This window comes from Martes martes, assembly GCF_963455335.1.
Source record: "Martes martes genome assembly, chromosome: 13".
Lineage (NCBI taxonomy): Eukaryota > Metazoa > Chordata > Mammalia > Carnivora > Mustelidae > Martes > Martes martes.
In genome coordinates this window covers 84855282-84927370 of record NC_137901.1, presented here as the reverse complement: position 1 = coordinate 84927370, position 72089 = coordinate 84855282, and the positions used below count along the sequence as shown (strand labels likewise).

At 44.3% G+C, this 72089-nt stretch overlaps 1 protein-coding gene across 1 annotated transcript; it reads right to left on the bottom strand.

The window, feature by feature from the left end:
* Nucleotides 1-20648: 20648 nt before the first annotated feature.
* PPP1CC (protein phosphatase 1 catalytic subunit gamma) lies at nucleotides 20649-41720 on the bottom strand. The gene is made up of 8 exons (XM_080822101.1): nucleotides 41439-41720; nucleotides 30449-30580; nucleotides 29235-29465; nucleotides 25378-25482; nucleotides 23925-24148; nucleotides 23583-23717; nucleotides 22317-22377; nucleotides 20649-21421 (listed from the first exon to the last, which is right to left on the bottom strand). Exons 1-8 carry the CDS (start codon nucleotides 41491-41493, stop codon nucleotides 21351-21353), a joined length of 1014 nt encoding a protein of 337 aa, XP_080678227.1. The 5' UTR covers nucleotides 41494-41720; the 3' UTR covers nucleotides 20649-21350.
* Between the last annotated feature and the right edge of the window lie 30369 nt (nucleotides 41721-72089).

The following is a 72089-nucleotide window of genomic DNA, read 5'->3' as shown; positions in this document are numbered from 1 at the left end:
AGGCATTCTATATTACATAGTTAAAAACATTACCCCGGAGAAGAGGACCATGTTGCAAAAAAGGATTAGGAACTCCTGCTTTAGAGGAAGGACTTGTCCTCTGGTTTGAGCAATGCCAACGCAGTCCTCTTGCACAAGGGAGTCCCTGCCCCCCACTGCACATTTCTTATCAAGCAGTAAGCCCAGCTTGCTTAAGGACGAGTCTGTCACTGTCCCAGGAGCTTTCTGGGAGCCCGCCTTTTGATGTTCGGAGTGCATTTTGAGGAAGGTCAGAGCATGGCCCCTGGGTCTGGCCTGCTTGTGCCCCAGGAGAGCTGGCACTGGGCCAGGGCATGGGCTCATTCTGGCTTGACGCAGCGGGAGAGAGGGCTGCCTCTGCCGGTTTTGTTTCCTCTGGGCCAGTGTTTTCAGCTGCTCCAGTCGACTACTTCCCTTTCTAGGGCAAAACCCTGGTCCTGGCTCTAGGAGAATTCGACGAAAGAGAAAGGAGGAGAGAGAAGTCCGTGAGACCTCAGCCGGGGCCCTGTTTGGATTTACCAGAGTTACATCTGCCGTCTGGGTCCAGAGGCTGCTTTGCCAGCAGGTGTGATTCATCTAGAGCAGGTGACAGCCACGCAAGCCTGGTGTACCTGTATGTGATCACGTCGCTACATGAAAAGGTCATGACTAACTCTGGCCCCCTTCTCTGGTATTTGGTTCAAGCTTCTGCTTTATACGTAGTTCAGAATCACGTGGAGGAGTAGAAAGAGGAGTCGGCATCAAAGAGACCTGGCTTTAAATTCTGCCTCCATTCCTTCCCTTGCTAGCTGGATGTTCTTTCCTTAATTGATCAAGTAGCGTCCAAGTGCCAACTATGAGCTAAGCACTGAGAACACAGAGGTGAATGAGACAGAGCCCACTTCCTCTCAAGGAACTTACTCTCTGTAGGGAGGCACACAAAGACCCAGTGGTGGTATTGTGAAAGAAACAACCAGGGGGTTATGGCAGAGAATTACAGTGGTGGGGAGAGAGAGGAGGTCCCACTGAGGTAGGAGGGTTGGGGAAGGCCTCTCTGTGGCATTTAAATTAACACTGAAAACTGAGGGAGAGCTGATCATGAAGGGAGGGGAAAGCCTTCTAAGTAGTGGGAACCGTATGTGCAAAGGCCCTGAGGTGGGAAAGAGCCTGGCTTGGTGAAAAACCAAAAGGAAGCCAGAATTATCCCAACATGGTGGGAGGCGCAGAGAGTGGGGAGAAGTAGGTCAGAGAGGAGAGCAGGGGACGACGGGAAGCACTGGAGTTCATGCGAAGTGCAAGATGCCATGGGAATTTTAAGCAGGGGAGGGACAAGACAAGATACATTATTATGGTGGTGAAATACACATAACATAAACTTTACTACTTTAACCGTTATATACGGTCAGTGGCGTTTGGTACGTGCATAATGTGGGACAGCACTCATCACTACTCCGTTCCAGAACTTCTCTGTTATCTCAAAAGGACACCTGGTACCCATTCAGGAGCTGGTCTACATTCCCACTCCCCTCCAGCCCAAGCACCCGCTGACCTGCTTCCTGTCTCTGTGGATTTGTCTGTTCTGGACATTTCCATCACACAGAGTCCTACAATATGTGGCCTTTTGCGACTGGCTTCTTTCACACAGCATGTTTCTGAGGTTCCTTCCTGCACCTCATTCCTGCTGTGGCTGAATATTCCCTTGTGTGGCTGTGCCGTGGTCTGCTTATTTTTTCATCCACTGATACGGTTTGCTTTTCCTGAGGTAACTCTGGTGGCTGGCTAAGGAGCTGATCTCAGGGAGGGCACAAGTGGGAGTGCAGGCCAGGTAGTGGCTGGGAGTAGGAACAGAAAAATGGGCATGGATTCGGGAGGTAGAACAGATACAAGATCGGACGGCGTGTGGACTAGACATGGAAGGGGGAGGGGAGGAAGAGCGCCCGAGTGTGGCGTGGTGCCACCCCTGGGACGGAAAAGCCCGGAAGGGGACATCCCAGTTGTTGGTGACTATATCTGAATTATCAAAGTGGAGGGGTCACGTGCACAGTCGGATTTGAGTCTGGAACTTGGGAGAGGGGATCGGGGTGTGATGTTGTGATAGAAGAAATAGATATTTTGGTCTTCGCCCATGGCTCCTGACCAGGGCGCCTAAAACCCTTGTAATTTCCTAAGTGACAAGAGCACTAGGAGCATCTTTTAATACTTGTTTTTTGCCCCCAGGTCTTGAAAAGGCTCCAGAAGTGATCAAGATGAAAGGAGCATCCGCTGTTATGCATAACAAGTCTCTTTCCAACACACCTGAGTCTATGTGAATGAAGTCACTTTTGGAAAACCCCCAAGGATGGGGGGAGCTGGTTGCCAGGGGCTGGAACTTTCAGTCCCACCTCTACCCCCCTTCCTACCACACCCCCACCCCCGCCTCCGGGGGAAGGCAGGGGGCTGGAGGCTGTGGGAGTCAGCAGTGGCCAGTGACTGAATCAGCTGTGCGTGCACCATGGAGTCTCCAGTCAAAACTCTAAGTGGAAGAGTTGAGAGAGTTTCCTGGCTGGTGAGCAGGTGAAGGGAGGTGCTGGGAACGTAACATGCCTGGAGAGGGCTCCAAGGTATTGGGCCCAAAACCTTGCCTCGTGCACGGCTCCCATCTGGCTATTTGTGCCTCGTGTCCTAGAATAAATCCTTAATTATAAGTAAACCATTTTCCTGAGTCCTGGGAGCCATCCTAGCAAGTTATCGAACCCGCGGAGGGATAATGGGAACGTCTGGTTTATGAAAGAGGCACGGGTGACAACCTGGACTTTAAAATGGTGTCTGAAGTAGCGGGGGACAGGGTGTGGGGTCTCATGGGACAGCACTTAACCTTGTGGGGTCTGCGCTAACTCCAGGCCGTTAGTGTCGGAACTCCTGGGTGCGGAAAACCCACACATTTGTTGAAACAAAGGTATAGAACGTGGAGAAACACGTGGGGTTTTTCTCTGAGGGGGTCATCAGCACAGAGCTGGTATTGAAAACCCTGAAGCAGGCTGAGAGCCTCCTCCCGAGGTGTGGACAAAGGGCCCGGTGCTGAGCTAGAGGCTGAGCAGGGAGGAGAGCCTGCAGAGGGGCCACAGAGGGTAACCGGAGGTAGAAGGAAAAGCCAAGGGCGTGTGGGTCCTGGAGGCCAGGGGGCCAGTGGTCCAGGAAGACAGAAGTGTGTGTGTGTGTGTCAGAAGCTGAGGCGAATGGGCTGACAGGGAGGGACCGTGCAGAGAAGGAGGGACACAGAGAAGAGACTCAGGAACCACCCGGAGCAGTGGCCGCTCACAAAACCAAGCCGAAAGAGGGGACAACAGAGGGAGGATTGGCGGGGCCCACGCAGAGCCCCCAGCCTAGATAGTCCCTAGAATAGAAGAATGTCGGGCAAACGTGTGCTGAGTATTTGTCCCCACTTTCATGCAGAAAACAGAGACTCTGAAAGTTAGGTACAAGGCCACACAGCTGGTCAGCGGCAGAGCCGGGGCGGGACGAGTGCTCCGAGGTGGGGTTCTCAGCAGACTCCTTACCTGTCTGCGGCAGGAGCAGCAGGTGCTAATGCTTGGGAGCCGAATTCTCCAGTTCTCTGGAATCTTTCATGCCTATTGACATGGGTGAGGCTTAACGTTGGGGCGATGAGGGCAGAAGACCCCGGAAGTATCTTCTGACTCATGTTGATGAGCAGGACGTCGAACTAAGGGACTGGGCAGCACTGCCTTGTTCCACCTGCTGGTTACTCACGGAAAATACTCAACCGTGTGGTTCAGCCTTCCTGGCCAGCTGGAGAAGTTTCCACCACATGGGTCCCTCATCTGCCCAGAAGTGGACCTGGGATTAACCCCTCAACTTCCTTCCACTCAGGAGATTAGTCCAAACCTGTTTCGGTGATTCCATCTGTCTTTGCCATTATGCTTCCAGAAAGGGCTTCCCAGGAGTGGCACAGGAGGGGCCTTCCCATCTTCTTCCTCTTCAGGTCTGGAGCTCCTGCTCGCAACCTGAGGGCAGAGCCAGGGGTGGGAAGCACCTGGGCCCCGGTGATGCTGCTGACCACCCACCGACCCACTCACCGTGAGCAGCCACATGCAGGCATCCGTTTTTGAGAGGTGATGGAGTTCACTCTTGTGTTGCTCACTTCCAGGAGCATCCAGACCCCATCCAAACTTGGGACATTTGCTGCTCAGTGACCATTTCACTTTCCTTTTGGGGAACGAACTTACTCCTGTTGGGTCTGCTCTGTGGAAGTGTTCACCAAGGTGTCCCCTCTTCTGGAAGGGGCCTGCGGGAGAGATGCAAGGAGACCCTGCACCGTTGGCATCTGCTCACATCTGGGCGGGATCAGCAGTGTGGCAGCCCAGCGGCGGTGACGTCTGTCCGTGCCAGGCCTGGGTCTCGGCCTCCCCTGTCATCCTGTGGGGGCCTTGCAGTCTTCCGATAATCGGCCAGAGTTGGTTTCTCTCGTTGGCATCCAAGGAACCAGGCAAGAGCTGAGGGAGAGAGAAGACAGAGACACCAGCGTGAAGGTGCTCGCCCCAGTGCGGGAGGCGGCCAGCCAACAGCCCGCTCGTACACATGAGGCACACGGAGCGGACGGCTAGGATAACTGGGAGCAGAGAACAGCCACCCGCCCGAGGGAGCGCCCACTGTGCACCGGGCCCCGGACCAGGCATCTTGACCACATCTTCTCTAATCTGCACAACCAACCCCGGGAGGCAGGGGCTCTGAGTTTGGGTGATATTCTGCTGCAACAGAGGGCCCCAAATCATCATGGCTTCAGCAAACCCTAAGTTACTTCTCCTGCCAAAGGCGGGAGGCCTCACTTGCAGAGCAGGTAAGGTGGCTCCGTTCTATGGAGCGGCTTCTGGATCACTGCTCTGCCACGCCTGGGGCCTTCCTCCTGGTCAAAGGTGGCAGCGTGTGCATCTCAGGGATCAGGACTGAGGGTGTGAGCCAGCAAGAGACAACAGATGCATGCCAGCTGTCCCTTCAGACCAGGCTCCGACGCTGCTGCTCCCACCCCATGGGGAGCCCTTAGTCCCGGTCACCTCGCTCCAAGGGACCACGAGAAGTATGTCTTTATTCAGAGCATCGTGTACCCAGCTAAAAGTTGATGATGGCTGAGGAGGGGCAGGGAGAACTTCGGGAAATGGCCAGGTACTAGACGGATGAGAGAAACAGGGCTCAGAAAATGAAGGCCCTTGTCCAAGGTCACCCAGCTATGAAGGGGCAGGGCAGGACTCGAGCCCACTCTGCCTCTGGGAGCTACGGTTACAGTCACACAGAAGGCAAAGCCACAGGGTGGCTGGGGCAGGCGGCTTCTTGGGGAAAGTGATAGTGAAGCTGGGTCTCCTGGGTTAGGAAAAGGCAGAGGAAGGACATTCTAGGAGCTGAGGTCGAGAGGCTGGAGAAGTATTTGCAAGAAAACTTCCTTTCTTGGGGCAGCACCTTACAAAGTGCTCTCTGGAAGGGCGCCTGGGTGGCTCCGTGGGTTAAAGCCTCTGCCTTCTGCTCAGGTCATGATCCCAGGGTCCTGGGATCGAGCCCCACATTGAGCTCTCTGCTCTGCGGGGAGCCTGCTTCCTCCTCCTCTCTCTGCCTGCCTCTCTACTTGTGATCTCTGTCTGTCAAATAAATAGATAAAATCTTTAAAAAACAAAACAAAAACCAAAAAACAAAGTGCTCTCTGGCCACAGCCTGACCATCTCTGGCAACTGGGGGCTCACGCCTGCCAGAGCTCACTGTTTGCAAGGATAGTTCTCATCGGAGCGCTCCTTTGCAGTGTGGTGGCCATCTTCAGTTTTTTCCTGCTCGGCATCTGTCCCCCTTCTCCTGGTAACATCAGCTGTCCCCCTAGTTTCAGCTCAAGTGGTTCGAGAGTGGCTGACCCCACGAGGCTAGGGGGGCCTCCACGGGAGCCTCTGGCTGGGACCCTTCGCTGACGGCTCCTCTGCTGGGACTGCCATTTGCAAGGATGGATGCACCTGGGCCTGGGGGGCAGCATGTGGAGAAGGCTTGCCCGGGGGTCAGGCCAACACAGACAGGAGCAGAGGCATCTCATGGCTAGAGGGAGGTTACACCGTGCTGTGCTCACAGCTGCCTTGTTCACATGAGTTGCACAGGCCAACGAATTCCCTTTCTGCTGCAGCAGGTTTGATTGGTGTTGCTGTCACTGCCCCCAGAAGAGTGACCAACAGAGGTAGAGAGGTCAGGCCTCTTTTCACCACCACCTGGGCAGTGGTGGTCGGGGGGAGGTGGGGGAGTGTCAGTGTGTCTTATTATAGTCGGGTCTGGAGCAGGGTCTCTATGAGTGTGGTCCGTGGACCCCAGGATCTGCATCACTCTGGAACGGAACTCAATGAAACCACACGTTCCTGGGCCCCAACTTCCCAATCAGACTCTCTGGAGGTGAGGCCAGATCACTGTATTTCTGTCAAGCACTGCAGGGGAGTCCCATGGCACCTAACTGAGAACCAGTGGATGAACCTGGTGACCTGGGATCCAAACCAGATCCTGCCGCCAACTCGGATGTTAAAAAATATAGATTTTGGGGTGTCTGGGTGGCTCAGTGGGTTACGTCTCTGCCTTTGGCTCAGGTCTTGATCCCAGGGTCCTGGAATCGAGCCCCACATTGGGCTCTCTGCTCAGTGGGGAGCCTGCTTCTCCCCCACCCCCTGCCTGCCTGTCTGCCTACTTGTGATCTCTGTCAAATAAATAAATAAAATCTTTAAAAAAAAATCTAGATTTTCCGTAACAACCAGAGCCCTTCCACTGACTGGTGGTTGTGCCTGGCACCATGTGAGGAAACGTTCTCTGTGCACGCCCTTATGTAATCCTCGCAACCACCGAACATCTTAAAGGAAAGAGATGGAAGCTCGGAGAGGCTGACGGACTCGCCTCACGTCACTGCTGGTGAATCTGAAGCCAGTTTTGTCTGTCCCAGAGTCTCCACCAGGCAGCACCGTGCGCTAGTGCCTGTTGTCTTTCCAATGGAAATAGAACTTTGTGTTAGGCATGTGGCTTTTCCTCTTAGAGGAGGATCTTGAGGGGTCCCTGGAAGGCTCCGTCGGTGAAGCGGTTAAGCGTCTGCCTTCGGCTCAGGTCGTGACCCCCAGTCCCAGGATCGAACCCTGCATTGGGCTACCTGGTCGGCGGGGAGTCTGCTTCTTCCTCTCTCTCTGCTGAACCCCCTGCTTGTTGTGGTCGCATGCTCTCTCTCTGTCAAATAAATAAATAAAATCTTAAAAAAAGAAAAGAAAGAAAAGGATCTTGATTCTTCCCTACTCCCCCCAACCCAAACCCATGACTCACATGAAGCCCTACAATTCGGCCTCCCAATGTCATGGGGGTACATCCTCTCTTGTCTTCACGACGACTACGCCGGGCCATGTCACCACTGTCTTGCTTGTAACAGTCTCTCCACACCCGCTCTTACCTTCCTCAGACCTGCTCCCACACTGTACTGAGAGCAGTTTTGACACAGTCTCATCTCTTTGTTAGGAAATATCACAGACATTCAAATAATTATGCAGAATACTATAAAACTAAAAAACATGTTTTTACCACCAGGTTAAGGAATAAAGTGCTTATTTCTTGAATCACAAAGCTCAGCAAACTTCTCTGGCTTCCCCTGGCTCTGCCTGTCTGGAACCTGCTCCTCTATGCCCGGCCCACACTCCTTTACTCTGCTCCTGTTTGGCCGGCCTCGATTTTCTCTCGTAGGCCAGGCTCCTCCTTCAGGGCTGGCGCATCTGCTGTTCCTCCTTCTGAAATGCTTTGCCCACCAGCTGGGTCCGGCCGTTCCTTCTCATGCTCAGCTCTGTCATGATGGCGTTTCCTCAGCAGGGTCTCTCAACACCCCCAGACCAGGCCGCCCCCCAGGTGCCTGCCTCATGCACACCTACCCACAACACTCAGTTCTTGCCTTACTGCCCATGCCTCCCACCAGACTGAATCCACGAGGGCAGGACCTCTGTCTTCCCAGGGCCTGGTGCAAAGTAGCTGCTATAGTCCCTGAATGAAGGAAGCTACTAACGAGTTAACAGCTTTCGCAACCCTGGTAAAATAGGCACCATTTATTCACTTGATGCGTATTTAGGGAGTGCCTACTGGGCTGGGCTAATATTTAATTTTAAAAAGAGTGTCATTTGCTTAGTAATAACAATCTGCCTCAGTTTCCTCATTATTCAGTCAAACGGGGATCAGAGTACCTATCTTGTGCTCACTGCGGAGCCTGGCACTCACAATGAGGTGGGAGGGATGAGGGCCGACACCAGGACGGGCACCAGGTTTGGCACCGAACAGAACATGGGCATTACCCAGCTTGTTCTGGGCCTTTTCTTGGGCTGTCACCGGCAATGTCCACTTTCTTGAGCCACACCAATTTGTGCTGGTGGCAACGTTTTTCTCTACACCCTCCAACTTTAGGCTATGACTGCTCATCTAGAGGGATTACAAAAGCACGGGTAGGTGCTCAATGCCTTCCCATTACCATGGGGGGAATTCACTCCTCTGCTGTTGGAGAAGGAAGCAGGGGGAGAAAGAGCACAAAAAACGACCTCTCACACAATTCCACCCCATATGCCACCAGAAGGTGTGGGCTGGGCTGGACCATGAAGGTGATCTGTGAAGCTTTTTCCTGGGAAACAGAAATACACAAACTTGTATGATACAACTGTTGATATTTGATAGTAATTTTAAACCATTTTATTGAGAAGCTGCTTTTTCCCCCATCACTCACCAAGTTGATGGAAAACGTAAGAAGCCTATCTTGGCTACAAGTAACAGAAAACTCAATTCAAACTGACCTATACAATAAAGGAAATTTGTCTCTTTACTGAACTAAGTCCAGTAGTAGGATAGGTTTCAGGTAGGGTCTGATCAAGACTGGCTGTCTGCTGTTCTCTTGGCCCTGTTATTCCCCTTGTGTTGGTTTTCTCCTCAGACTAGTTTCCTCCCTTGTTGCAAAATGTAGCAGTTCTAGGCTCCACATTGGCATACCATAACTTCTAGAGGAGAGGGGCCGTCTTAGTGCTGCCCCCCGCTCCCCACTCAAAGGATGGTCCTGGGCTTCTTTCTGTTGTTGGAAGGCAGGTTGGCAAGTTAATACACCAAACTTAACAAAAAGCATATAGATTTACCCTTTGAGCCGGCAATACCTCTTCTGTGCACCTATCTCAAAGAAACTGGGCCAGAAACTCGGAAAGGTGAATGTGCCAGTTGCTTACCGCCGCACTGCCATGAGGGCATGGGATGGGAACTGCCCTAGCGTCCACTGGCAGAGAACTGGTTGAATAAGGTATTTACATCCCATCCTGTAGGATCATGGAGCCAGAGAAGGAACTCAAATACTGCCATGGAATGGGCTCCAAGAGATACTGTTAAAGAAAAATGCAAGGTGCCATCAAGTGTGTGATAGGCCTTCCTTTGCCAAGAAACAGGGGACCTAGGAATATACAGATGTCGTTACTTCCATTAGACATGCACATGTGCACACACACATGCACGCACACACACGCACATGCACTTGGGAGGATAAACAGAGTGAGGTAAGGACAGGGTGGAGACGGCAGGGGGATAAGCTAGACTTCTCTGAAGGTACCTTGCTTTGTGTACTTGACTTGGGACCAAGTGATTATTTTATCCTTAAGTACAAAAGCAAAATTAAATAAACATAACTTAAAAAGAACTTTAAAACAGTAATTGGTGCATCCCAGAAGGACTAGAAATGAAATCTAAGGACAAAAAAACTGTAAAAAAAAATAGTAGTCATATTGCTAATAATATTCTTATTATCAGGGTGCCTGGGTGGCTCAGTCGGTTGTGTTCAACTCTTGATTTCAGCTCAGGTCATGATCTCAGGGTCTTGGGATCAAGTCCCATGTGAGTGTCTGGCCCCATGCTCTGCAGGCACTCTGCTTCCTCTCTCCCTGCCCCTCCCCCTCCACAAATAAATAAATACATCTTTTTTTAAAAAAGATGTATTTATTTGAGAGAGAGAGCACAAACAGGGGCAGCAGCAGAGGGAGAGGGAGAAGCAGGCTCTCCACCAAGCAGGGAGTCCGATGCGGGGCTCGATTCCAGGACGCCGGGATCATGACCTGAGCTGAAGGCAGACCCCCAACAGACTGAGCCACCCAGGTACCCCAATAAATAAATCTTTAATAATTATGCTGATATTTCCAGTCCAGATTTAGGACTACACAATTTTTACTTTTTTGATATTACATTGTTTTCTCTCTTCTCTTAGTGAAAATCTTAGTTCCTAGCAAGTTAACACAATCATGCTTCATCCTACAGTATATATGATGGTTTCAGAATAATGATATGAGTATTATTTTATGGCTTTTAAGATTTGTTTTTTTCTTTTCTTTTTTATTGTAAAGATTTTATTTATTTATTTGACAGAGAGAGAAAGCACAAGCAGGGGGAGCAGCAAGTAGAGGCAGAGGGAGAAGCTCCCTAGTTAGCAGGGAGTCTGATGCGGAACTTGATCCCAGGACTCTGGGACTATGATCTGAGCCTAAAGCAGATGTTTGACTGAGCCACCCAGGTGTCCCTATTTTGTGTGTGTGTGTGTGTGTGTGTGTGTGTGTGTTAAGGATCTGTTTATTTATTTGAGAGAGAGAGAGAGAGGGCCTGAGCAGGGGAGGGGCAGAGGGAGAGCGAGGGGGGAAGCAGACTCCCCACTAAGCGTGGAGCCAGACACTCAGGCATAGGGCCTTGATCCCAGGGCCCTGAGGTCATGACCTGAGCTGAAATCAAGAGATGAACACTCAACCGACTCAGTCACCCAGGCGCCCCAATAATATGAATATTATTAACAACATGACTACTAACATTATCTAATTCAGGATAATCAAGTAGCAGGGAAACTTCAGGGAAGTTTCTCTACAGAGACACATTCTAGTTAACAGATGAAGAAGGCATGACAGAGTATGGACGCTGTGCAACCAATATTTTCGTGTCATTATGAACTCATGGATTTCAGTTTTTAAGATTTTATTTGTTGGGGCACCTGGGTGGCTCAGTGGGTTAAGCCTCTGCCTTCGGCTCGGGTCATGATCTCAGGGTCCTGGGATCAAGCCCCACGTCGGGCTCTTTGCTCCGCGGGGAGCCTGCTTCCCCTTCTCTCTCTCTCTCTCTCTGCCTACTTGTGATCTCTGTCAAATAAATAAATAAAATCTTAAAAAAAAAAGATTTATTTATTTGACAGACAGAGATCACAAGTAGGCAGAAGGCAGGCAGAGAGAGAGAGAGAAAGGAGGAAGCAGGCTCCCTGCCGAGCAGAGAGCCCAATGCGGGGCTCGATCCCAGGACCCTGGGATCATGACCTGAGCCGAAGGCAGAGGCTTTAACCCACTGAGCCACCCAGGCACCCTGGATTTCAGTATTTTGCTGACTGGATATTAGGTAGGATAATGGTATTACAGTTACGGTTTTAAAAATCATCTTCTAGAGGTACAAACTGAAGTGTCTATAGGTACAGCAATAGCTCAGGCATCTTCCCCAACGATCGTGTCCGTGAGGGAAGGAGAGCACACAGGCTCGGCTCTGAGCTGGCGACTGCTGGGGCTTCGGTACTCTTCTGTCTACTGGGATGCATATGTGACATTTTTGCAGAGTGAATAGTTTAAAAAAAAAATCGACCTCCCTTTTGATTCACAATTTCACTTCATGGAATTTATTCAACTCCCAGCACCTGAATTAAACACATGCATACCTCAGTATGGGCAACAATCTTTATTCCAGCAAATATGAATAAATATATGATTTATAGTTGCAAATAACCAAAAAGTCCATCCATACGCAGCTAATAAGTAACAGCAGAGCTATGTAAAGAAATACTGGCAATTTCTAAAAAGAATAAGGTATGGGTATGTACACATAATACAGGAGGACCCCCAGATTTACTACTGAGTATAGGTTAGTAGACTTACGTAAAGCAAGATGTAGAAGTGTGCCAAAAATTAGGAAAAATGGATCAACTTATCTTTATGAATGTACAGAATTAGGGATTCCTTGTCTCTGGGGAAAACTGAGGCTCAGGAGACCTTCCACTGCCTTTCCCACCCTTGAAAACAACTTTTTGATCACAAGCACGACCATTAGCTACTACGTAGAAACAGCGAAAAACATCTCCCCTTGCTCTAGCGCCCGGGTTCCATGAACACTGGAGTAGCTCACGCTACTCTGAGCGAGCAGCTGCCCCCCGCAGGCCCACCAGGGCCCTCAAGGTCCAGCCCTCACTTCATTTCGGGGGTGTGGTCCTTTCTGCTTCCTTCTGCCACAATCACAAAGCTCTAAGAGAGCCCACTGAGCTCATTTCTCTCTTCTGGCAACAAATCAGTAGGTACTCCTCAACCCGCACTTGAGGAACCCGGGCTGGGAATGTGGCTTGTTGTAAGAACAAATGTTTTTAGGTAGATACTGACAGTTCTGCTGTGCTTTTCACAAATTCTACTTTTGGTTATCAAATACATGATGGTGAGGGAGTGAATTTTTTCCTGTTTGTTTTTCATGATGAAAGCAGCTTAGGTTTCATTGATCCAAAGTCTTTAAGAATTTCTTAAAGACTTATTTATTTATTTTAGAGAAATAGAGATAGTGCGTGAGTGTGCAAGCTGTGAGAGGAGCAGAGGGAGAGGGACAAACAGACTCTGCGCTGAGTGAAGAGCCCAATGTGGGGTTTGATCCCATGACCTCGAGATCATGACCTGAGCTGAAATCAAGAGTTAGATGCTTAACTGACTGACCCACCCAGACACCCTTGGGTTTTTTTTTTACTTTTAACTGTTTTACACCATTCATTTAATGCTACCTGGATTTGGTGGCAGGAAATAGTTACAATAATAATGCCTCATAGTTGGGACGCCTGGGTGGCTCAGTGGGTTAAGCCTCTGCCTTCAGCACAGGTCATAATCTTAGGGTCCTGGGATTGAGTCCCACATCAGACTCTCCGCCCAGCGGGGAGCCTGCTTCTCCCTCCCCCTCTGCCTACTTGTGATCTCTCTCTCTTAAATAAGTAAATAAAATCTTAAAAAAAAAAAAATGCCTCGGGGCACCTGGGTGGCTCAGTGGGTTAACCCTCGACTCAGGTCATGATCTCAGGGTCCTGGGATCGAGCCCCACATCGGGCTCTCTGCTTAGCAGGGAGCCTGCTTCCCCCTCTCTCTGCCTGCCTTCTGCCTACTTGTGATCTCGCTCTGTCAAATACATAAATAAAATCTTAAAAAAAAATGCCTCCTAGTCATTGCACAGCTATAATAGGGCTAGGTCTCAGTTCTTTCCATGAATTGGCTTTTAGTTTAATCTCACAGCATTCACTGATGTAGATGTTAGCATCCCTGTTCTAAGGGAAGCACTGAGGGGCTAAATGACTCACCCAAGGCCACACAACCAGAAGCGGTGGTGACAATCCCCACCCTGACCCAAGCCTGCAAAGCCGGTGCCCTAACCTCTGCCCAGCATGACCCTCAGGAGGAGCCACTGCTGCCCACGTGGGCTTCTGCAGACTTGGGGAGCTACTGTAACCAGAGGCCACATGGATCCACAAACTCATTACAAAAGTGAGTTTGTTCTCTGTTCATGTAGGAACTAGCTGGAGCAGCATACTTTTGCAGAAAACCTTATAATACTGAATTTGCATTCCTACTTCTTTGTAAGAAATGATTCCTAAAGGAATAGAAAGCTTAAACTGAATCTTACCCATCTATATTGTTGAGAAACTATTAACAACTCAGAAAATTCCCTTATGGCTGGAAGATGTGAGATTCTATTTGTTTCATCAAAATGAACACAAACACGCACAATGTAAATACCAGTTATTACCAACGGGATCTCTGTTACTCTTGGCAAAGGAACCGTGAGTGAGATAATTACCAAGCAGAGTGCGTAAATATCATTTTAAAACATGAGACCATAGAGGGGGAGGGGAGAGAGAGAATTAAATTCTAGGCTTAAGAATTTATCTTTGTATTTTAGAAACTCTCTAGAATTATAGTAATTATAAGAATAGCCACTTTCAAGTCAAATGAAGTTTGAGGTAGGACCCAAGGCCACTCACTCATTTTAAACCACCACTTAAATGCTAATTAATCAAACTTGATGAAACTGTAAATCCTCTCCTTAGAAAGATTCACACGTGCACCCAGAGGTAATACACTGCATACAATTTCAGGGAGCTCACGGACCCAGCTCAATAACCCCGGAGCTGAACTGTGCAACAGTGGGGTGAGGAGCCTCCACTGTCTGGCCTGTTGTGTGGCTTCCGTCAGTCCTGATAATTAATCTCTCCACAACAGCAGCTTCACTTCCTGGTGTGGAAGCCAAGTGTTCGAATACATTCTTATAGGAGGAAAACTGCACAGCAAATGAACAGTTTTTAAAATAACCACAATAATACACCTACCCAGTAAACTATTTTCTATATCACATTCTGACCTTAAAAGGATTTGCAGGTGGTAACTTCAAACAATTTAAGTATAAAGTAAAAAATAATTCCCATTTGAAGTGAAGTGAGATCCAGGATCAAAGGATGAAACTATTAAAGAGAAATCTGACAGGCACCTTGGATTCTAAAGTCTGGGTGTTAGTGGTGGTATGTTTGAGTTCCTCCAACAGCAGTAAAAACAGTGCCAAGGATTCCACTTAATTAGATCAACTATAGAAATAGAAGTGAGCTAAGAGACTTGGAGACCAAAGTATGGAAAGAGACCCCGAGAGACCCTTCTGATGAAAACAACTGAAATGTTACATCAAATATAAAGAGCATGTTTGTTTAAAAAAAGGTTTTATTTATTTGAGAGAGAGAGAGAGAGAGAGAGAAAGCGATAGCAACAGAGAGCACAAGCGGGGAGGAGAGAAACAGGTTCAGGGACTTGATCACAAGACCCTGGGATCATGACTCAAGCCTTTGGAAGGCAGGCGCTCAACCGACTGAGCCACCCAGGCACCCCATAAGGTCTGTTTTTAACAGGTAAACTGCAGGGCTGGCATTAACAGACTGATCCCTACACTAAGTGGAGATAGGAGCCTTGAGCTTGGGAGGCAGGGGAACACCAAAATGGCTTCTGTCTTCAAGGCTTCCACAAAACTCCAGGGACCCTCTGCTTCAGTTTTTGTGACTTTTTATGGCTCCTGGGGAAGGGGATAAAGGCCAGGACCTACTTAAGGTCTATTAGAAAGCTGCCTTTTTTTTTTTTTTTTTTCCCCCTCCAAACTTTAGGACACTGCTGAAGTTTGCAGGTATCCCACGGTGCAACCTAATTAGAGTAGACCCTGAATACAGTTAGGAATATGGCATAAAGCTAAAGAAACAGCCCTGCCACACATAAGGAGATAGCAAAGAAAGTTGCCTATCTTGGCCCTGGCACTTGGTAGAGGGAAATAAAAAGCTTTCTCCTGAGAATTCACAACTAGGACGTATAGGTTTGAGGCCTAATTTCACGATACCTGTATGAACTGAAAAATTTCAAGAGGAATTTAAAGTTTCTGTATTATCAGTGTCCCAGTCTACGTGGGGAGGCAAACTCAATCTTTTTTTTTTTTTTTTTTTTTTTAAAGATTTTATTTATTTATTTGACAGACAGATCACAAGTAGGCAGAGAGGCAGGCAGAGAGAGAAGGGAGGAAGCAGGCTCCCTGCTGAGCAGAGAGCCCGATGCGGGGCTCGATCCCAGGACGCTGGGATCATGACCTGAGCCGAAGGCAGCGGCTTTAACCACTGAGCCACCCAGGCGCCCCAGGCAAACTCAATCTTGACTGACAGAACTCAACCTCCATCCAGGCCAGAGACTGCCTATGGGTAAAGATGCAAGGAAAAAAATGGGCAACTCCCACTCAAAGGTCACAAACACATGGAAACAATGAAAAACCAGTGGGAATAACAAATGAAAGAAACAGACCCCCCGAGATTCAGATATTGGAATAATCAGATGGAATATAAAATAACCATGGTTATTATACTTAGAGGAATATATATAAATACTATCTCTAACTACCCATAAAATGGTAACATACATTGATATATACACAGTGAAATACATTGAATGAAATTATACAAATACACAATCAGGAAACAAAGACAGTGGCACTGGAACCCCCAAGGAAAACCCCGGCCTCCTACGGATGTTCTGTTCAATCTACAGGATGCTTTCCTGATCTGTGTCCTGTAACACGATGCTAAGAAGGGAAAGCCAGCTAAATAACCCTGAAGTGATTACCTATTTGATTTTCTATCGGGAGAGTCCTTGGATTACATTTCTTAGCCAGTTAGCTATCGGACAAGGCATCACAGAGCTGAGAAAGCTCTAATAGTTTAAGGCTGTACTGACGTCTTACCGAAGCTGGTCTACAATCCCAGGCCTGTAAGCAGAGTAGTTCTCTTAAAGCAGTGGTTTCAAGCCTTGGGAACTGAAGCTGGTGGGGCCTGAGCCCTCAGCCACTGCTTTTAGAACCATTCTGATTTTTAATTCACTTTACGGATGTCTTTGATAGAATTTTGTTTGAAGGGTTCCACCTGTCAAGAGAGTATGAACAGCATTGTCTTAGAGGAATCCTAGCTCTCTGGAGTTGGCAACTATAAATGTAAAAGCAGACATGACCAAAATGTGCACCCAACAAGCAATTTGCACTGCAGCGAATCTTAAGATAGTTGGCCTTCCTTCCTCTTTTGTCCTTAATCCAGTCTTGAGAAATACCCCATGGCCCTAGAACAGAAAGAGGAGGCAGACTTGAAACCAATCTGAGCCAAGCTAGTGAACAAAATCCAGCCAGCCCCTCATCCACGGATCCATGCATCTTCTCAATCATGTTCACGGCCTCCCAACTAAGAGATTGAGTCAACTCCAGCTATCCCTTAATCATTAGGGTTAGCGCTAAACAGGAGAAGGGAGATAGTGGTGTTTGTGAGTGGGTCATCAAAACTCGGAAAGATGTGATTTCATTTTGGTCACTAACAGGTAGAGAATTGGACTCCTCTGAAGACTCCTAGAGTTGGTGGATGGAACCAATCTCCCCGCAGAGAGCAAATGAACTTCTGCCAAGCTCAGCAGAAACATCTTTATCCCTCCCGCTCTCCTGCCACACCTACCTAACTTGCCAGGGTTTTGCTGGAAAGGTCAAGCAGCCAGTCTGTCCCAGAACATAATGACTGGTTACTGTTCTCTTGTACACCAGCCCTGAACAACTGGTGTGTGGGCTGGTCCTCTCTGGGAGACATGGTATTTGATACTGTGCTAATTGGGTGGCTAGAAGAGAAAAGGAATACATTTTAAAATGGATCCTTAGAATTTTTTCTACAGCTGCCCCAAATATACATCTTGGCTGAATGATTATTAAAATTCTGCATTTGGTTGCAGCCAAATGTCACTGTTAGAGAACTGCTGGGTTGGGACACAAGAAGGAATGTGAAGTCTAGACAGAAAAAATATTTTGAACTGTCAGAATGTTCCCAAGCTTGACCTCAGGGAGGAACGAAACTTTCTTAGCACCATCAGCTGCTTTAGTGCTCCTGTGACACCTGCACGTTTGTCATAGTAAGTGGACGGCTCACGAAGAGCAAGGTGTCTTGTGGCCGGCCCTACCACCAACCTGAGTGTTGTGTCCTGGGAACTTTAAGGCAAGGACTTCCGTCTTCCCCAGTTCTTAGACTTTAAAAAATCTGGTTGATGACAATGATTTAATTGTACACAATCCCTCCATCTTGAGCCTTGTGCATGGCAAGATGCTTCTGAGTATCTTCAGAAGCACTTAAGATTTTCGTCATGCTGATCAATTCCCTATCGTTTTCATGCCTCGTATTTAATTCTTAGAAATTTTTGTTAAAGTTCTTCCTAAACTTATCTAGATAACATCTATTTTCCTATTTATTGCATTCTTAATTTTTGATTACAGAAGTGTTCACAATTAACTGAACACACATTTTCAATGACTGACAAAAAATGACATAACCTGCACAACTAAAATACTTACCTGTATTTGAAATTAATGATCTAGGCAATAAATCCAAATGCTGTGTCTGTTCAAGCTTCTGCAGCTATTGTGCTGATCAGATAAACAGTAGTCCCCTCTGTGGCCACCCAGTTGTTAATCATGTACTCATCTGGGGATGCCAGGAACTCTAGTCATTTCATTGGTCTTGGGATGAGGTTGAAAGCAATGATAGCAGGTCTTCATTTTTACTCTTCATCTTAAGCTCACATATATAATCCAGCATGGATGAATGAAAATTGATTTTTGCCTACGCCTGGACAAATTTTCTCAATTAAGTTCCTTTTTGGGGGGGCGGGGGGCACTTAAGTAAGTCTTAGAAACAATCTTTGGTTGCTGTCTTATAGCTGCTCACTGAATGCTCATGATGTGTAAGCCAAATATTAGGTACTTTTTGTGGGTTTTCCATCTTCACAATCCCTCAGTATTCTGGTTCTCTTACACACAAGGAAAGCGAGGCCTGGGGTGTCCCATTCTTCCGCTCTAGACTGATGCGTGCATCCGATTCACAGAGCTGAGAGAAGCCAATCATGATCCCTGCCAATTCCAGCTCGCTCGTTTGCAAGGCTGAAGGAGCTTTGGGTCTATCTTTTCGTAGGAGATGGGGAAATAGGCATACAGAACTTCAAACCTTTTAACCTTTTTTGAAAACGCTCTTGCCCATTTTGCCTCAGTTTGCCAGCTATTATTTTATCTTCACTTCCCAGCAGTTTCCTTTTAATCTCCCATCATGGTCCCACAGTGGAAATCTCGGGTGATTTCTCTTCTCTTCCCTCAGTCTGAATTCTGTGCCTTCTTCATGACTCAACACTCAACTGTCTGTTCCTAGTCCCCATGTCCCATATTCCATTTATGTATCTGTGACTTGAAAAGTATGCCATGTTAGCATCTGTGCCGTTCACTGCAGCTAGACATGGGCAGGCCTAGTCAAGTAGGTACAAACCAGTGATTTCAAATGATGGGTTTCACCTATATCATACAGACTATTTAGCTACATAAGAACAGCCATCACCCTTCTGAATGGTCATGTACAGGTGCAGTCGTCTTGAGAACAAGAGTACTTAAAAAGAATCACATAAGAAAACTAGAATTCTACATATTATACTAGTAATTTCAACAACTTCATGTTTCCTGGTTGTTTCTTTTGTATATGCTGAATACATAGGTGTTTTGTGTGCAGCCGGTGCTCACAGTTGCTTGCCTGTCCACGGCTTAGTATCAGGTCATTAGAGGGCTCTATGTAATAGGCAGATGCTATTTAGGCCCCAGCCAGCTGTTTTCAACCACATGAAACGGAGATTAATTATGAAGCAACAAATAGTGAATACTATTATGAGTCAAGCATTACTCTGAGCATATCACATCGTTTCATTCAAGATTCACAATGAGGCAAGTACATTCCCTGTTATACAAGAGACACTGGGGCTCAGCATTTAAGTCACTCACTCAAATCACACAGGTAGGAAAGGAGCCAGAACCTGGACAGAATTTAACCAATGGTTTACAAAGGCAGATGTGACTTCAGACCCACATGAAGAGAAATAACAAATAAGAAAGTAAGGTTAATGCAGACTGGGATTTGTAAGGGAAGAACTCAAGTTTTATTGCAACATACTACTTTCGAATTATGAACCTCTCCTAAGATCTCAAGTCCTAAAACAAAGACTGATTTTGTTTCCCACTTACCTGGTGCTATGTGTTCTTCCTGAAAGAATTTTTAGTTTATTTATTTATTTATTTGTTAGAGAGAGGAGCGAGCGAGCACAGACAGACAGAGTGGCAGGCAGAGGCAGAGGGAGAAGCAGGCTCCCCGCCGAGCAAAGAGCCCGATGTGGGACTCGATCCCAGGACGCTGGGATCATGACCCGAGCCGAAGGCAGCCGCTTAACCAACTGAGCCACCCAGGTGTCCCTAGTTTTATTTTTCTAAAGATTTTTATTTATTTGAGATAGAACCAAAGTGACAGAGAGAGAGAGAGAGAGAGAGAGAGAGCGCATGCACGTAAGGACGGGGAACAGCAGGCTGAGGGAGAAGCAGACTACTGCCTGCCTGACCAGGGAGCCCGATGTGGGGCTCGATCCCAGGACTCCATGATCATGACCTGAGCTGAAGGCAGACACTTAACCAACTGAGACACTCAGGAGCCCCTTTTCTGAAAGAATTTTAAGCAAGCTACCACACTCCATGCTCTATCACCTGAGTAGAGTAGCCCAACTTTAAAACTAAAGAATTTCAAAATCCTCAAAGCGACACAACTGATAATGTCCAGGGCACGATTAATGACACATGAAATTTGCCTTTGCCATAATCAATCACTGCTCATCTTCCTTCCCATAGTTAAAGAGGGAGATGGGAGACTATGACAAGAAAGTAAAATAAACAAGTTTGGATTTGTCACAGAATGTGGAATAAAGCACAAGAGGTCAGGAGATCCAATCTCCCTCCCTGACAGAGGAGCATGCTTAAGGGGGAAGACGTGGCCAATGTCTCAGAAGCGGAGACCATTAGTGCGGAGAGGAGACTGGACCCCAGCAGCCCTGTGCTTTTCCCTCCACGCGCCACCTCTGGCTCCAACAGTCTCTTACTAGGAGGTTCTCCTCCCAACTCCCCGAGAGAAGGCAGTTTTTGATAGAAGAAAGTGCTTTGCAAGCAACATGTCTTCACTCACTTTTAATGTACCTCAAGAAATGATATCCACTTGACACACGTAATATGACACAACACTGTGTTCCATATGAATCAGGGAAGTGAGAAGCAAGCAAAGAACTATGCATGCGAACACTGGTGGTTGAGTCTGGGAAAGAAAGCCATTGTTCAACCGAGCCCGGACCAAGAGAAAACTACGGATGCAGGTGATCTCGCAGCGCACAAAGTCCCACACCTCCCCAGCAGCAGGGGCGGAAGAGAGCGCTGTCTCATCACCCCGCTTCAGAAACGCAGTTGTGTTGGGTCAAAACTCCACAAACATGAGCATCCATGTTACAATCCATCTTTGGAAAACAGACTATTTGAAGGAAAACAAATCCAAATCGAAACTGTGTGGATTCCAGAGCAATTTATTCATTAAAATCTATTCAATATGCCATCAACAGTTCTCCTGTGTGTATTGTGCTGATAAATAGACACTGAGAGGATTTAACAAGTTCGTCGTTTAATAAGTCTGAATTCATTTTCACCACATGGTATTGTACACGGTCATCCGTTGAAACAGATTTCTTTTTAACAGATCTTAGTTTAAAAAAGTCATAGATACTGTGAGTTCTGTATAAACTGGTGGATATTTAGTTAGTTCCTTTGTTTTGACTTATAAGCCTCAACTTCACCGCTGAATAAAGAATGTAGGCCAAAGAAAGCATAATCGGTCACTCGTATAGAACAGTATTGTTTCTATAATTTGAAGCTTTCTGAATGGACGGGTTCAGGCCTGATGTAACTGTAAAAAGATTACTTAATGAATAGACTATATGGAAATTGTACAAAATGTTATTAACTTTAATCATTAATAGCTTAAACAGCACTATGTTACTAACTGCTATTCAAAACCAAAAACCTGTTTTTGAATCCCCAAGGTGGCGGCATGCGTACACGACCACGCCGCCTTGTACTTAGGGGTGTGTCAATACATATTTCAACAGAAACTTTGGCTTTAGGAAAGAGTCACAAACATTTAAAATAATGGCTTTAATTGTCATTTTGAGTATACGGTAGGGGAAAGTGTGCTTTAATTAAATATACATCATACCAGTGATGCTGGCAAGGTTGAGTTAATCCTAATGTTGATAGCTATAAAAACTAGTTTGTACATGACAAGACAATGAGAAAAAAGCAATCCCTTTGAAACAAAATTAAAAAAAAAATGTTCACAGTGGTCTGTATCAACAGTATGCATTTTATGACAATAACATGTACAGATTGAGCACCCTAGGGCTCTCTTTATATCCTAAAGAAAACGAGCATTTACATTATTCATGGGCTGAACTGAATTTTAAAAAGATCAATTGTACACTTACCCCTTAGACAGGATAAACTGTTCTGGGGTGTACAGCTTTAACACCATCATTAAAGTTGTTTGCAAAAGGAATACAGAGTTAAAAAAAAAACACATTTTTTCTTGGGAATGGAGAGTCTTTCATTTGCTGTTATAACTCAGCAAATGCCATTCATTAACTCAAAAAATGGAAGGGGGGGGCCCCACAAACACACTATTTGAGCAAGCTGACCAATACACATTACAGTTTTAAAAATGAAGGTTATATACTCTATGTTACAAGTCCCAACTAGGCAGTGTCAAAATGACATCTATTTCTTTGCTTGCTTTGTGATCATACCCCTTGGAGGTGTTACAGGTCTCGTGGCATTCGGCTTCTTTTTCTCTGCAGGCTTTAAAATCTGCAAAGATTCAAAGGGAAATCCACTTTAGGAAATATTCTTGACCCCAAATCTTAAGATTTCTTAAATCTCACTCAAAATCTTTAGTTCAGAAAGGTTTCTGACCATTTAAAGCTGACCCAAAACTCTGAAAGCCCCGCTACCATATTAACATAAACATGTTAATAGTTAATATGTAGGGGTGCCTAGGTGGCTCAGTGGGTTAAAGCCTCTGCCTTCAGCTCAGGTCATGATCTTAGGTTCCTGGGATCAAGCCCCGCATCAGGCTCTCTGCTCAGCGGGGAGCCTGCTTCCTCCTCTCTCTCTGCCTGCTTCTCTGCCTGTGATCTCTGTCTGTCAAATAAATAAATAAAATCTTTAAAAAAAGTTAATATGTAAACATTTTGATAATAAATGCTATGATGAACAGATGAAATACAGGGACGAAGTATTTTGCCTCTGGATAAAATGACAATTTTCTGAAGTCAGACCCTGTAGCATCTCCAGGCTATTCCCTCCGACATGGGGGTGGAGAGCTCTCTACACCAGAGCTTCTCAAACCCTCAGGGGGCCCTCTCATAATCTCGGGGAGCTACAAGTTCTCCCCAATAGTTGGTGAAACAACATTTAACTGATGACTGCCACTTGACCTCAGTGGCTTTATTTATGATTATGACTGGGCTAGCTTAAAATTGTATAAGTTTAATTGTAGTGAGAGAGTGAGAAAAAGACTCAGACAGGCTTTAAGTGTAAATGATACTTCTATGCCAAGTGAAGGCCAAATGATGTCCTGGTGAATCAGTCTTGTGGAAATTAGAGAAAAGTGGTGGGAGAAGGGAGTAATCACACAGCACATCTGGCACATGGCAGTTCATTCTATTCTCACATACAAGCGGGGATTTAATTTTAGCTGAACATTACACTGACGTAAGTTTTAGATTTATAGTAAAGGAACTATAAGCATGAGAAGCCAATTAATTGTTTTTTTTACCCCATTTAAATAATGTAAAAACAGTTAAATTCAACATGGCAGGAAAAGCCGACAATTTTTTCCCCCTTAAAAGGGGTTCACTGATTGCTGAATTAGGATAAACACTTACATGGGAAAAAAAAATTTAGTCTACTCAACATAAATGAACAAGTAGGCAGAAAACGGCCATTAAAAAAAAAAAATAAGTAAAATTCAGACACAATAGCAGGAAAACAATGTCGAAAGCATCCTCTACCTGAAAAGAACACATTAGAGTTTCGTCCACACTCATCATGGCACCTGCATTGTCAAACTCTCCACAATAATTGGGTGCAGAAAACAGAGTGACCAACTGCCTCTTTGCAAAAAATTCATATCCATCTTCAACCACCTTGGAGAGAAAATATTTTCAGTGTAAGTAGGTATAAACTGCAGGTGAGTAAAACCACTTTCCAGTTTCCCATTGAGCCTGATATCCTACAGGTTATCTGCAGAGACATTTTGTAGAATAACCAATACCTACCCACTAAAATCAACAAGGAGAATCTGTGCTCACACACATGCTCTTAAGTGTACATGTAAAATTCAAAATCAATACCTGGTGGGCTCTACATATAAGATCCAAATCATGCTTATGGAGAAATTTTGCAACCACTTCTGCACCAAATGTGAAGGACACTCCTCTGTCATTTTCACCCCAGCCTAAGACATCTTTATCGGGGTCAGACCACAAAAGATCACAAAGAAGACCTTGATCTGGTACATCGGTTGGTCGCATAATTCGCCGAATCTGCTCCATAGATTGAAGATCTGGTGATAAACCTATCACATGAAAAAAAATGTGAAGAAAATAGAACTTCACTTTAACAGTTCCATTTGCTTAGAGAGACTAAATGACACTAACATGGAAGGCTTAAATTAAATCTATGGCTATGATTTTTTTTTATGGCTATGTTTTTTAAATTTAGCTTTGGTTAAAAAAAACAAACAAACCACACCAAAAACCCCAACTGAAAAAGCACTGAATTTATTATATGTACCAATCTGCCAGGCATAGTATGTCTAAATGGTATTTGGAATCAGTTACCTCAACATACAGAGCCCTATAAAATTAATTATAGACAACTACTCCTCAACTCCTTTGATGATAATAATGAACAATGTACATTCTAGATTTTATTATTGACCATTTGAAATGACTGAGTGTAGAGGGTGCAGATGCTCAGGTGTGATGCAGCTTTCCAGGAAATCTGTGCTGTCCAAGGACCATCAAATCTATCAGACCATCTGAGATATAGTTGACTTTCATCTGAGTTTAAAATCACACGCCCAGGGGCACCTCACTGGCCCAGTGGGTGGAGCATATAACTCCTGATCTCGGGGTCGTAAATTCAAGCTCCATGTTGGGGGTAGAGTTTACTTTAAAAAACAAACAAACAAAACAAAACAAAAAAACCTAAAAAATTAAAAAACAAAACAAACCACCACGTGCCCAGCTCTACCAAATCCATCTGAAGTATAGGAGGGCAGGGATAATGGCTTTATTAAAATACCTTGTATTGGCTCTTCCACAGTTGTCTAACTTCTGACCACGGGTGAAAAGATATCCTTTTCGTAATTACTATTTTAATTATGTTATATAAAGCACAATCATGTAGAAAAATAAAATTGCTTTTAAAATCCAAGTCAGAAAAATTTCTAAAAGGAGAGGATCAAAAACAGACCAAGGAAAGTCTACTCACATTTTCAGTATTCTGGAGGATTTATGATACAGCATATTAATCGCTCTTCATAGTATACTTAAAAAACACTTTCTGCTCTATTTTCAAGTCAAACTGTTACAGAGCCTAGAATTCCCTGTAACAAATCAATTCCTTACTTTAGATTTCTATCCAAATGATCCTGGATGCGCCAGAGTGGACCCATGGTAAACACATCAATAAAGGAGAGTCACCTGACAGAGATGTTATCCCAATGACAACTCAAATGTCAAAGTGTATCCCCTTCAGAAGGGAACAAAATCTATATGCAACTAAAATCAGCCCACATACCTCCATGACAGCAGAATATCTTCTCATCCACGATGGCTGCTATCGGTAAACAGTTAAAGCAGTCTGTGAAAGTTTTCCATAGTTTAATGTTATATCTTCTTTTACCTGTGAAAATTTTAGGATGGTTAAAATAAGAGACTGGTGTTCTATAGGTTCACTGTCTCAGGACAATTTCTCCCAAAGTAAGGTGCTGATTACTTTGTAAGTAAACAAGAACTATGATTTATTAAAAATTCCCTGGAGGATAAGTTTAGCAGAACTAGATATACTTTAAAATCCCATAGAAGTTTGAAATCAGAATCCCCGATGTAATGATTAAGGATTATCATTAACCCTCAATAATAATTTGGCAGCACCAACTGTTTGGAATCTAGCCTGTTTTGTCCCAATTCCAATCTCAACCCAGAGACAATTATGAACAGCTTACACATGTGCCATTACCATCTTCTTTCTGAGGAAGCTTCTGAGAGTTAACACCCATCCCATCTACCACTATCACCAAGAGCTTACTGGTACCAGATAACTCCCAGCCCTACAGACTCGAGTAGCAGGCATAAACGAGTACAGGGGAATACAGATTCCTTACTGTAGGTGCTCCAGGATAACTGTTCCTAACACTCCAGAAATGCTCAGAACGTTCCCCCCAGAAACAATGTTATAGGGTGGTTATATTCCCCTCACTGGCACCTGTATGCCATGCATTCTGGAGTCACAGCGTGATCTGGACATAAGCATGACTTTAGGGCACTGTTCCTGCAAGCAAATTATGTTCTGAGTTAAAAACCTACTTATAAATTCTGGAAGCACAAATCTGTCTGAATTGGGTTGAGAATGGTCCAGTTGTGAAGTGCCTTGTCTCCTGTACCTCCATACCAGAAAACCCAAAGATCAAAGCACAATCTTCATTCCTAAAGCCAAGTCTGTCCTTTGTCTCCTCTCCTTTCTTATTCTAGGGACATCTACAGGTTTAAAGCTGAACATTTTTGGAAAGTTAGAGTGGCCCAAGCAGCAGGTCCCTGAACCACACCTTCCACTCCACTGTAAAGTCAGTCAGGTATGGAATTCAGTGCAGGGTTTGAAATGTAATACAAATTCAACAAATACTTGACTTCTCCCTTTGCACAGGACTATCGTCTTTCCTCCTAACAGTTTGTTGTTCTATGACTGGGTAAAACTCTCACCATGGTTCACTCTGTTTTGTATTTCTTTGGAGGTCACTAATTCCCTATCCCTGATCTTCCTTCACTGGAGGGTACTGGAAGCCAAACAGCATTCCTCTCTACAAAACGCTGAAAGGGAACCTTTCACTTAAAAAGTAAAATAACAGAAGAACGAGGCTGGGCTGGTCCTAACCTCCATTCATAAAAGTGATTTGGTTCTGTCTCCTATTTTCTACTGAAGTCTATCTCTGAATGACGGTCCAATGGCTCACTTGGATTTTTCCTTTGTCCACAGGCTGCATTTGCCAGTGCTGACGAAGCCTCTTCCTTCTTGAAGTCCGCTTTACTCCCTGTTTCTTAATTCATGCAACACACTCCAGCTTGTCTTGCAGACTCCCTTGCTATCTCCGCTGGCTCCTTCAACAGAAATTAGGATTCTTCCTCCTGTTGCCTCTGAGAATCTTAACTAAGTCCTAGGGCCCTTTCTGTCCTCTCTATATTTCCTCCCTAAGGCCACTCCAGACCAGTAGGAACATCTGGCTCCAGAAAGCTTTAGCCTGGATAACTGCCAGGATCTCTTCGAGCTTCCAAATCCAGGGATTCTGAGCCAGGACCCCTAAGGCGGTTTCCTATTACTATAGATCAGACAGCTCTGGTATCAGAAAAGGGTAACACACATTCACAACGTATACCAGCTTTTCCAGGACTGCACTCCTTACAAAAAAAATTGGGGAGGGGGTCGGAGGGAGAAATGGTAGCACATAAGAGTGCTTGTTGTACTTGTGAAATAAGTCTATCACTTCAAGCAGTGGTTTTAAACTGTTCCATGAAAGTCTGCATTTTAATAAAGCGTTTCACTGTAACTTGAAAATCTGAATAAAATTATCATCAGTTTTTTTTAAAAGTCTGCAAAGCATCAATCAAAAGCCACCTATGTCAAGGACATTTTTCTGCTCACAAGTAGACTGGATGGCAAGTTATATCTGCCTGATGGGGGGTGAGGGGAGCTTGAGCACAAGGTTAATCAGTAAGTCTTGAGGACCAAACAACAATCAACCAATGCTGACCATCTAAAATAATTTTTAAAGTCTTCGGCATTAAATAGAAACTGAAAACAATGTCGCTAATATCCTCACATTTGGATATATGTCACAACAAAGAGATTATCTGGATTTGAACTTCATCAATGAAAACATCAAAAGTACTTGCTGAACAGCATACAAAAGGAAACTTTCCTTAACCCGTTCTAAAAAGTATCAGTTGTAACAAATATCCGAAACACAACTGATAAAACTTGCTGCCTCTCATCTCACTATCTTAGGAATAAGCTCTACTAGTACTTCTTTCATTGTCAAAATCGAATCTTTCTTGGGGCGTCTGGCTGGCTCAGTTGGTAGAACATCTGACTCTTAATCTTGGGGTGGTGAGTTCAATCCCCACGTTGTGTGTAGAGATTACTTAAAAACAACAACCACCACCTTTCTGGCCACAGACTCAGTTGCCCTAGTCAGTTCAGAACCCTGAAGATTGTTCTTCTTTGGTGATCCCTCACCATCTCATCTTACCAGCTAGGTCTCAGGGCCTCAGACTAGGCAAACACACAATTATGGGAGAGGGTGAGAGTAGGAGAGCTAAGTCTAGAAATATAATCCTTCTAGCAGCACACTTCTAACAAATGAGCTAGCTGCACACATCTGTGTGGAACTGAGATGGAGAAACACCACACTATCAGTTATGACTACAGTTGAGGGGAGGGACACAGTACAATTCTTTACTGGTCTTGTTATCATCACTGGCAAATGTAGCGATTCAAATTCCTTAACCTCTCTCCTCCCTGTCTGAAGCCTCTCCTGGCAGAAATTAATAAGCACAAAAGGAGGATGGGGCAAGGACCCAACCCTCCCTTAAACATTTTATACTTACTGAACAACACTACAACAACAAAAATTCCACCAAACCTGGCAATTTTTAAGGCTTTAAGAATCTTGTTTTTTGTCAATTAACAACTGAAAGTGTACCTTCAACTAAACAATCCAAAATGGGTTATAATATGTATAAAATATTACACAAATAATTGTTTTGTTTTTAATTTTGCTTTCTCCTTTCAGCACATTTTAGGATAACTGCTGTTTGTCCTGGGTGCACATGTGCCACAAGGGGGGGGGGGGAATCACACACAAAAAAGCAATTATTTGTATATTTCAAGATACCATTTACGTGAACTAGAAAAGGCAAATCTACAGAGAAGGAAAGCAGATTAGTGCTTGCCTGGGGCTGTGGTGATAGTTACACAACCCCATAAATTTATTAAAAATCACTGAACGGTATACTTAGATTTTATGGAAAGAAATTATATCTCAATAAAGTTGTTAAAAACAAAACCATTTGGAAAGGTTCTCAGAGGTGTACTAAGAATTAAGTTCAACGATGATCTTAAAGAAGCCAGCACTGAGACCGCTACTTCTTAATCTAATCTAATAGTCACATCACAAAAGAATCTAGGACATAATTATACTGCAGTGGCAGTGTTATTTTTTTTACCTTAAGAAAAAACTAAGATAAGAGCAAGTTAATGAAATAGAAAACAGAGATTATAACACTTCATCTAAACACTCAAAAATCATAACAGAAGTATATGCAGTTTATGACCAAGTATCTCAGTTTAAGTAAGTCTTCTTGGATGTAGAAAGTACTTACATTCATCATAAAATCCATAAATTCTATTGATGCTGGCACATTCATGGTTTCCTCTGAGAAGAAAAAAATTCTCGGGATATTTGATTTTGTAAGCCAGTAAGAGGCAGATAGTCTCCAATGACTGCTTCCCCCTGTCCACATAGTCCCCAAGAAACAGGTAGTTGCTTTCTGGTGGGAAACCACCATACTCGAAAAGTCGAAGCAAATCATAGTATTGCCCGTGGATATCACCTAGAAGCAAATATTTAGTTACACAGTGCCCTCATACTTATTGTTCAATCCACTAACAAAGTTTTGAAGAGACATCCTTTAAACATGCATTGCATAATGGGATTGACCCCTAATAATCAGAGTTAAATTTGATGGCTAACACTAATTTCCAATCTTGTATCATGTTAGTTCAATTGAGCTTAATAACAATTTTAAGCATATACTTATGTCTAGAATCTCACACAAAATTCAATTAATTAAGAATTAATTTTGTGGAAAGGATTATTAATGCCCAGGCAGGCCTTCCTGCCAAGTAACATGGCTTTCCTTTCAGGTCTGCTGACCACTATCAGATCTCCGGCAGCTCAGCCTGTGGGTTACTGTGTCAGCAGAACCGCTGCGTTGCTAGTGAGCCCCAGACCTGTGTGAACAAAGGTACACACACATACACACGCACCCCACATGCACCAATTCGTTCAGCTCTCAATTCCTGCTAGATAATGCCAAAGAACATTTTACTTTAAAAACATACATATAAGCTTTCTCAATTTAGTAAAAAATGCTAGAATATTTAGAATTACTCAGATTATCTTCAGTTTTTATACAGATTATCTGCATCTATCATGTAGAAACAGACTACAAAATGGCATCAAGGAAAGTCTGTTTTAAGCATAACCAGTCTTGCTTTAAGCTTAATTGTAATTCCTATGTATTCATATAGTACAGACCTTTTCTTAGCTCTGTTTGGTGTCATTTCTTTCCTTTCTGCTGCGATGCTTATATTCCTTTAGTGAAATAATATTTAGAAAATCTGAAGCACATCTAAATAAACTAAATCCATTAGAGGTATTAATTCTAAAACTAAAGTTATTTAATTTTAAGTAGTTACAGATTATCCCTAAATAGCAAACGATTCTGCTGGCTAATACAAGGACACCTGTATATTCTCGAGTCACTCAATCAATGGCATAATCAAAGGCAACTGTTCATGTGCCCAAACCTACCACATATTTTGAGTGGTGCTTCAAGTTCTAGTAGGATAGGCTGACTGAGAAAGATCTCTCGGGACTTTAAGCACAGTCCTCGAATTTCATTCTCCTGTAGCTGGACATTCTTACCAGGCTTGGACCCTCTCACTGTAGGGGGAGAAAAACTCCAGTTAGTCAAATGAAGTCAAAATACAATTTAACATACAAATTAAAAATACCTGAGAAGGCACAAGGTTTAATGAGGAGGAGGTAAAAATATAGTTTAACTGGCTTTCTGGTCGACTTTATTTTCACAACCCTTCTAAAGAACATGGTTTTAATTCCTAATTATAACTGTAAAATCTCAGGTTTTCATCAATTATTTAGTTGTATCTTCTATACTAAGTTAAGACTTGTTAGAGTATCTTGAACAAGGAGCCACATTCTGTGTATGAACACTGTCAGAAAGGTATTCATTTGCTACTTACTGAAATCAGACTCACTGTGGCACAGCCCACGGCCTCAGTTCTGTATCCAAGCCACAAAACTGGCTTTGTTCACCTACAACCTGTCCACCAGGCCATCTCTTTTTGCCTCCTGTCTTCTCTTCTCCAGCCTTATAAATGAACTAGTATTTGAACAGATTTCAGAGACTGTCACATTACTGAGTTGGTTCTAAGGATTCTTGTTTTAAAACGTGAGATTAGGGGCGCCTGGGTGGCTCAGCGGGTTCAAGCCTCTGCCTTTGGCTCGGGTCATGATCCCAGAGTCCTGGGATCAAGCCCCGCATCGGGCTCTCTGCTCAGCGGGGAGCCGCTTCCTCCTCTTTCTCTGCCTGCCTCTCTGCCTACTTGTGATCTCTGCCCCCCCCCCCCAATCTTTAAAAATGTGAGATTGGAGAGGCACATGGGTGGCTCAATTGGTTAAGTGTCCAACTCTTGATTTCAGCTCAGGTTGTGAGATCAAGCCCTGTGTTGGGCTCTGGGCTCAGCGAGGGGGTCTGCTTGAGATTCCCTCTCTTCCTTTCCCTCTGCGCCACCCCCCTACTCCCTTGCATACACATGCTCTAAATAAATATTTTTAAACAAACAAACAATAAATAAATAAAGGTGAGACTGGAAAAGCTCAGAACTCTCCCTCCATCAGTGTTTTTCAAAGGATGATTGGTATTTCTTCAAGAGTTCTATGAAAAAATTTAAGTGTTGTTTGTATTTCACTGAAACACTTTAGGCTTGTTGTATGTATTTTGCTGCGCAATCTCTGGGACTGCAGCTGTGAATACGATTATGCCCTTACGGGGCAAAGGATGTCAAAGATGCTGTAAGGAAGGCTTCCTAGTAATCTGAACAGATACAAAACAAGATACAAAACAAGAAAAGGGAGAAAGAAGTATTGGTACAGCACTGTGTGTTGCCCACATCTGAGCACCCTTGAGTTCTACTCACTATCAAAGTAAAGCACTCCAGCCCTGTAACAGTTCATTTATCAGCAGGTAGGCAGGAAACAAAATTTTCTGTTTTGATTCCAGTTATAGCAGATTAGACAGTCATTAAGTACAGATTAAAGAGCACTGAATTGCTAATTTTACCTTAACCTTACAGTTACGGAGTGGCCTGCTTGCTGGTAAGGTATGGTTAAATACAGGGACTGATTCTTCTCGACTTGCAGTCTTAATACTTGTTTTGTACAAAAGATTTATGAAAGCATTCTATGAATTAGAACTGAACCAAAATCACAGGACCAGACTAAATACAGACTGTTTGGTTACATCCTTCCACCATTAAACCCAATATAAAGTGACTTAGTTTTAGCAAAACCACAATATCCATCAGATTAAATTATTGTTGTGAATTTAAATTTTATCAGTTTAGGAGACTTTGTACTCAACTTACAAAGTCATTCAGCCTAATAAGTGAATAAAAACAGTAAGTTTGACTGGTTTGTATCTAGCTTTGTTCTGTAAGTATCTAATGTTAGAGTGTCAAAAATTACAGATAAAAAACCTGATGTCTGTTGAGAAATTTTTTCCATCAAAAATGGCTGAGAGGGGCGCCTGGGTGGCTCAGTGGGTTAAAGCCTCTGCCTTCGGCTCAGGTTATGATCTCAGGGTCCTGGGATCGAGCCCCGCATCGGGCTCTCTGCTCAACGGGGAGCCTGCTTCCTCCTCTTTCTCTGCCTGCCTCTCTGCCTACTTGTGATCTCTGTCAAATGAATTAATAAAATCTTAAAAAAAAAAAAAAAAGGCTGAGAAATACTGTCCGACAAATACTGTCCTAGGCAAAGCCATTCTTCAGTCTGAATAGCCACTGAATCCCTGAGTTCTCTGAAGAACAAGTTCTGAACAGAAACCCAACACTGTGTAGAGGGGGTTTTGCTTTTTCAACGAAAGTACACAAGAAAAGATGACAAGAGGGAAGGGCCAAACTCTTGAAGCACACAATGAAGAGAAAATGCTGAGAGCAGTGAACTACAGCCCTAAGTTTCTTTACTGGTTCTATAGTCTTGAGCAAATTACTACTTTGGACCCCAAAATACGTAACTGAAGTAAACCAATACCAGTCTCCTTCTGATCAAAATATTATGAAATGAGAAGTAATGAAGAGGAAAGTGCAGTAATGATAATTTGAGGGAAGATATGAAACAGACACATCTATAACACTATAGCAATTGAGCAATGAAAAATGGTTTTTCCAGAACCACAGTAATTTTCTCTCCTGACACACACAGTAGGGAACTCAAGAAACACTCCTGATGGAAAGACGGTGGGATTCCTGCTTCACAGGCCAGAAAACCCCAATCATTAGCAATTATACCACAAGTCAGCCAGAAGCTTGGGCAGACTGCCCAGCAGGAAACTTTTATTTCTGGCTAGGAAGGGACTCCTAGAAGGTTCTGGTTTTCAACCTCAATCTTTTTCAGCAGAGCCGCACACTTGTGAATGAATGGTCCACTTCAAGTCTTTCAAGAGTGTGTAATAATTATTCTATACCTGTATGGAATGAAGGCTGTACTGTTAATGTAAATGCTACCATTAAATCAATGCCACCAGATTAAGTCAATGTTGCTAATATAAATTTTACTGCTTTTGGAGGGTTTCCTACTACCACCTTTAGACATAGTTTATGATAGTTTCCTTACTCTGTTTTCCTGTTTGTCCTCTGAGTGGAGTATACAGATAAGTAAAAAGCAATACTGCTAACAATCTAAAAAAAAATTTTTTTAAAGGTTTTATTTATTTATTTGACAGAGACCACAAGTAGGCAGAGAGGCAGGCGGGGGAGGGGGTAGGAAGCAGGCTCCCTGCTGAGCAGAGAACCTGACGCAGGGCTCGATCCCAGGAACCCGGGACCACGACCCGAGCCGAAGGCAGAGGCCCAACCCACTGAGCCACCCAGGCGCCCCTCTAAAAATTTTTTTTAAAAAAGATTTTATTTATTTATCTGACAGACAGAGATCACAAGTAGGCAGAGAGGCAGGCAGAGAGAGAAAGAGGGAAGCAGGCTCCCTGCTGAGCAGAGAGCCCGATGCGGGGTTCCATCCCAGGACGCTGAGATCATGACCTGAGCTGAAGGCAGTGGCTTAATCCACTGAGCCACGCAGGCGCCCCTAAAAATTATTCTTAACGTGCAATAAGGATTAAATGCAGTTTTTCCAGAACAAATCAAGATTTTCTACCTGGAGAACAGTGCTCATTAAAAACAACATGGTCCCAAAGCATCTTAAATTCCCTACAATTAGCTCAAGCAATAAGATTATGAAAATAGAAACTCTGCAAAAACTATCAACTACCAACTGGCAAATACCTGCTCCCCCTTCAAGACTGCTTATACATTATTACCTTGCCCTGGAGAGCCTATCCTATCCACCTCCTCTCCTCTCTTAAGCCTAGTTTATGCTTTCTGAAATGCTCTCACAACACTTGGCTACCACTCAACACACATCATACTTTGTACCATAAATGCCATCTTGCTTCCACCTACTCATCTGGACCCCCTGGTAGGCTGTAAATCCCAAGACCACACGGCTGGCTCTGCAGTGTACATGCCCATGGCTAGACGTGGCAGCGGCTCAAACTGCTGTGTGAATGAAATCTGGATAAATCTCTTGAGTACTGATGACATGTGGTATTAGAATTAAACATGCATTCCAGACTACATGCTTTTGATTAGCAAAAAACCTGTGTCTGTGCTTTAAAATTAAAAAAGCAACAGTGTCATTTTCCTATCAGCCTTTAAGAGAACATTTTTCTAGTTGCAAAAATTTAGGATTACTCTTAAATTTCATATTGAAGATGATTTGTCTAACAATTAAAAGATAAAGATTTCAAAATGGGTTTTAGCAGTTCAAATAAACACTAGATATTTCTTAAAAATAGCCGTATTGGCCACTAGTGCATAAATCTACTTCACTATTTTCAATGTCCATCAAATAATCACTCACTAGTAGCTGCAGCTAACATTTACCAAGCACTTATGACGTGCTGGGCACCACACTAGCACGCTTTACATTGCCCCTTAATCCTCACAACAATCGTATGAAGTTACGCTCTGTCACTTCTGTTACAGTCTGGGATGGGAGAGGTTCAGTGACTTGGTCCAAGGTCACAGAGCTTATAACGACACCAGGCCCCTATGAACTCTAGGTCTGGTGGTGCTGCTACCATACTACTCCCCTCCCAACTAAGGATTTGTTGGTCTTTAACTTCCAAACCAAGGAGTTTTTACAGGACAAACTACCAAAACCCTAATATATGGTGGTCACTGCTTCCTAAGAAAATTATTAGACAGGATATAAAATCATTAAGCATCCTTACAACTGAGAAGCATTAAATCAGAAGGAATTTAGGCAATCTGTTTGGTAAGACTATCAATACTTACTAACCATGCCTCAAACACTCAAGAGAATAGTTGCAGAGTATCTACTATGTCCCAGACCCTCTGATGGATGCTGGGGATACCCTGGTAAACAGGATGGACAAGAACCTTGTCCTTTCTCTTGTGGAGGACACAGAAAATAAGACTAGTAACTGCAGCTCATTAGAAAGGCTATGACTAGAACTATCCCTTCATAAAGATTATAAAACTAAAAGTTCACCTTAAGGATATTACCTTCAATACCATTAACAAGACAAAGGTTTCTTAAAAATAAAAACATCTCTATTTTAAATAAAAACCTTTCTAATTACAAACAGTACAGCTCTACTTAATAAACATCAACCTTACCTTGATACCTTAATAAACATCAATACTTACCTTGAGGTTTAAAGCCCTTACTGTGCTCTGTGTGCAATGGGAGAAACATGCACAAAAACAAGACCCTTGGTAGGAAATTCAAGAGCTGTCATGTTACCTTCCTAAGTAGCTGTGGTAGTTCAAATAGTAAATAGCAAATTATTTCAACAATCGCTAAAGGAATCCAAAATATTCCAACAAATAAGAATTTCATTTTCCAGATGGGAGTGTTTCTTACAAACCCAGATGCTAGGCATTGCGTGGAAATCAGCAGGCATTGCAAACATGTGTAGGTTAGTGATCAATACATTAATATACCAATTTAGATATTAAAATTATGACTTTTGAGTAAAAACCTTTCTTTATCTGGCTAGAAAGATTCAGAAAAACGCATTATGGCTGTTAGCAGCAAGGATGTTCTATAGAAACTTAATCTATTTATCTGGCAAATCACTAACATGAGTGTATGATAAAAACTTTCATGCAATTGTATCAAAACCAAACTGACAAAAACTTGAAATAGTAAAAGAATGTTATCGGTGATTATTTGCAATGACCGCTTTTTCTCACAAGCAACACTAACTTTTCTGACAGCCTGGCTACAAGCAAAGCAGAAATGAAAACCATGCAAGGGAATTTAAGACTACTTTGGGATTATCTATGAGTAATAAAAAAGTATTCTTCTTGCTCTATAATTAAAAGTCCCTTAATTGTTGAAAGTAAGTCTAATTAAAAGAAACAGCATACACAAAGAGAGCACCTAAGAATGGCGTAACCAGCATAAAAATAAGCTGCCGCAGATTTTGCTGTTTTTTTTTTTTTAAAGATTTTATTTATTTGACAGACAGATCACAAGTAGGCAGAGAGGCAGGCAGAGAGAAAGGAAGGCAAGCAGGCTCCCTGCTGAGCAGAGAGCCCGATGCGGGGCTCGATCCCAGGACCCTGGGATCATGACCTGAGCCGAAGGCAGAGGCTTTAACCCACTGAGCCACCCAGGCGCCCCGCAGATTTTGCTGTTTTAAGATAATCTTTAATTAAAGTTGGTGGTAATCTTAAACTACTGCACATGCTATTCATTTCAGCAACAGAATCAGTAACCTTACACTACATGATAGATTTAGAAAAGGAAGACCTCAAACCAAGACAAACAACAGCGAATATGTGCAACATTAAAACTTTCCCACAAACAACTACACAAAATAGAAACCACAAAAATGTTATCAAGAATCACTTGGTTGCATTGCAGTCACCAGCAGGAAGACTTTCTACTTTTAGACTACCTGAATTGTTTCTGCACCACACACGCCCTCCTTCTTGACTTTCCTATGCTACTGTTATACTTTGAGCATTTAGAGGTGATACCTATTTTCTTAAGACAAATACTCAGGATATAATTGGAAAACACTACTGCTCTCAAAGTATCTTGAGTTTTCTACACCTAATGTGAAACCAGTTTATTGAGAGATGTTTATCTTTTCAGTCTAACAACCCATTTTGATAAAATACCACTAACTAGACTTGAGGTCTGACCCTGTATCTTATGAGTAATTTATATTTTCATAAGGCTTAATATCAGTGACACCCACTCTGGGTGCCAGCAAACCCTAGAGGAGTGGAGACATTGGAAGTTTAAGGTGCATAATCAAGACCTGTTAGGTAAATCATCTGTTCTTACATGCTTGGAAACAGGGGTCTGATCCTAAATCTTAATAATTCATCTCAGAATTCCATAAACTCCAAAAATATGAAATTTTTCCTTATTCATCTTGAATAAGACTTTCAGTTTTAAAGCAATTCACATCAGAATATTGTCTCCTTCACATTTCCATCTTTAAGGTCTTCTAATTGCCATGACTATAAATGAAGTGGAACGGCCAAGCTGGTATAACCGTCATCAACCACTGCCCTGCTTCGGGATCAGTAATCCTCACCTACCTCAAGTAAACTCACCGGCACAGGCTCATAATCTGCAGAATAGGTCAAAGATTACAGGACCGCAAAATCAAAGACATAAAACAATCTCACCGACCAACCTCTGACCAACCTCTACCTTTGAAAACGGATTACTAATGCGTGGCCCATCACCACCTCCATTTCACCGGCGCGGGAGAAGGAAAGGCTGGCCTCTGCTCTGGTGGCTCACATTCCCTCAAGCACTTCGGGACACACACCATCCTGTTAGATTTTACTGATGCCTCCTGCTACTGACAAACACGGGGGCACTCTGGGGCACAAGGAGAGTAATCCTTTCCACGCTGTGGTTTAGAACTGGTGTAAGCTGCAGATGTCTCCAAGAGATCCTTCCTCTCCCACCTCATGGAAGAGGATGAGGCCTACTACTGATATGCTGCAAGGGGAGGGAAGGACAGTGGGTGTCTCAAAACAGACTTCTTGTAAATTAGGGAATTAGTAACACAAGCTTTGATATTACTGTCTTTATCAACAAAACGCCCTATAATTGTTTCCAAGAAAAGCCTCCAATTGTTAAATTATCTGACCAATTAAAAAATAGTAATTGCAGAGGTCTCATTAGAAGATTACTTTGTTTTCTTTGATCAGAATTTAAAGAACTTTTTTTTTTTGTCCTTTGTATGATCCTCAAGACCAGGCACTACTGCCTTTTTAAGATTAGAATATAAACATGTTTCATATTACACCAAAAAGCTAAACACATGGGCCACTTAATTTTATAGTTTCAGAGTATCTGAACACTCCCTACTTTCAGATGAACTCTTACACATCAGAGGATTTAAGTACTAGATGTGTTCTGAGGGCCAAGGAAGAAGTCATATTTAAATCACTTAAATAGGACAATTATGCAGAGCCTGACAAGGTCTTGTAGTCTGACAATCGTCATCTTCAAACCACAGATGCTTTTTTTTTTTTTTGCAAATCTGGATGTGAAGTAAGTTATACCACCTGCTATGTAAGGAAAGTACTGGCCACCTCTGCTCTCCAAACTAGGTCACTTACAAAGTAAAACTCTGCCCTCTCACTTTTCTCCAACATGGGGACTATCAGACCAAATCAACAGCTGGCTTATTTTCTCTCTAAATCTACCAAGTTTTACTGTACAGTTATTCAAATTACTGAATGTTAAACTAAGGAGTTTCAAGTTTTATGACTAGCAAGGCTGAGCCTGAAAAAGCTTCCAAGGTAGGTCACCTAAGTGATGCCTCACTTTAGGAAAAACTACTTAAAATTTAGACTAGAAAACAACTGCAAAGCTGTAGTCCAAATCAACCTGCTGGTTTTCTTAAGAAGACCTCACTGTGACTTGCCTTTTTTAGTACTATTACCAAGCTATTTCTCGACTAAGCTTCAGTCTTAAAAAGACAATTCTGAACATACAAAAAAGATCACAAAGCTCATATACCATATTCAGATATAATTACATCTTAAAATTAAAATTCTTAGGGAAAGGACACCTGGGTGGCTCAGTAAGTTAAGAGTCCACCTTTAGCTCAGGTCATGATCCCAGGGTCCTGGGATAGAGCCCTGCATGAGGCATCAGGCTCCCTGCTGGGCGGGAAGGCTGTTTCTCCCTCTTCCACTCCCCCTGCTTGTGTTCCCTCTCTCACCGTTGGTCAAATAAATTAAAAAAACAAAAACAGAAACAACTTAGGAAAAAAGGTTTTGGGGACAGTAAAAAAAAAAAATCAGAAAATTTATTATCAACATTTTCTAACATGGACGCGCACGCCTGTGTTTAATCTGTATCCTCAATGGATCATCTTCAACCGTTCCTCTGCCAAATTAACACTGGTAAGAAAAAAGCAAATCTGAAGTAGACGGTATTGTGCAATTAGCCCATTCCAGAGACACTAAAATGCAATGCTTTATTAATTTCAATGAAAAAAATGATAAAAAAATCTGGTTTTCAGTGCAACGTAACATGTAAAGAGGAACTATTAAGAAACAATCTCATTTTAAATGATCCAAGTTTATCAAGGTAAATTTCTTAGCATGACTGAAAAAATAAGACTAAATGAACAAATCTGTTACGTGAATAGTTATAAGCAACACAGGTCTTAACAAGACTTAAATGGTTTTAAAGTTCTGATTCTAATCAACACAGATTCCAATTTTTTGTTTCCTCAGTGAAAGAAAGCCCAGCTAATCTGCCCATACATAACCCTGTATAGATACGCAAAAGTTAAAGGCTTAAGATGAAAATATTTAATAAAAAGGTCCTTTCTTACTGCAAATTGTTTTAATTGGTTTCTGGCTGTCTGTGGCCTCACAGAAATCAAAGAACTGTATTAACTATCATGAAAATATATGAAAAATATAGTTCTTATAGTAAATGCCAAGTCCTGAATGAGTTACAAGGTTTTCACCCACAAATGCTACCGACATCTCAAGAGCATTTCAGGGGACTTTATAGACATATTTAAGAAAATATAAAAGTAAAAAAATAAAAATCCAAGATGGATTAAGATATTTTCAGAAATTTCATTTTAATGACTTAATTTAAAAGATCTGCAAATTCTAGTACCAGAGCTGCCCAAGTGTTCTTTGCTCTGGACTCCATCTCTCAAGCACTTACAGTACAACCTTTTAGGAGCACAGTATGAAGGCAAAAAGCAGTTAAAACTCAGCCAAATCTTCATTATCCAGTGCCCAAATCAAGAGATCCGAATTCTTCCAAAATCTCAAAAAAAGAGATTTAGTACACAGGCTTGGAAATTCGGGTGGGGGAGGCTCACTTCAACTACCCTGTTGAAAATCCAAACTTCATCTGTATCCGCCATCAATGTGAATCAACTGTCAGGCACTTCAGGAGTCTTAGGTCAGCCAAAATTAAAGCTTTCTTTTAACCTAAGCTTAACCTCCTTCCTTCAAACATAAGATGGGTGGCATGTAGCAAGTTCTAGCTCCCGGCTGGCTTTGAAACCTGTCACTAATGTGTGACCTTGGTCAAGTGACTTAACCTCTGTCTTAGCTTCTTCCGAAAACCGGGAAAAAATAATAGTACCCATCTCTCAAGATTGTTGGGATAATTTATGAAATGTGTGTAAACTGCTCTAAGAATGTATGACACACAGTAAGCGCTTTAGAAACGCTGAGTATTGCTATGAATGTAATCATGAGATGAACGCAAAGCGCTTAATACAGAGCCTGGCACATTGGAAAGATAACCCAACTGTTATCATCGCTGGTTTCATGTTAGCGGCACGTTCAGAAAAGAGCGCGGAGTCCTCTTCAAGATAGGGTAACTTAAGAATTAAGTATTTGGGAAGGCAGGAGCGGATGGGTTCCCACACCCTCAGCAGATAGGAACGTTCGCCACCAAGTAACAAGAAATGGGCCGTCCGACCCCAGCCCCACACAAAAAATAAGCATTGTAGGAAAGAAGTCCCCAAAGCCGGTGGAACCCTCAGCCCCATCAAACTGCTTTCCGAGAGGACGGGTACCAGAAAGTAAGGAACACGCCGTCCTGTAGGGCGGACTGGGCCCCCAGCCCTCTCTCCTCCAAGAGCTGGTCCCGCTTCTGGGGCGCAAGGGGAGTACGGACCGGAAACGTGGGGGTGGGGAGCGGAGTTTTCAAATCTCCGGGAAGAAGGCTGCACCTCCGAGCAATGAATGAACGGAGCCGGCAGGGTCCGCGGGTTGGGCCAAGTGCGGGACCCGGCCGGCCTCCCTCCGGCTGCAGCACCTGGCTCCACGAGCCAACTCGCGGGGCTCACTCCCGTCGGCGCTGCAAGCCCAACCGGCCTCCCAACTCCCCCCTCCCCCGCGAGCTCCCGGGATCGCCCGCCTCCCCCCCCTAGCGCGTCCGCCGACCCCTTCACCTTCCAGCAGCCGTTGGATGATGCTGTCGATGTTGAGTTTATCTATATCCGCCATCGCCTTCCCACCGCCGACCCTCCCGCAGCGGCGCCGCCGCCGGCTCGCGCCCGGGACTCACACCTCCTTTCCCACGCCTCGAGCACAGAGGCGGTGGTAGCGGCGGTGGCAGCAGCCGCGGCGGGTCCCCCCCAACCGCCCCGCTCCCTGCTTCCTCCTTCTCTCCCCACTGGAACCACGAGAAGAACAAAATGGCCGCCGACTCCTTAGCCAGTCTCGGTCGGCGCACGGATGCGCGCGGGGGAGTGCAGCGGCCCGGCCGGGACTTCTTTATGGGCCAAAAGGCACGCGGGAGGGGGCGGGACCAGAGCGAGGGGAGGGGGCGGGGCCAGAGCGCGGGAATGAGAGGAGACGGTTGAGCGTAACTGCGATCGCGCGCGGGATCCCTCCGCCAAGCCGGCCTAGCAAATAGGCCCCCTGGCGGGAGCGGGAGCTGCAAAGTTGCACGCGGGAGTTAGAGAAGAGGGGAAGGTGCGGCTGTACGCTCGTGGGTTCGCAGCCTCCGCCAGATACTCTTCGTTAGGCCGGATGTTTGCAGGCTTGGCCTTGTGAAAGCCCACCGGAAGAATTCGGGGGTTCTGTAATTTAGCCCCTAATATAAATAAGAGGTAGAGGTGGCGACAGAGTATTGAAGAGAAGTAGGTTGATTTATTTTGGATTCAGATTTGCTGGGGTTTGGGGGAAGCGGAAGGTTTATTTGGTCACTAATTTAAAAAGTCGTCTCCCAGATAAATCAAGAGGTTAGCAGTTACCCATTCTGAGTGGTGGGATTATGGGTGTGTGTGTGTGTGTGTGTGTGTGCGCCCTCTGTAACTTTTACATTTGGGGGAATTTTTTTTTTTAATCCTCTCAAAAATTTTTCATCATTCCTATCTTTGGGTTATCTTTCTTGAACTCGGCAAATTATATAATCATCGGAACAGTTACCCTGATTCCAGCCAGAACGAAGGTGAACGGAACAAGCGTGTGCCAGCAGATAAAGGGAAAATCTGCAGATTTCGCGCGTCGGAGATCCGAGGCCAGAAGAGAGGAATGAGTTTGCAGGGGCCGGCAGTGCGGGTAGTGCAGGCAATCCTGGCTTCTGCAGGCATCCTAGGAGACTTTGGCCGGTTCCCCTCGGCTTCCCGGTCTCCCCAAGTGCACCCCTCTCCAAGGAGCCCCCAAAATATGCCACCCCCGGGACTGGGGAGTGGGGGTTGCTGCACCTTGCCTTTAGCTGGGTTTGGAAATGCAGCCCACATTCAGGAAAACATCTGCTCTCTTTCTTGACCTTTACTTTTGTCTGTTTACTTCTGCATCGTTTTAGCAAAGCCCTTTCCCAACCCCCTAGAAATTAATTTTGTTTCTCAAGGCACACAGGATACCTATCCCATCCCCAAATGCCATCGAGGTGATTGCACCACCCAGGCACCAGTCCTCCGCAGGGGTGCCCTCCCTGGGCGGGCTCCTTGCACGTGGACTGCTCTTCCCCTGCTGCTGACAGGGGGTGGGTGGGGGTGGAGCATTGAGGTTTAGGGCTGCCCCCCCCCACCTTGGCTCGGTTTCTAACTCTACTTTCCCCTTTCAAATTCGTTCTCCCGTGCCGTAGCTCTGTCCACCAGAAGATACACAAGTGTCGTTTGTCAGCCTAGGGCACAGGGCCCAGTTGGTGACATTCAGAGTTGATGCCCAGCACTTGTGAACAGCTGGCTGTTGAGGTCAGGGTGGCTCTCGCTGGTTTTCACGAGACTCTGGGCTCCTCCAGGGCAGGATACATCATCGCAGTGGCAATTAGAGCAGTAATATGAAAGACAGCAATTCATTCAGCAGACAAATATTTATGGAGCACCTACTCTGTGCCAGGCATTGTTCTAGGCTGGAAAGCAGGGGTGAGTAAGACAGACAAGGCCCTTCTCATGGAGAGTCATCTAGTAAACCAGACAATAAACAAAGATGCAAATAAAAATATCAGCTTCTGATAAATGCAGTGGAGAAAACAAACAAACACTACACTCGTTTTCTTGGTATGTGCCAAAAATTATCTCAGCAAATCCCTAAGACAATCCTAGGAATTATGTACTATTCCTGTCATCCCCATTTTACAGATGAAGAAAGTGAGACACAGAGAGGCTAGGTTGTCTTCTGAAGGTCACACAGCTAGTAAGTTGCAGAGCCAGGCTGGTACCTAGGACAGCTAGAAATCAAAGCCCTTGTTCATATGTAACAAACCACCACTGTGAATCCCCCATACCTAGCACAACCCTGACACATGAATGTGGAACCCAGTGGAATGATCTAAACATGTCTCTAACACAAAAAGAGTGCCATGATTTTCCACATACAAAATGGCTGGTCTGTTAATATCTGTTGACATCATCAGGGCTGGAGGAAGAATTCAGATGACTGGGGCACAGGGAGGGTCTCTATCCATGTGCCATTCTTCTTTGAACAACCCCCCTTGAGTCCAGTTTTGGTGGTATATGTCTACAGGAATTAGCTGGCTTAGAGCCTGAGAATGGCATGGACTCACAGAGTAGGCCTGAATGGCTCCCAGAAACCAGCAAACAGCTCTTGGAAGAAAGAACTGGTCCCCCATTGGCCTTTTTCTGCCATTATCAATACTAATGGCCTCCCCAAGGACTAGCAGGCAAGTATTTGCCTGAAAGGCTACCGTCTAATAGGTGGTGTGTCCCCTCCCCTCTCTATGCCTCCCTTTGCCCATCTAGATAATGAGGATAGTGGATTAAAATGTGCTTTTTGAATGCTCTTCCTTGGATTCACAGAGCTTTCTTAGGGGGCTGCTGGAGATGATGGGGAACTGATGGGTTTCTTGCCTCCCATCCCTTGTGTCAACCAGAGCAGCACCATGGTACACAGTAAGCACTTAATATTAACTATTACTACTGTGATCTGTTTTATACATTGAGCTTCCACATAAGAGGGGCTGTGGCCAAAATATTTGGAAACTCTGTTGCATTTCTAGGGATACTTCAGCTTTGAGGAGGATTCAGGCACAGTAAAAGAATTAAGCCAAGTGGATAGAGTAGATTGTGGTAAGCTGGAGAGCCCACACTCCATCCACTCAAGGAGCCAGCCACTTCCAATTGGAATCCATTGAGGCCATGTGAGAAACAGGCTCAATGTGGCCAGATCCTCTGAGTTTTCAGGAGAACTCGGACATTCCATTTTTTATGTGAAAAGTTCCAATTTTTAAACTGCCTGGTCATGAACTCAAGTGCTCCTTTTTTTTTTAAAAAAAGATTTTATTTATTTATTTAACAGAGAGAGAGAGAGAGAGAGAGATCACAAGTAAGCAGAGAGGCAGGCAGAGAGAGGGGGAAGCAGGCTCCGGGCTGAGCAGAGAGCCCAATGCGGGGCTCGATCCCAGGACCCTGAGATCATGACCTGAGCCGAAGGCAGAGGCTTAACCCACTGAGCCACCCAGGCGCCCCTCAAATGCTTCTAAAACACTATATGAGACTGACAAAACATACCTGGGCTACATTTGGCCCTTAATCAAAAATTTGGAACTTTGTTCTAGAAAGTTGGGGGTGAACTCTTTTCCCTCCCTTATCTCAATTTAATGAGCATCAGAATTATTGTTAAATGATACAAATAAATGATGATGAGGTTTGCCAGCAAATCTGGACCTGCCTGTGTATTCTGGTGGTTTTGTGCAAAGTGGAGAACCATAGGAAAAAATATGGGTGAAAGCCTTTGACAAGGTCCACAGCTTTGTTTCAATGTCCTGTGGTATTACCAGCAGACACTGGTATTCTCTTTGGCAAATGTTCATTGAGGCCTTACTCTGTGTTGGGTCCCATGTAAGAAGCTGGGGACATAGCAGTAAGCAAACCAACATAGTCTCTGCCCTCATGGAATTCCCAGTCTATTAGAGGAGACAGGCAGGAACAGAGAAACCATTCAAAGAAGGTAATTTCAGAGTGATAAATTTTGTGAGAGAATTAGAAGGGGTCACATGACTACATGGGAGAAGGACTCTGAGGATTTGACCTTTGAATCAATATCTGAAGGATAAGAAAGAGAGTCATGGGAAGAACTACATAGAGGAAGAGCTTTCTCAACGGAAGGAACAGCAAGTGCAAAGGCCCAGAGGCAGGGACAATTTTCCAGCGTTGGTAGACTGAAAAAAGGCTAAAGGATAGTGTGAGGGCAAGTGTTGGGAGGGGAGGTTGAGGAAATGGGCAAAAGCCAACCACTCAGGGCCTAGGAAGCCAAGGGAAGACATTCAGATTTTATTCTACGACTAGTGGGAAATCACTGCAGGATTTTAGTCAGATGAGTAACATGATCTGATTTGTTTTTTAAAGTTTTTTTCTTTTTCTTTTTTTTTTAATTTGAGAGATAGCACAAGTATGCAAAGCGTCAGGCAGGGAGAGAGGGAGAGGGAGGCTCTCTGCTGAGCAGGGAGTCCGATGAGGGTCTCATCCCAGGACCCTGGGAGCATGACCTGAGCTGAAGGCAGTTGCCTAACCAACTGAGCCACCCAGGTGACCCCTGATTCAGTTTTTAAAATAAGCTTTTTATTTTTAAATAATTTGGGATATACTGAGAGTTGCAAAGATGCTACAAAGAGTTCCCACATACCTTTTACTCAGTTTCCCTTTAATGTTAACATCTAACCCAACCACGGCATCACTCTTCATTTTTTAAGACACCTAAATCATAAAGAAACATTGGATCAGAAAATACTATGTAACAGAGGCACCTGGCCTGTCTCTGTTTGGTAGAGCCTGTAACCCTTGATCTTGGGGTTGTAATTCAAGCCTCACATTGGGTGTAGAGTTTATTTAAAAATGAAAATTAAAAAAAAAATTAGGTACATTGTTACCCAGAGAGCATTTTTTCCTAAATAAGATCTGATTTCGGGATGCCTGGGTGGCCCAGTCAGTCAGGTCCTGATTTCAGGATCCTTGGATCTAGTCCCGCATAGGCCTTGTGCTCAGAGAAGGGTCCGCTTCTCCCTCTGCCTGCCACTCCCCATGCTTGTGCTGTCTCTCTCTCTCTTTCTCTGGCAAATAAATAAGATATATGTATATATATATAAAGATCTGATTTCATTTGAAAAAGATCCCTTTGGGGGTGCCTGGGTGGCTCAGTTGTTGAGATCTGACTCTTGATTTCATTTCAGGTCATGGTCTTGGGGTTGTGAGATCAAGCCCTTCATCGGGCTCCTTGCTCAGTGGGGAGTCTGCTTGGGATTCTCTCTCTCCCTCTCCCTCCGTGCTTCCCCACTCCATGCTCCCTCTCTCTCAAATAACTAAATAAATCTTAAAAAAAAGAAAAAGAAAAAGATCCCTTTAGTGTCTGTGGGGATAATAAGTGACAGTTGGAGATTAGGGAGGGGACTGAAGAAAATGTGGCATGAGCCTCCATTTCCTCATCTGAAAAATGGGGACAATATCACGCATCTCAGAAGGTTGTTGTGAGAACACACCTTCCAATGTACTTGGGGAGATAATAGTAACAAGGTGGCAATGGAGATGATGATAATAATAGCATTTATTGAGTGCTTACTGTGTGCCAATCTCTGTCCTCATGGCCTCCCAGGGGCAATTAGGGAGACCAGATTCTTTGGGATGTTCCCATAGGCCTCTGACAAGGAGGATTTACACCGGTCTTTCAAAATCTCTTGAACTTTCATCGGCCCTCACGGAGTTTATTTATTTATTTATTTATTTATTATTTATTTATTTTAAATTTATTTTCTATTTATTTTCTCACCAAAGCACACATCCTCCCAAATGTCCATCACCCGGCCTCATGGAGTTTATGTTGATGTTGGGTGTGTCTCTCTTAGAGAAGGCCTCAAATGTACTTCCATCCAGACTTACTCAACAGAGAAATTATGATGATTATCACCTTGCTTAAAGTTCCTTAGCTTTACAAAATGACTCACTGTGCAAGCTCTCCCAGTATCTGGAGAGTGGATTGCCCCGTTGTTTGGAACTAAGTCTGGCAATGGGAGGCTCACGCTAGAGCAGGGTCTCATAACCTGGGCGTTGTTGACGCCTTGGGGCAGATCGTTGTCTGCTGGAGGGGGGCTGCCCTATGTATTGTAGGATGTTTAGCAGCATCCCTGAGGTTTACCTGTTAGACGCCAGAAACACGCCCCCTCCCCAAGAGTGACATTTAGGAATATCTCCGTATACCACCGCACGTCCCCTGCAAAGTCAAAATCACTCCCTCTCCCATCCCCCTGTCAGGGACCACTGCTTTCAAGCATTTGGGGCTTGTGACAAAGTGGCTTTGAAATTGTTTTGTTCTTCTGTCACCTTTAACTCTATGTGTTCAGTGCTTTGTCTGAGTAGCTTCTTTGACTATTAACAGCCATCATTTTTTTTTAAAGACTTTATTTATTTATTTGACAGAGAGAGAGAGATCACAAGTAGGCAGAGAGGCAGGCAGAGAGAGAGGAGGAAGCAGGCTCCCCGCCGAGCAGAGAGCCCGATGCGGGGCTCGATCCCAGGACCCTGAGATCATGACCCGAGCCAAAGGCAGAGGCTTTAACCCACTGACCCACCCAGGTGCCTCTAACAGCCATCATTTACTGATAATTTACTATGTGTTAGGCATTGACCTGACTCTTGCTTTATATATATATATATATATATATATATATATATATATATATATATCTTCTCTTTTCATTCCCACTTAATACATAGGATAAGTCATTATTTCCATTTTATACCTGGAGAAATCAAGGGCCAGAGAGGTTAGATGACTCACCCAAAGGCACACAGCTGAGAAGAGACAGAGTCTGGATTTGAACCCAGATTTGTCCGAGTCCAGGGGCCACGGTCTCTAACCATTCTGCCATGCTGAACCTCTGAAGAAAAGCTGTTAGAAAATCACCAGGGGAAAAATATTTTACAAACAGTAAAATGCCATTCTGCTATCAAGCTGGAGAAGCAGAATGGAGTGAACTTGTTCTGGACCCACAGATTGGAAAAGCCAAGCTCTAGTGCAAAGTCCACACAGGTGATTCACTGTGTGGCTTTGGGCAAGTTGCTAGCTTGATTTCGTGGGTGAAATGTAAGCCTCGCCCTGCCTCCCCCCACGAGGGAGAGATGGCCCTTTGAGCAATGATGGTGCTTCCCAGCCAGACAGTGCTGGGACCCTCTTCTGTGTTCATGTGTACTTTTATCCTCAGTAACGCTAGGAGGCACAGACCTCCCCCTTTACAAATTGAGATAAAGGTCTCATAAAATGAACCATTTTAAAGTATACCATTCGGGGGTGGCTCAGTCAGTCAAGCATCCAACTTTTGATTTTGGCTCAGGATATGATCTCACGGTCATGAGATTGAACCCCACATCTGGCTTCACACTCAGCTCGGAGTCTGCTGGAGATTCTCTCTCTACCTCTCTTTCTCTGCCTCTGTCCTCCCCCGCCCCCATCCCCTCATGCTCTAGTAGGTGTTCTTCTCTTCTCTCAAAATAAGTAAATAAAATCTTTTTCTTAAAGATTTTATTTATTTATTTGGCAGAGAGAGAGAGAGATCACAAGTCGGCAGAGAGGCAGGCACAGAGAGGGGGGGAAGCAGGCTTCCAGCCAAGCAGAGAGCCTGATGTGGGGCTCAATCCCAGGACCCTGGGATCATGAACCAAGCCAAAGGCAGAGGCTTAACCCACTGAGCCACCCAGGTGCCCCTTAAAAAAAAATAAAGTATACAATTCAATGGCCTTTTGTGCAAACATCACCTCTACCTAGTTCCAAAACATTTCCATCACCTCAAAAAGAAACCCCAAACCTGTTAGCAGTTACTCCCTATTCCTCCTTCCTCCCAACTCCTGCCACCCACCAGTCTGTTTCCTGTCTCCCTGTATTTGTCTATCATGGACATGTCATCTAAGTGGAATCCAATACTATGTGACCTTTTGTGTCTGGCTTCTTTCACTGAGCATGATGTTTCTGGCGTTCATTGACATTAGCAGGTATCAGTACTTCATCCCTTTTTGTAATCAAATAATATTCCATTGTATATGGATACGCCCCCTTTTGTTTATCCACTCATCCGTGGATGGGTGTTTGGGTTGTCACAGCCCTTTTTTTTTTTTTTCAGATGGGGGTACATGAGGCCCAGGAAAGTTAGATGACTTTCCCAAGATCACAGAGTAAACAGACAAGCTGGCAGTTCTGGATTTTAAACCATGAAGACCAAACTGTCTTTTACCTGTTTTAAATGTAAGGTACATTTCCTAACTCTGGTTGGTGATGAATTTTTTTTTTTTTTTTGAAAGACAGCAGGGAGCTGGGGGGTAGGGACAGAGGGAGAGAGAGAACCCCGGGCAGCAGTCTCCATGCCCAGTGTGGCGCTTGCTATGGGATCGACCCCACGACCCTGAAATCATGACCTGAGCCAAAAATCAGGAGTCAGACGCTTCACCAACTGAGCCACCCAGGCACCCCGATGACGAAATATTTTCAAGGAATTACTTAAAACTAAAACTTGAAACTAGAGCAAGTACAATTTGGTGATAATTTTTGAAAAATTTTTTATTCTTTAAAAATTTTTTGGTGAACTATTTAAAGTTCAGATCAAAACTTGGATGACCCTGTTCATGCTCCAGAATTAACAAATGTTAACATTTGGTCATGTCTGACTCAGACTTGTTTTTAGGTAACAAAGGAAATGAGACATTATAGCTGAGGCTCCTTTGGAACCCTGGCTCCATTCTATTTCATTCTTCTCCTCCTCCCCAGAAGTAGCTGGCCCAAGACTGTTGTGTATGTGGATGACTATGTTCTTTCCTAGTTTACAACAACATGCGAACAAGCTAATGGTCAACAAGGAAGAAAAACAACAATCTTAACTCCCAGGGGCAAATGGAATGCATTTGCATAAAACCAGATTTATTCAATTTGAAAGATTGCCTTTGATTCCCAGGGTAGGGCTTTCCAGCTTTATTTATATTAAAATGTCGTTCCCAGTATGAAATGGTGGCGATAGTGACAGATAGCTATTTTTTGAATGTCCCATTTGGCAAAAGAAAAAAAATCCAATGGGAGGATGGAAAGATAACTCAGGCATGTTTTTGCAGTGCTGGAAATGAATGAGAGCAAGCTATAGGGAGCAATATGGGTATATCTGGAAGCTCATGTCCAGGGGAGCAAAAGCCAGTTGGGGAAAGGATGAGTGCTGTAGGAGACTATTTACATAAAAGTATAAAATGACAAAACAGTATTGTATATTTAGGACAGTATTTTTCAGACTTTTTGGGGGCCACATTGTGCTGTAAGAAAGGTATCTTATGCTCCCATCCAGTACACATACACACAGATATAAAATGGGGGCAATGGGGCGCCTGGGTGGCTCAGTGGGTTAAGCCTCTGCCTTCTACTCAGGTCATGATCTCAGGGTCCTGGGATCGAGCCCCACATCGGGCTCTCTGCTCAGCAGGGAGCCTGCTTCCCCGCCCTCCCCACCCCCCGCCTGCCTCTCTGCCTACTTGTGATCTCTCTCTCTGTCAAATAAATAAATAAAATCTTAAAAAAAAAAAAAAGAAAACCAGAGCAAAAGTTTCAGAAGACAATACTGACCTTACTATATGTGATAACACACTTATATTTTTTTAATCCTATCTTACCCTAGTCTATCCTAATTCTTTAAAAGATTTTATTTATTTATTAAAAAATTTTTTTAAAGATTTTATTTATTCATTTGACAGACAGAGAGCACAAGTAGGCAGAGAGGCAGTCGAGGGGGCGGGGTGGGGGGAAGCAGGCTCCCCGCGGAAGCAGAGAGCCCGATGCCAGCGAGACTCGATCCCAGGATCCTGGGATCATGACCTGAGCCAAAGGCAGTGGCTTAATCCACCCAGGCGCCCCAAAAGATTTTATGTATTTATTTGACAGAGAGAAAGAGAGCAGAAGCAGGGGGAACAGAAGGGAGAGGGAGAAGGAGAAGCAGACTTCCCGCTGAGCAGGGAGCCTGATTCGAGGCTTGATTCCAGGGCCGTGGGATCATGACCTGAGCTGAAGGCAGATGTTTAACTGACTGAGCCACCCAGGCACCCCCCCCCATCCTAATTTTTAAAATGCTGGTTGGGTGGGGTGCATGGGTGGCTCAGTTGGTTGAGCTCCTTTTCTGACTCTTGATTTCATCTCAGATCATGATCTCAGTATTGTGAGATCGAATCCCAGGTCCAGCCCTGAGTCAGGCTCCATGCTCAGCAGGGAGTCTGCTTGGGATTCTCTCTCTCCTTCTCCCTCTGCCCCTCTCCCCATTTCTCTCTCTTTCTCTCTCAAATAAATAAATGAATCTTTAGCAAATGAAATAAAAATGCTGGTGTGACCCTTTAAATTGATTTTACAATCTACCAAAGGGTTGCAACCTGAGGTTTGAAAAATCCTGGTTCAGTAATATACACGATGCAGTAAAGCCATAAAGACACATGAGAAAAATATATGTCATATTCAGGAAAGTGCATCCATGTAGTAAAAATATAAAGGCCACATCATATTCAGGGGAAAGGAGAAAGGAAGGAATTGGGGATGGCATACGCTGAGTGCAATTTTCCTTCTAATGTTTTATTTTCTAAATGGAATGGTGGTTATGTGGGAGCCTGTTATATTACTGTGTTTAAAATCAACTTTATTGGGGCACCTCGGTGGCTCAGTTGGTTAAGCGTCTGCCTTCGGCTCAGGTCCTGATCCCGGGGGTCCTGGGATCGAGCCCCATGTCAGGCTGTGTACTCAGTGGGTAGTCTGCTTTTCCTTCTGCCTGCCGCTCCCCCTGCTTGTGCTTACTCTCTGTCAAATAAATAAATAAAATCTTAAGAAAAAGAACAACTTCATTTGGGTACAACTTAGGTATGATAAAATGCACCCATTTTAAGTGTACAGTTCAATGAATTTTGAGTAGTGACTACAACCATGGAACCACCACCCAGTATGATACAGAATATTTCCGTCGCCCACGAAATTTTCTCCATGCCCTTTGTTGTCAGTCTGCCTCCACCCAGTTCCTGGCAACGGCTGATTTGCTTTCTATCATGACAGATTAGATTTCTCTTTTCTAGTGTTTCAGATACATGGGATCACACAGAGTGAGCCCTTCCGGCAGCTGGTTTTCTTCACTTAGCACAATGGTCCTACGATTCATAAAGGTCATGTGTGTCGATAGAACACATCTTTTTATTCCTGAGATGTATCCATAGTAGAGAAGGGTCGAGAAGAATATGTTTATGCATTCACCTGTTGGGAGGCACTTGGGTTGTGTAGTTTGGGGGCTTAATATCATTTTTTAAATACCTGAGATGGCTTATTTAATATATATATATATATATATATATATATATATATACACATATATACATACACACACACATATATATATGGGCACCTGGGTGGCTCAGTTGGTTGAGCACCTGCTTCTCTATCTCAGCTCAGGTCTCAATCTCAGGGTCGTGAGTTCAAGCCCTGTGTTGGGCTCCACCTGAATGCAGAGCCTACTAAAGAAACAAAAAACAAAAAACAAACAAAAAATCTAAACAACTTGAGATCGCTTAAAAAAAATAAGAAGAAAAAGGAAATGCAAAGAACAGCAGTAATAATAAGCTCTGTGAGGCCCCCTCTCCCCATATTATTCTGGCAGTTTCTTTCTGGTGTCAAACCCCAAGCCAGGGCTTCCTCGCCAGCAGCAAGCCAATGTTTCCTTGCCGGCATGCTGGCAAACCACGGAGGCTGCCCACTATGAAAGCTGATGGTGGGACAATGGGGCAGAGAGACCGGTGCTCCCTAGAGACCATCTTCGTCTCTGTACCCGCCTGGCCTCTTCTCCTGGGAAGCAGCGGCTGCAGTGAGGGGGCTGCCGGCTTAGGTTAGAAAGCCTTCCGTGGATCTTGAATTTTGTGTGGCCTGGAATGCCTGGCCCTCCAGCTCCTTCGCTGAGAAGCTGAGCCGCACGCTGATGGTTTCTGGAATAAGTGCTTTCCGCTAGCCTTTCCATCTGCCCACACGCTGGCCCCCACCCAGCCTGGCCAGGAAGCTCTGTCCAGATTTCGGGGCCCTCCAGAGCCAAGTCAGAGCAGGCTCCCAGGGCCTGCCCCAGAGCAAATTGTCTTTTCTGTCTGTGAATGTTCAAAGCTTATCTCTTCTTCACAGCTTGGTAGTTAGCAGAACATTGAGGCCTTGGAGTCATTTGAGAAACAAAGGCTGACCCTGGGGAGGCCAGGGGGGCTGCGAGGGGGCACAGAGCAGCCAGTTTCCCCAAAATTGGCCGCCCTGTCTCTGACTTCCCCTCCAAACGCCATTCTCTGCCACTTCCAAGTCAGTCTGGCTGGTGCTTGTCTATTACCTGGACCCAAACCCCTGAGTGTCCCCTTAGTAGCTGGGTGGCCTCAGGCAAGTGACATCTCTTGAGTCTCAGTTGTGTCATCTGTGAAGGGAGAATAGTGCAAGACTGAACGAGACTGTGTACGTGGGCTGCTTCACATGGTACCTAAAACACAATGTCACGGCCTGTATTTTCCAAAATTGGCTATGACAGTATTTCCAGTCCCACTTGCTCTTCTAGAACCTTACCACTCCCCTGCCAAGAGATGGAATCCAGGCTCCTGACCCATGAAACTGGGTGGGACCATGCCTACATCAGAAGTCACTACACGGCTCCCAAGCCTGCGTCTCAGAAGGTACAATAGGTCCTCCCACTCTCTCCTGGCCTGAAATATGTCAGACAGAGAAAGACAAAGACGGTACGTTCTCATTTATAAGCTGAATTTTAAAATGCCGAACTCAGAGAGAGTAAAATGGTGATTACCTGGGGCTGGGGGAAGTGGGGGAAGTGGGGAGATGTTGGTCAAAGGATACAAACTCCCAGCTCTAAGGTACATCTGATCTAGGCATTGAATGCATTGCATGGTAAGTACAGTTAGTGATGCTGTATTGTATCCTTGAAAGCTGGTGAGAGTGGGTCTTAAATATTATCAACACACACACACACACACACACACACACACACACACACACTTATATGACAGAGGTGGTAACTAACCTAATTGTAATCATTTTGTGATATATACATGTATGGAGTCATCACTTCTACACATTAAACTTATGTATGTTATACATCAGTAATATCTCAGTCAAGCTGGGGGAGAGAAAGGTAGCACAGCTTCCCCAGACTTTCTCTTTCCCTTGGGATGTTCACTCTGAGAAAACTGCTACTGTGCTGTGAAGAAGTCAGGCCACGGGCAGAAGGCCCCTGTGGATGTTCTGGTCACGGGCGAGGTCCCAGTTAACAGCCAGCACCAACCATCACACATTGGAGTGAAGAGTTTTTAGATGAGTCCAGCATCCAAGGAGTCCTCTGAGCTGCACCCCACCCTCTTGCCCAGCTGAGGCCAAGTAGAGCAGAGATGAATAAATGACCGTGATTGTTTTAAACCACTATGTTTCAAGATGTTTTGTTACGCAGTAGTAGGTAACCAGAACAAGCGAAAAGCCACAGTAATTCTCAATATTGATGTGTCTCTTTTGATCCCACTTCATACTCCCCACCCATCAGCAAATGCAAACACATCCCAGACTCACCCCCTTCAAGTCCAAGCCACTATCATCCCTTGCCTGCAGACCAAAGTTAACTATTTATTTTTTTAGGGTGGGGAGGGAGGACCTCAGTAAGAGCCTTATTGGTTGAATGACAGAAACAGAAGTCAAATGACTACTTATTAACGTTCACAAATGATCCATTGGAAAATGGATGAGGATAAACTTCCAATCTCAGCAAAACACATAAATTAACTTTTCATCATTGTATATATTAAGTCCTGTTGCTTCCATATGTTTTGCCGAAGTTTACAATTATGCAGTTATAGTACTTAGAAGGTCCTGTCATCGTTGTGTGGATGTGAACTGTACAAACTGTTGAAGACTACATAGCTGGCCATCTGCGTCTTCAGGGTAACACACGGATCTTTCCACTGCACTATGGCTCTGGGAATACGCTTCAAAGCTAGCTATTTCTACTCTTCCCTTCCTGCCCTCTCTTCACCTGGCAGGCAGGAACCAGGTCTTAGAAACAGAAATAAGGGGGCGCTTGGGTGGCTCAGGGGGTTAAAGCCTCTGCCTTCAGCTCAGGTCATGATCTCAGGGTTCTGGAATCGAGCCCCACATAGGGCTCTCTGCTCAGCGGGGAGCCTGTTTCCTCCTCTCTCTCTGCCTGCCTCTCTGCCTACTTGTGATCTCTGCCTGTCAAATAAATAAAATCTTAAAAAAAAAAAAAAAGAAACAGAAATAAGCTCATGCCCCTCTCTGCTTCCAAAGACTCCCATGGATTCTTCTCAAACTTGGAGTAAGATCTAAACTCCAGATTGCGGTCTACAAACAGTGGTGTGCTGGTAAGTCCGCTTTCCAAGAAAAAAAAAAAAAAGGAAAGAAAGCAAAAAAGCCCTGATTGACAGTGTTGGCCAACTTTCCTGGTGTAAATACTCTCACCATGGTCAATTTCAAGCTACCAGTGTAATGTCACCCAGCTCTTGGGAGTTGGTATGAACAGCTTTGGGCAGGCTCTGCCTCCCCGCTCCATCCTGGGTCTCCACCACCTTCTCCCTTGCTTGCCACCGGCAGACACTCTGGCCTCCTTGCTATGCCTTGAACATCTCAGGCATACTCCCATCCTAGAGCTGAGCCTTCGACAGAAATGCTTTTTCCTCCAGAGAATTGTTCCCTTGCTCCATTCAAGTCTCTACTCAACGGTCCCCCTCAGCTGTCAGAGAAGACTTCACCAATCACTCTGCCTAAAATAGCCCCCCTTCTCAAACCCTTCCATCACGCTCTCTCCCCGTACCTTGCTCTCTTGTTCGCCATGTCACTCTTCATCATCTGCCATTGTATTAGGTCTTTGTCGGCCCATTTTCTGTCGCAGTGTGGGCAGGTGTTTCATCTGCTTGGTTCACTGCTGTTTTCCCAGTGCTTGGCACATACCAGGGTCTCACTAAAAATTTGTTGAATAAACAAATGAATTGAAGCTATTAATAGTATAGGTGCAAAATGGGGACAATAATAGTCGGGGGCGGGAGTCAATAAAATGATCTTGGTAAATGGTTAACACAGTATTGGGCACCAAGGAGGTATGCCTCGTAAGGTTGCTATTTGCCTCTTGTCACAGGTCTGGCTGAGGCCTGCAGGACAGCATGTGGGGACAGTGGGGAGCAAGGGCCATCTGTGGTGCATCCCATGGGGGGCCAAAGCAAGCCGCTGCCTGCCCCTGAAGTGTCCAATCACTGCAGGATAAGAAAGCAGCTTTTACTCTCTCTGGCCTCGCCCCTTTACAGGTTAAGGAAGTTTGAGCACCAGAGTGATGTTTGGGGCTTATAAAACCTTGTCTATTTTTTTTTTTAAAGATTTCGTTTATTTATTTGACAGAGATCACAAGTAGACAGACAGAGGCAGGCAGAGAGAGAGGGGGAAGCAGGCTCCCTGCTGAGCAGAGAGCCCGTTGCGGGGCTCGATCCCAGGATCCTGGGATCATGACCTGAGCTGAAGGCAGAGGCTTTAACCCACTGAGCCACCCAGGCGCCCCAAACCTTGTCTATTTTGATGGTAGGAATGGAAGTAGGAAACAAATGGCTCTTTACTAATCTTATATTCCAAAGTCCCAAAATCAACCTTGCAATATCAGCAACAGAAATAAAAATTAAAAGAATAATCACCCTCCTTCCCCGAAACCTCCACCCATATTCTTCCTCTGGTTTTATTTTGTAGATATGCTTAAAAATAAAATCTTTTACTGATCTTTTGGTGATAGCTACTGAAATGTTTATGGGTGAAATGACATGATGTCTGAGATTTGCTTCCAAGGAACCCCCTCGCAAGCTGGGTTTTCCCAAAGAAAGTGTTGAGGTGGAGTTTGGGGTACAAGATGTGTGTACTGTTTTGAAAATACACAATGATTTATTTATTTTTTGGGCAAAAAGGCAAGTTGTAGAGTAATATATAAAACAATCTTATTTTTGTAAAATAAAATTATGAAGATATTGTATATCCTTGTTTAGGTAGAGAAAATTTCTGGAAGATATCAAGAAACTGTCAACAGGGAGGACTGGGATTGAGTGTGGGTGGGTGTCTATATCCCTTTTGTCACCTTTCTGCATGATTTTGAGTTTTTAAAGTGTTAGACCCACATTACTTACACAATAAAAATTTCGGATTAAAATGTTTGCTACAATTGTTAGTGTACCTTTTAAAAATATTTAGCAATTTACTGTCCATTCTTTTTTTTAATTGATTTTTATTTATTTATTTGACCCAGAGAGAGAGAGATTACAAGTAGGCAGAAAAGCAGGCAGAGGGGGAGGGGGAAGCAGCCCGCTTGCTGAGCAGAGAGCCCAAGGCGGGGCTCGATCCTAGGACCCCGAGATCATGACCCAAGCTGAAGGCAGAGGCCCAACCCACTGAGCCATCCAGGTGCCCCTTACTGTCCATTCTTAAAGAATGCAAATAATATGTGCACTACGGGCTGAATTGTGTCTCTGTAAAATTAATATTTTGAAGTCCTAACCAAAATTACCTCAGTGTGGTTGCATTTGGAAATAGGGTCTTTAAAGAGGTAGTTAAGGTAAAAATGGTGTAATTAGGGCAAGCCCTAATCTAACATGACTGGGGTCCTAGTAAAAAAAGGAGATTTGAAAAATAAAACAAAAAAAAGAGGAGATTTGGACACAGATGGGTAGAGAGGGAAGACTAGGGAAGACATGGGGAGAAGACATCCATGTGTAAGCCAAGGGGAGAAAGCTCAGAAGAAACCAATCCACTGACACCTCGATCTTCATCGTTTAGCCTTGGAACTGTGAGAAAATGAGCACCTGTTGCTTAAGACACCCCGTCTGTGGTACTTTGTTATGGCAGCCCAAGCAAGTAATTCAACATATTAAATATTTGGAAAATATAGAGAAGTGGAAAGAATAAAGTCACCCCCAATTCTACCACCCAACAAACCCATCTACCGGAAACAAGGGGTTCTGACCGCTCTTCTTACCTCCTCACTCAGGATCGGGGAGGCATTTTGGCCTGTTGCCTTCAGAAAGCTGGGAGGGATTTTGCCGCCAAGAGCCGCCTTGGGTTGCTCAGTCGGTAAGGGTCTGCCTTCGGCTCAGGTCATGATCCCAGAGTCCTGGGATCGAGCCCCACAGTGGGCTCCTTGCTCTGCGGGAGGCCTGCTTCTCCTTCTCCCACTCCCCCTGCTTGTGTTCCCTCTCTCGCTGTGTCTCTCTCTGTCAAATAAATAAATAAAATCTTAAAAATAAATAAATAAATAAAGAGCCTCTTTCGGGCTCCTGGATGGCTCAGTCAGTGAAGTGGCTGCCTTCGGATCAGGTTATGATCCCAGGGTCCTGGGATCAAGCCCCATGTTGGCCTCCCTGCTCAGCGGGGAGCCTGCTTCTCCCTCTCCCTCTGCCTCTCCCCACCTTGTGCTCTCTCTCTCTCAAATAAATAAGTAAAACCTTAAAAAAATTTAAAAAAGAGCTTCTTTCAACACAAACAGGATGGCATCTGATGTTGGCATTTAACACTTTCAGATTGCAATAGGTTTTTGGTTAAAAGGAGATGCTTCTCCTAGAAGGTGGTAAAAATCCACACCACAGAATTTGAATGTGACCGGATTTAGAGTAGGGGTTGGCAAACTTTCTCTACAAAGGGCTAGATAGTAAATATTTTTGACTTTATGGGCCGTCTCTGTTGCAACTACTCAACCCTGCCACTGTAACGAAAGCAGTCACAGACAATATGTAAATGAATGAGTGTGGTGGTGTGCCAATAAAACTTTATTTACAAAAACATGTGCCAGACCCATGGGCCTATGCTGACAATCCTCGTTTGGAGCAGTGAGTTACTTTTAAATTTTAATTTAATATTTTAATTAGGAAGGACGATCTTAAGGAGAAAGTCTCAGTTGGTGCTGCCAAGTCTTTAACAGTGTCCTTATCCTGATAATCTCTTCTTAATAAAGAGAAATTAGACCTCAGGTCCAGTTGTTAGGTGAGAAAACATCCAGTTAGAATTTAAGGACATTGTTTTGTCTTCAAAGTATATGTGTGTGTATATATATATATATAAATATGTGTGTGTGTATATATATATATGTGTATATATATATACACACACACATATATATGTGTGTGTATATATATATACACACACACATTGTGTATGTGTGTATACACACAGACATTGTTTTGTCTTCAAAGTATGTGTGTGTGTATATATATATGTGTGTGTATATATATATACACACACACACACACATATATATACACACACACAATTATCTTCTACTTATGGCAAGTGACACTGGATTTCCACTTATGAAAATTTTCTTTGTAAAATAGATTTTAAATACAAGAATTATAAGTTGATTAAATATGTTCAGTACATAATAAAACAGAGGGCATAAAGATATGGCAAACGTTACGAGGAAATTTGGAAAACACTGGCCTTTGGAATACCTGGTACTTTTATTTTATTTTTTGCTTTTAAATTTCTGTCTTTTGCTTCAATATTCTGACCATATAATATATGTCTTAGTCCCTTTGGACTCCTATAACAAAGCTATTGTAGACTGAGAGACTTATAGACAACAAATATGTATTTCGAATAGATCTGGAGGCCGGAAGTCCAAGACAAAGGTGTCAGCAGAATGGACGTCTGGTGGGAGCCTGCTTCCTGGTTCATAGATGGTTATTTCTTTGCTGTGTCCTCACCTAGCAGAAGGGTTGACAGAGCTCTGTGGGGTCTCTTATTTTTTTTCCCTGTGGGGTCTCTTATAAAGGCACCAATCCCATTTATGAAACTTGATTTCTTTCTCTGTAAACTGGGATAATTAGTGGCATCTCCTTGGGTGGGGAGTGGAGAGTTAAGTCCATAAGACAATTCATGCAGAGAGCTGAGTCTGCTTGGCAGCAGCAAGAGTTCAGTAAATGGTAGTTGTCATGGTGACATGGTGACTGTGTTGTTTCAGAATGATAAAGGGAACTTCAGTGCAATATAATGTAAGAGCAGTGGACTTTGAGCCAGAAAGATCTGGTGTAAATGTTAGATTGCCCATTAATTAAGCCAGTCACTCTGGACACATTAAACTTTACAGCCTTAGTTTTCCTTATCTGCAAAATGGGAACAAGGTCCAAATGAGGTTATATATAGATAGCTCCTATCAGGACTATGCAGGACTCTTCATTTTTTCTATTGAAAAATAGTCATTGAGCATCTGCTATGTGCCAAGCACCACTTTGTGATCTAGGATATGCCAGTCAGCAAAACAGAACCCCACTCCTCCATTTCAAAAAGATAAATATTACTGCCCTTATGCAGCACTTTGGGGAAGGTTGGGGACAATAGACAGGTTAAATAAGTAAACTATATAGAATATTGTAGGGTGATGTAGTAAGGGAAAGGGGATAGAAAATTGCGAATTTTATTTGCAAGAATCAGAAAACTGAAGTCCAAGTGACTTAAGCAAAGAAGTTAATTGTTTATCTGAATGAAGAGTGCATAATAATTAAGAAAACATTCAGGTGTGGCTTGATCCAGGAGCTCAAATGATGCTAACAGGGCGGGCCTCCTGTGTCTCCACTCAGTTTAGCTTCCTTTTGTGCTAACTCCACACTCCTCAACAGATACTGCCCTGTGGGTGGAAAGATGGCTGCTAGTAGCTCCCCCCTCTCAGAACTCCAAGACCGGCTGAAAAGGGAGCCAATTCTAGGCTAATAGATGGAACAAAAGTCCTGGTCTGACTCTTCAGTGGTCCAACCTGGGGTGGCAATCACTGTGCCCAAGAGCACATGAGGCTTTGATTGGCCAGGGCCGGGTCACATGACCCTCCTGGGCGTAGGAAGTGGCGTTGCCGTCATGCAGGAAAAGAGAACCATTGTTTCAGGGAGGGGAATGTCCCGCAGAAAATCAAGGTGTTGTTCCTTGAAGAAGTGTAAAAAGATGAGGCGTGGGTGGGTAGAGAAACAGAATAGGTGAACAGTAAACGGCTGCTGAATTTGAAGATGGTGGTTGCCTTCCTTTCTCCAAATTTCTAACCTGGCTGTCCTTGGCTGAACCAGAAAATTATTTCTGAAAATTGTCCAGCAGTTCTGACATCTCCTGCCAAAAAAAAAACCAAAAAAGTATCAGTCAGGATCTAAAGGCCCAGCTGCTCTACTAATGGGCCTGGCAGGAAGATGGACAGGTGTGTTCTGAGTGGAACCCATGCCCGGTGAGGACAGGAAAGAGAGGAGAGGGAAGACGGCCGAGCTGGTATGGGGGCAGCTCGAACCGCTGTTCACCCTCTCCAACCTCAGGCATGATCTGAAATGATGGATGTGTCTGCTGCATGTCTTTAGAGAAAGCAGGAAGCACCGGGTTGTAGCAGAACAGGGGTTGGAAGCCTCTGACAGGGGTAAGAGATTAAGAGGAAGGGCTGGACTCCAGAGGCCAGGCAGGGCAGCGAAACTCTGCAAGAGTCAGCCTGGAAACTGTTACCTCCTTGCCAGGCTCGATAGCTTTCCCTGATAACCTCCAGGTAACACCGTTCCCCCATGCCATACCCAGAGCCTAAAAATAAGAAAACAAAAGACAAAGAGAGATGTATACTGTAGGATTAATTTTGGCTGCATGTAACAGACACTCAAGCACATGTTACTCTGTCTTCCTCTCATATGAAAACAGGTTCATGGGTGGGCAGCTCAGGGCTTGCGAGGGGGACCACGAAGTCATCAGAGACCAAGGTTTGCAAGCTTTTCTCTTTGCCCTCTTTTGGATTGGCTTATGATCTCAGGGCCACTGGAAAGTTTACTCTGCCCACTGGAGGAAGGAACAAAGCAAAGGGCATGAATGTATGATTTTATTAAAGTAGGAACGAAAATACTCCAGTACTCCAAAAGGGCCGAGATGGAGTGTTAACACTTCTTTCTAATAGCCCTCACTTCCCATCTTAGCATCTTACAACTTGCAGGTGTGCAGTAAATATTGCTGAGTGAATTATATTTTCCTGGCTCCTCCAACACAGCAGCAGCTTCCTGCTTGTATGGAAAATTAAACACGCAATAGTCATAGCTAAGATCTTTTTTTTTTTTTAAGGTTTGTTTTATTTATTTGACAGGCAGAGATCACAAGTAGGCAGAGGGGCAGGTAGAGAGGCGGGGGTGGGGTGGGGGGGAAGCAGGCCCGCTGCTGAGCAGAGAGCCCGATGTGGGGCTCAATCCCAGGACAATGGGATCATGACCTGAGCCAAAGGCGGAGGCTTTAACCCACTGAGCCACCGAGGCTCCCCTCATAGCTAAGATCTATCGCACATTTTTTTTTTTAAAGATTTTATTTATTTATTTGACAGACGGAGATCACAAGTAGACAGAGAAGCAGGCAGAGAGAGAGAGAGGAGGAAGCAGGCTCCCCGCCGAGCAGTGAGCCCGATGCGGGGCTCGATCCCAGGACCCTGGGATCACGACCTGAGCCGAAGGCAGAGGCTTCAACCCACTGAGCCACCCAGGCGCCCCTCTATCGCACATTTTACTTCAAGTCAGGCACAAGGTGCTTACAGAAGCACCTTGCATTCATCTTTTTATTTACTAGGAAAAAATGTTTTTAGTTGTGGTGAAGTATGTTATTACTTAGTAATGATTTTAAATATCAGGGATCTGAGGCCCAGAGATGTCAAGTGACTTGTCTAAGGTCACACAGTAAATGCTGGATCAGAGACTTGAACTCTCATTTGATTGACTCGAAAGGTCCTTTTCTCGACCATTAGGTGATCTTGCTTCCTTGATTCTCAAGATCTATGTCAGGAAATATGTGCTGCAATATTCATGGTAATGTCATCAGAGCTAACACTCTGAGCTTATTGTAGGCCCAGCTCTGTTCTAAGAGTTTTATTTGAACGACTCCGTTGTAACCCTCCCAAACAGTCCTATGAGGTAAGGACTATAATTATCCCAGTTTACAGATGAGGAAGCTGAGTCACAGGGGAGTAAAGTATGTAGCTCTTGAGTGGCTAAGCTAGATTCAAACTTGGCCAGCCTGGCTGCAGAGCCTAGAGCAGACGCTGTCAGCGCCTCCCTGACCTCCTTCAAGAAATCACCTTTCTGTGCAAGCCCATCTGATGCTTCAAACCTCCCACCCCATGCTTGCACAACCCCAAAAGTGAGTACCTCCTTGAATTTTGCAACGTAGGCACCTCACCTGGCTCCCTCAGGTCCCAGACCTCCTGTCAGCCCTTGGACTTGGTTCTGTCCACCAGGGCTGGCTCAGCAAGTGTGGGGGCCAATGAGAAGTGCCAGGGAGTTAGCACGGGAACCTCCCTCAGCCAATGACTGACAGAAGCCCTTGCTCTGGAGGTCGTGTACCCCAGCCTCCTCACTTCTGGGATAGCTCTGAGGCACGTTCTATGGTTCCCAGTGCTCCCAGCAAGAATGAGACCCAGCTGCCCACAGTGGTAATTTGCTTGGTGAAGTGCACCCTTTTATTAAGTTCCTTTCTTACCTACTCCCCTTCTGATATTTCCTGGAACCACCTCTTAAATAATTTGCAGTAGAATCCTTGTCTCTGAGTCTCTTTAGAGGAAACTCAAACTAAGTAGCATCTAAAGTCCTAACCGCTCCACTCTGCCTGTATGTATCAATGTCGTTTGTAAGTGCAAACAAAACAAGCAACTTAGGAAAAAATCCTGGAGGTCACGTAAACAGGGGACTGGCTAAATCAAAATCAGTTCTATGGTATACAACCCACTTTGTATTTTTTTCAATTATTTTTTATGCTCTGGGCCTGGTGTGGGGGAAGAACTATGTTACCTGCCGGTTGCCAAGAAAGTTCTGAAGTCCAGGTGTATATGTTGTCGTGTATATGTGTGCGTATGTTCACACAAGTGTGACTTTCTGTCTTCTCAGACCTCTTAGATGGGCCACTTCCACACCATAAAAGCTTGCCTGAAACTTCAGGGTCATCCAGTCCGGCCGAGAGCAGGCAAACTTGACTTGACTAGGGACCAGTTTCTCTTTTCAAACAGCCTAGCAGGAAGGGCATCTATTGATAAGATCAGCATAAACAAATTTGCCATTTGTTGTGAGTTTTCAGAGTTCAAGCCGGAGCACCTTCAGCTGTGGCTTTTCTATTCTTGTGGGCTTCGAGGGGGAGGGCTACTTTCAGAGACCCGAGGCTGGGAAACAGGGTGGAGGAAGGAAGCCGATGTAGCTTAAGCTAGATGCTGTTGTGGGGATCTCGTCCACCTAAATTTTACATAATTTTTTCCCAAGTTATTTCCAGTCAGAGGCTGATTCAGAGACGTGACAATCCCAGTCTGAAGCTCACGATCAGGCATCGGTCAGGCCTGGGATCTGAAATGTCGGCTGACCTGGTCCTTCCACCTAAGAGAAAAGACTGTGCCTCAGACTTTTCTCTCTCCTCTGAACCAGAGCCCTTTCTCAACACCAAGTCCTTTGTGTACATTATCTAATCCTCGCCATAACCTATGAAGTAGAAGCACTCTTGTTATTTCCACACCATGGATGAGGAAAATGGGGCCTCAAGACGTGAAGTGACTTATTTGCTCAACGGCACCAAACATTGAATGCTCGGCAGAGCTGGAATTTGAACCAAGGCCTGCCCTCCTCCAAAGGACTCAACCCTTCTCCGAAGCTGCAGGTGAATGTGTAAGTCAGCTTTGCCACATAACAAATAGCCCGAAGATTTCAATGGTTTGCCACATGCACACATTTCTTGCTCTCGTTAATATCTGTGCTTCTGCTCGGCTCTGCTCAGGGCACTTTCTCATTATGTGCCCTGGGGAACATGTCCATTCTTGTGGCAGATGGAATGTACAAGAAAGAAGGAGAAAACTCTAGCAACAACCCCTAAAACTCTCTCTTGGATGTGACGTGCATCACTTCCCCCCAAATTCTTTTTTTTTTTTTAAGATTTTATTTATTTATTTGACAGACAGAGATCACAAGTAGGCAGAGAGGCAGGCAGAGAGAGAGAGAGAGAGAGAGAGAGGGAAGCAGGTTCCCTGCTGAGCAGAGAGCCCAATGCGGGGCTCGATCCCAGGACCCTGAGATCATGACCTGAGCCGAAGCCAGAGGCTTAACCAACTGAGCCACCCAGGCGCCCTTCCCCTCAAATTCTATTGACCAAAGCATGTCATATGGCCAAGTGGAGGTGGTGACTTGCAATCCTTTTACAGGGAAAGGAGGAAGGAGTGAAAAATTGAGAACAATAATACCATCTGTTATATCTGCCCTCTTGGTCACAAATACTAAGCTCTCTCCCACCATTACTTAAAATACCACCCTATTTCTTGGGTTCTTTCAGCTCTAGTTCTTTCCTCTGTAAAATGAAGGTCACAGTAGTGCTTATCTTATACAGCTATGTAAGGGGATGGATGAGATGACAGATTAGCCTGCTGCTTGGTCTTGAGCACTCAACACAATTTAACTATTATTAATTTTTTTCAGTTATTTAAAAGAAGTAGAGTATCTTGGGGCCCTTGGATGGTGCAGTGGATTGAGCATCTGACTCTTGGTTTCAGCTCGGGTTGTGATCTCAGGGTCCTGAGACTCTCTCTTTGTCTCCCTCTGCCTCTCTCCCCCCACCCTGGAGTAAACAAATAAATCTTTTTTTAAAAAATAGAGCACCTCTAAAAAAAAAAAAAATAGAGCATCTCTTTGAGCAACTGTTTAGAAAAGTACCACCCATTAGAAATAGAATGTGAGCCATAGATGGAATTTAAATTTTTCCAGTAGCTACACTAAAAAGGTGAAAATAGCCAGTGAAATTAATTTTTAAAATTATTTTAAAATTATTTATTTATTTATTTGCTTAAGTAATCTCTACACCCCATGTGGGGCTTGAACTCACAACCCTGAGATCAAGAGTTGCATGCTCTTCTGACTGGGCCAGCCACGTGCCCCAAGAACAAGTGAAATTAGTTTTAATATATTTTATTTAACCCAATATATCCAAAATATTTCAACATGTAAACAGTACAAAGAAAAGTATTCATGAAATATTTTACCTTCTTTTTTAATGCATGAAGCTTCAAAAGCTGGTGGGTATGTTACATTGACAGCAAGTCTCAGTTTGGACCAGCCACATCCAAGGGCTCAGAACTGTATGTGGGGAGTGGCTGCTGTATGAACAAGATAAACCCATCCTCCTCTGGTTCTGTCTCTGTGTAGAACCAAAGAGATGTTATTATGCATCCAAATCACTGGGACCTTGGCCAAGTCAACCTGCCAGAAGCTTTCAGAATATTTGAAGGTAACCGATTTCTAGAAAACAGAAAGTGAGATCATCTCCAGGCCCCAGCACCTTCCTTCAGTCTCAGGGTCCCTATTTCAGCTACTGTTTTCTAGAGGCTTAGCAAAAGGGGTCTGACAAGCAGCATTTTAAGTGCATACGCAAATGTACAGGAAAAAGTCTGGAAGGATTCCTACCAAATGGTTAAGAGTGGAACTTAGAGGTAATATCAACACAGAATTTATAGTTATGCCCCTGATTTTTTCCATTGAGAATGTATTCATGTGTTACTTATAAAAGCAAAACGTGAGAGAGAAAGAGAAAGGTAAAGGAACATAACCATGATTTGGGGTAAATCTCTAAGAATTTGAATGGAAAATAAGACAGGTGTAGGGAGTACAGGGTGGACTCTGGTGCCAGTCGGCCCTGTCACCCACCAGCTGTGTGTCCTGGAACAAGTTTCTTAGGCTCTCTGAGCTTCAGTTTCTTAATAAAGTGGAAATGATAAGGGGACTTAGATCATTGGGATGTTTGGAGGATTAAATGACGTGAACACGTGTAAGGTGCTGTGATCATGCCTGGGACAGAGAAAGTGCTCAAAAAATGTTCTTCTGCTTTTTGGTTGGGAGGAGGTAGCAGGAAACTCTTGGGGGCAGATTCACTGATGTGAGAGCTGGGGAACCCAAATGTGGAGTCTGGATCTGCAGGTAACTAGTTTGCATGAACTTGGGCCTCAGTTTTATACAAACACTGATTCTAATATTAACAACAGCAACATACATATTTGAGTACTTGTCATCATCCAGAAACTTCCTATGTTTTAGTAGATCTTCACAACATCCCTCTGAGGCAGATGCTATTATCATTTCCCTTCTACAAATGAGGAAACGGAGGCTTCTAAGTCCCAGAGCCGGGATTTGAGCTCAGAGCCGTCTGCCAGATGCAAGGGACTGAGGCGATGTCCATTGTACCACACAGCCCCATCCGTGGGTCTTGCCCAGTTTTGCTGCTCTGTGGTGCTGGGAGGTGAGTTGCATGCTGGGAGCTGAGCGTTCTGGTTTTGAGCACTAGTTCTGTTGAGATTCTGGACCCCAGAGTTGGCCTGTCAGTTCTGTCAGCAGTAAAACAGGGCCAAGAAGAACACAGTGCCCTGCCTTTTTTTTTTTTTAATCTTTTTTTTTTTTAAGATTTTATTTATTTATTTGACAGACAGAGATCACAAGTAGGCAGAGAGGCAGGCAGAGAGAGAGGAAGGGAAGCAGGCTCCCCGCTGAGCAGAGAGCCCGACGCGGGGCTCGATCCCAGGACCCTGGGATCATGACCTGAGCCGAAGGCAGAGGCTTAACCCACTGAGCCACCCAGGCGCCCCCACAGTGCCCTGCCTTTAAGGGTTTTCTTGCCAGCTTTCTCTAGGGCTTCCTTTAGACCCTTACTACTTCTTTTTATTTTACTGTCCCAAACACCTCCCTCATGAGATCGTGGTGAAGATCACAGGACACAGGTGGAAGATCTTTGGGACACTTCAACAAACGGCACCAGGCTTCTAAAGCCAGACTCTCCAGGAGAAAGAAAAAGAAGGCAGTTGTAGGGAAGGAAATCTGAATCAGATCACAGTAAAGGATACACATGGGGTTTTCGAGAGAACGGTGACTTTTGCACAGAATCTCAAGAGGGAACACTCCGACGCAGACATGCGTATGTCCCCACATAGACACATTGTCTGAAATGCCCTGGTGGCCAACATTCCGGGGAGAGGGGAAACAAGGAAGTTGTTAAATTACCCAGCTGTTCTGTCTAAATATGCTGCACATCTGGTGGCCTGGAAACCTCTGGGTGACTTTTCACTTTATAGTCACGGTTTAGTCATTTGGACTCAACCTTAGTGCTCTAGAGGAGGATAAAGGGAAAAATAAAAAGAGAAACATGGGTAGATGGGAGGCAAGGGGGGCGAGGGGGAGGCAGTGAGAGAAAGATTGAAAGGCAGAGAGAAAGACCGACAGATGGATATACTCAGAGAGAGACAGACACAAGCATACAGAGATGGACAGAAAGACAAAGGGAGGGAACGGATGGGGGTGGGGGAAGGAGAGAGAAAGAGAGTGAGGGGGAGGAGACCCAAGCAGGGCGATGGAGAGAGATAAACACTAACAGAGATACAGAAGTTCACATACAGACAGAGACATAAACAGGAAGAGATAGAAAGATGAGATAGAAAGACTCATGCAGCGAAAGTCAGACATGAATGGACAGAGTGGAGAGAGAGAAAGAGACAGAGATTGGGAGCAGAGAGACCCACGTGCAGAGATGGAAACAAAGAAACCCAGACACACAGACACTCAGACATACTCCAAGTGACAGATTCACATAGAGAGATGGGCTCCCCATCCACTGAGGAAGAGAGGGACAGAGGTGGAAAGGGACAGAGAGACTGGGACAGGCAGAGACAAATACACATATAGAGCAGAGACTAGAAAGAGACAGAGAATGAGAAAAACAGAGAAAAAAGGCAAAGAAACAGATCCATAAGGAGAGGGAAACAAACCATTCAAACACAAAGAGCCGTCAGGATTTTCTGTTCTGCCAAAAAATCTTGGGAGTCAGAATGTGTTGTGTTAGGCCTTAATGCAAAACATTAGTCCCTCCAGAGGAAAGAGTGGGCTTTAAAAAATGGCCTTGATGTAAGTAATTGCTCCCCAAACAGGAAATTATTTTATTCATTTTTTTTCTTTTCCCCATAGAACATCAGGACATTCTGAGGAGCTACCAAAGACAGCATTTGAGTGTTTATCTACTTTCCACAAACATGTAGCATCAGCAGCTTCTTTTTTGGAGGAGAAAAAAAGTTTCTGGACAAGAATGAGGCCTCTTGATTAACACTGGAAGGCACAAAGTGGACTGCCATGTAGAAAGTGCTAGAACAGGGAACGAACTTCCCTTGCCCCTCTCATGCTGATGGACGATTAGTAGTGGCTTCCCAGAGTGCTGTGTGCGAAGGAGTACTGAGACCACATCTCAGGGAGAAGGAATGTTATGATCCATTTTTGATGTCTGCCACGGTCTGGGAGGGGACAGTCATTGCGGCCATTATTTGCTATTCTTGTACCAGAATCTAGATCCTGTGTGAAATATTGGACTAGGAGTTCAAATGGAGGCCACATACCATATGTCTAAATATATTACCAGTTAAAATCCAGTTGCACCCATGACCAAGACTGTGTTCTTACTCGTGCCCCTGGTGGCCCACCCCTGGGATTTCCCTGTCAGCCCATAGACTAAAGGAGCTGAGCACTTCCCTGGCCCAGCTTCACCACTCACAGTCCTGAATGGCAGCTGGACGGGCAGGGCAGGGCAGGGTTCCAGGCCTGGAATGGTGATTGGGATGGGGCCTCACCCAGGCAATCTAACTCAGGCTTCCAAGGAAGTTCTAAGCACCTCCTAGTGTATTTCCTGAATAGAGGAGCATAATTACCTGGGGAACATGGTTCAAGACACTGACTGTGGGTGATTTGAGACGGTCACCTTTGAACTGAAGCAGCCATTTTATCCTCAATGCTTGGCTTAATGTTTGGCACATAGATTGCACAATAAGTATTTGTTTTAAAAAATGCATTATTTGAATACACTTTTTTGTACATGAGTTCATTTGAGTCTGTCAGGTCCTACAACTCAGTGATCCATCCTAAAAGTGAGTGGGGAGGGGGGAGCTGTTTCTGTTTTATACACAAGGTCAGCAAAGGATTCACTGGTGAAGTGACATTTGAGCCAAGACTGAGGGAAGTGAGGGAGCAAACCATGAGGATATCTGGGGGACGCTGTTCTAGGCAGTGAAAACAGCCAGTGCCAAGGCCCTGAGGCAGGTTTGTGCCTGATGTATTTGAAGAACAGTGAGGAGGCTGGGGTGGCTGGAATGAAGTGTGTGAGAGCCAGAGTAGCAGGTGCTATTGTGAGAGGTGCCTGATACTAACTCCTATAGGTTTGCATGGCCATGTTAAGGGCTTTGGCTTTGACTCTGAGCAAGATGGGGGCCATCAAAAGGTTCATAGCCTAGAATTGACTTATATTTTAAGAGGATCCCTTTGATAAAAGGTATATTGGAGCAAATTATAACAGAGAACTTTCCTAATCTGGGGAAGGAAGCAGGCATTCAAGTCCAGGAGGCACAGAGAACCCCCCTCAAGATCAATAAAAATAGGTTAACACCTTGGCCTATAATAGTGAAGCTTACAAATCTCAGAAACAAAGAAAAAATCCTGAAAGCAGCTCAGGACAAGAGGTCCATAACCTACAAGGGTAGAAACATTAGACTGGTAGTAGACGTATCCACAGAGACCTGGCAGACCAGAAAGGATGGACATGGTATATTCAGGGCGTTAAATGAGAAAAATAGACAGCCAAGAATACTTTATCCAGCAAGGCTGTCATTCAAAATAGAACAGGAGAAAAAAAGCTTCCAGGACAAACACAAACTAAAAGAAATTGTGATTACCAAACTAGCCCTGCAAGAAATATTAAAGGGGATCCTTTAAGTGAAGAGAGAGCCTAAAAGTGACATCGACCAGAAAGGAAAAAAGACAATATGCAGAAACAGTGACTTTACAGGTAATACAATGGCACTAAATTCACATCTTTCAATAGTTACTCTGAATGTAAGTGGGCTAAATGTCCCCAGTTAAAAGACACAGGGTATCATATTGGATAAAAAAGCAAGACCCTGGCGCCTGGGTGGCTCCGTCGTTAAGCGTCTGCCTTTGGCTCAGATCATGATCCCAGGGTCCTGGAATCAAGTCCTGCATCAGGCTCCCTGCTCAGCGGGGAGCCTGTTTCTCCCACTCTTATGCCTACTGTTTGTGTTCTCTCTCTCTCTCTCTCTCTGTCAAAAGGCAAGACCCATTCATATGCTGTCTGCAAGAAACTTATTTTAATTCAAAGAAACCTCCAGATTGAAAGTGAGGGGGTAGAAAGCCATTCGTTATGCTAATGGACATTAAAAGAAAGCTGAGGTAGCAACCCTTATATCAGACAAATTAGTTTTTAAACCAAAGACTGTAATAAGAGATGAGGAAGGACACTAGATCATAATTAAATGGTCTATCCAACAAAAGATGTAACAACTGTAAATGTTTATGCCCCAACATGCCCCTAATATAAATATAACAAAATTAAAGAGATACATTGATAATAATACATAGGGTACTTTAAATGCCCCCCTCACTGCAATGGACAGATTATCAAAGCAGAAGATCAACAAGGAAACAAGGGCTCTGAATGACACACCAAATGGACTTCACAGGTTTATTCAGAGCATTCCATCCTAAAGCAATGGAATACATATTCTTCTCAAGGGCACATGGAACGTTCTCCAGAATAGATCACATACT

Coding starts and splice junctions, on each gene's coding strand:
- PPP1CC (XM_080822101.1), bottom strand. CDS start 41,493: ATGGCGGATATAGATAAACTCAACATCGACAGCATCATCCAACGGCTG. Junction 24,149..25,377: donor GATATTCTGCTGTCATGGAG/GTATGTGGGCTG, acceptor TTCATGTGATAG/GTTTATCACCAGATCTTCAA. Junction 22,378..23,582: donor CTCTAATGTGTTCTTTTCAG/GTAGAGGATGCT, acceptor GAATCTTTGCAG/ATTTTAAAGCCTGCAGAGAA.